Source organism: Thalia democratica, chromosome 3 (assembly GCF_965202585.1).
Source record: "Thalia democratica chromosome 3, ktThaDemo2.hap1.1, whole genome shotgun sequence".
NCBI lineage: Eukaryota > Metazoa > Chordata > Thaliacea > Salpida > Salpidae > Thalia > Thalia democratica.
Window position 1 is genome coordinate 34,777,790 of NC_139167.1, and position 72,089 is coordinate 34,849,878.

Below are 72,089 nucleotides of genomic sequence, written 5' to 3' on the forward strand. Positions count from 1 at the left end.
TGATTTCGGATTCTATATTGGGCACACATGAATAACTTATTTTGATTGTCTTTCTGTTAAAAGTTTTATTTATTCGTTTTTAGGGAATTTAATAATTTTAAAAAATTATTTTTTTGTTTTGGTCTTTAATGTTGCGCTAAAAGGGGGGTAGTAGTATAACATTGCTTTTTTCTTCTTTTTTTACCGGCCGTACCATCATTTTGATTTGAATATTCTAAGACTTTATTAAAGCCACAGTTTTTTAATGCCTTCTCGTATGATACCTTGTAGTTATTAGACATAGTCTTGTTTTTTGATAAAGCAGATGATATATTTTGAATCATGTTAGGTAGTTCTCTTTTGACGCTTTGAGGATGGTTAAAGTTTGTATTTATGTTTTTTTTTCTTTAGCGTTGAGTTTTCTGTGGGGATGATATATAATTCTGTAGATCAAGTATTACATCCAGGAAGTCTATCTTGCGGCTGCCTAATTCGATCTTTTAAATTTTGTTCAGAGAAAACCGCTCTAGTATCTTTTCTTGTCTTTTCTATGATTCTTTTTGATCGCTTTTTAATTATGAAAAATCCATCATCGCGGTACAACTCGAAGTTATCTTTAGATAAAAGTAGGTTTAGGTTATTCAATAGGAACAAAACGATTAATTGGCAAACTTCAGCGCCGTGGTAGCCTCCTATCGGAACGTCAAGTAGGTCTTCCTTTGCATTCTTTTTGATCCAAACTTCATTGTCATGTCTGAGAACTGTCTTGCATGAGTGTAGTATAGTATCTACGTCTGAGTTTGTTATTTTCATATATTTCTTTGCAAATTCGATAGATTTTTTTGCTAACAGAATTTTTGAAAACTTGGGTAGGTTTCTTGTATATTAAATTTTATTAACGTGTAAGTACTCTTGATTTTGATTCTATTAAAACATTTTATAACATTATCAGTTTTTTTCCATTGCGGTAAGTTAGTTTTTTTCTTTAACTTTATTCTAAATTCTTTAAAAAAAATTTATATTCTAAACAACCAAAAAGTATGTTAAACGCTTCTGAAACAGCAAGCAATCAATGTATATATTATAATACACAACATGAAGGTATTTTGCTTTTAGTAACATAATAAAGTAAATAAATTACTAGTAACTGTTCTTAACATTGTTAAAACTATTGAAAAAATCAACGACTTTATGTAAACACAATTTTTTTTTTTAATCAATACATTGCGTTTGGTTTAAAGTTAAATACTTGTACAAAGTGTTTACCTTCTTTTTATTTAAAATTATATTGCTTGCCTAAGCTTACCTAAGATTTGCTGCTATAAGAATCTATTTTAATATTTTTTTTGTTTTGTAGCAACAACAGTGCCAGAATTTTTGAACAATGGACATTAAATAAAATTAAGGAAGTGTATTAAAATTATGTCCATCATACTAACTTTAAACCTCATAAAGGCTTATACTGAAAAAAACTCTATTTAACAAAAATAAGTAAAGTATGTCAACTAAAACATTAAAAGACTTTAAATTAAAACATAAATGATAAAATGCAAGCATCTAAATTTGTGTGATTTTTATCACACATGTTTTAATGAATTCACCTTGTGTATATCATAGTTTTAATTATAACTGTATAAAACTATTTGTTTAACTTACAAAATTAATTGTTATATATTATAACGTTTACTAACAACTTAAAAGGACTTGGTCATTTGAAACCCTAGGTAAATTGAAAACTTCTACGATTCGTTTAACTTACAAAAATGATTATTATATATTATAACTTTTAATAGCAACTTAAAGGACTTGGTCATTTGAAACCCTAGGTAAATCGAAAACTTTTTCAATTCTTTTTGTGCAAAGAAAAAACTATGCTTTACTTTCAGTGGCATCTTTTAGAATTTAAGAAGAACTTTTTATAGAAATAATTAGTCATTAACAAGGAGTAAATTAAAAAATTTCGACTCTTTTGAGGTAGCCACATAAGTAAAATTTGGTAAAAGAAAAGACCTTTTGTCTTTCGACAAAAGGCCTTTAAAAAATATATTGGTAAAAAAAAAGACCTTTCGTCTTTCGACAAAAAGCCTTAAAAAAATAGGTGGAAAATGAGAAAAAAAATTGGCGCAAAAAAAAGACCTTTCGTCTTTCGACAAAAGGCCTTTAAAAAATATATTGGTAAAAAAAAAGACCTTTCGTCTTTCGACGAAAGGCCTTTAAAAAAAAAATAGGTGGAAAATGAGAAAAGAAATTGGCGCAAAAAAGCCCCCGACGAGACGCCGCGGCGTCTCGTCGGGGGCTTTTTTGCGCCAATTTCTTTTCTCATTTTCCACCTATTTTCAACCAACCGTTCCTTCAACCTCACTTTTTTTCTCAATCCACAAAATTTCGAAAAATCACCCCTCCCCTGTTTTAATTTTTTTTTTCTCGAAGCTCCTGCCTCCTTTGCAAAACATTTCGCTTCTACTGAACACTGACTTTTATAGCGACTATGAGACTAAGCCGCTTTTTTACATCTTACATTTTGAGTGCTTCGCCTTCGCATTTTCTAGTCTCTCGCCTACTCTGCTTCAGTCGCCCCGGCCGAAGCTTCACCTTTAGAAATGCGTACCATATTTGCACTCAAACGTTCTTTTAACTCGGCTGATTCATGTCAGAGTTCGTTCATATACTGCTACGCCTTCTCAGAGAGCGGCTTTTATGCTCAACGGCTTGCTTAGGACGGTACGTGCCTTGCTCTCGCTTTACGTTCCCTTCGTGCTTATTCAATGAGGTCTGCTATACGACCTTTGATCGCCTAGCTGCGCTCGTTCGACTCCAGCTCGAGTCGACGGCCAGGTCGACTCAAGCTATAATCTGTATGCCTGCAAACACACTAACACACAACCCGCCTTGACGACGTCTACCCGCTTAGACGTCTAGGGATTTACTCGTTGTAGCTTTACATTGTAAAATCCCTAAGCTGACTAGGTCGTCAGCTCGCTTTCTGGCACACTACAAGTGCCTCTCTTAATAGTGTAACACTAAGCATACGCGTATGATGCTCAAATGCGTGTGTTCAAAATATTCAACAAGGCTACCTCAAGAGAGTCAACTTTTTTCTTTTATTTTTTCAAATATTTTTATCACATTTACTTATTGATCCCTATAATTAACTTCTACATTACAGTCTTATATAACTATTCACCACCTTAACTACATTTATCGATAAGGTACGCAATTTTACAGGTACGCATTCGCTTAAATACTTAAGCAAGAGATCAAAAACTTCATTTTATAATTGATTTAGTTATATTTTTTGCTGTTATTGTTAATGTAACATTACAATTGTAATATATTTACTTTTAAGATGTTAATTAATTCGTTTCATTTTAATTATGTTAAAATAAAAAAAAATTGTGAATAAACTCAACCAAGGAGAATATACTTATTTATTTGTGTTAATTTGAAATAATTTTCTTAAAATTAAATCAACTAGTTTTGTAGCTTATCAAAAAAAATCGTTATATAAAATCTTGATATAAAGCTTATGGGTATTTAGTTTGTTAAGATTTTTTTATGTTATGTAAAAAAAGGTATTCATTAACAAATTGTTTTTTTAAAGAATGTTGAGTTAAAAGCAGTTAGACTCAAGTTCAAGCGTTTAAAAGCAGTTTCAATATTTAATGGTTGAATCTGTTACAAAGTAAAGCATTAAGCTACACTTTAAAAAAGTTCAATTACAATAACTTGTACTCACACAATTTATCTAATGTAAAACGAAACTTATTTGAGTTTTTGTTGATCTCATAAGTAAAAAAAAGACTTTGTTAACTTTGTGCTTCCTTGGAAGAGTATTGGGCAAGTAAGAGATGTAAATAATTATAGTAAGATGATTTATCTGATAAAAATTAGTGTTGGGAATTTTGAAAGAAGAAATTTGATTAGAGCAACTTGGGGCTCTATATTTAGGTCTGTGTCGTCATAATAAACTTTCGTCATTAGGCAATGCCATAAAAAAAAATAACATAAATGTGCATAAAATTAGTAGCTAAGTAAAATATCAATTTGAGATGTAGTAAATTTTGATTACTTAGATTCTAAATACTGAGCTTTCTATTTTTTTGAAACTAAATTTACATACGCAAACTTAAGTGACAAAACCATAAGTTATTAACTTTTTTTTTTTCTTTAGTGAAGGACTTATTTAAAACAGAGTTAATAAGTTAGTTAAAAAGCATATTTTATAACAATAAAAACCTTTAAAAGTATAAAAGATTTCTTCATTATTAGTAATTAGTTTAAGTGTAGAGCAAGACTAAATTTGAAAATACTAATTTCAAAATTGTAAAACAGAGTTAAAAATGCACAATTTTCTCTTATGTTCATGGTAGGAGAAATCAATATGGAAAATGGAAATCACGAAAAATTACAGCACTCTTTAGAAGAAGAAAACAATTTGTATGGTGATATTCTTCAATGTAAGTTCACTGACAGCTACGTTTCTCTGATTACAAAAGTTAGTTTTTAGTATTGAGAAGAATTAAAAAGTCAGTTATCTTAAAAATGAAACGCAAAAAATTGTTTTATAAATCTATGAATAAAACTATGTTATAATTTCTTTATTATTATATTACTTTAGTTTTTTTCTAACGATTTTTTCTTTGGCTTTTATTCAGATTGTATATACCCTTTTCAGCTCTTAGATGAAATAATAAAACAAAACAGAAATTAAAAAATATTCATATAATACAATAAGAAAAAATATGTTTTAACTATTTATAAGTTATGAAATGAAAAGAAAAAAAATCAAACAGTTTAAAACATATATATTTATACTCTAATTTTTAGTTAAAACAATAAAAGTTTTATAATAGTTTTAAATACTAAATAAACGTATAAAATTCTACAAAATGTCTTGCCTTATCACATACTTTATTTAATCTATTAATTTATTTAAAAGTAATAATTTACCTATAACGAGAGCACTAGAACTGTAGGTAAACTATTTTGAGTGTTTAAAATGTTTTTGCCCTTTATAAATACCCTAAAAGCTAAAAGGACTATTCAGAAAGATAATTATAAGAAGATTTTTATCAGTAGCATCAATTCTAAATTATTTTTTCATTTATAATAAATGGGACATAGTTTTAGTTGTGTGCATGTCAAACAAACTTTATGTTGTTATTAGATCAAAATCTCAACCATTTTGTAAAAATGAAACCTGAAATAAAATTTTTATTCACGTATATTTTGTACAAAATGTTGTTATAATAATATTGGTTACACAAAATTTCAAATTCTCAAAAAATGCTTAATAAGCCATATCTCAAAAAGTAATAAGTTTTTGAAAAAATAAAAAAAAGCGATTGTAGATCTACAAAAATAAGATTATGATAGTATAAAAAAATAAAAGACTATTCAAATAATTTAAAAAATAACTATGTTTAAAAGCTAGGTTTAGTCATATCTCAAAAAATGATTAAAACTTTGTTACATAAAAAAAATTGTCTATAGTATTAATTAGATCTACATACGTGTTTTTATTCTTTTCGAATGTATTTGAAATAAAATGACTTTAATTTGAAGAAAAATTTTGTAATTCGAATTTTCAAACAAAAACTGACAAATTAAAACTAGAAAAAAAGTAATATAAATATATTAAAGGAAGGTTTAACGACTCTGCTAAGCTCAGAGTTGGTCGAAAAGTGCAAACATCTTGCTTTATAATATAAAATAACTAAAAAAATGTCTACACTTAATATTTTGATGTTTTTTATTTAGAATAATTAGTATGAATATAATTGTACATATTTTTAATTTAAGTTTGTGTTATTTTTTGATGTGTTTTAGATTGTTTTAATTTTAATATTTTTTTTTAAATGGAGATGAAGAGAAAATTCATTTGTTAAACTTATATAAAGTAATAATTTATTATTATTATTTTTAAAATTTAACCAAAATCATAAGTATATTTATTTTTCTGATTATCGCCTTGCGTTAAGCACAATATAAGATCGTAACTTAAATACAAAAATTGTTGTTGCTTTTTAAACTTTAACTCTTAAGTACAGATAACTTATAACAAATTAACAAGAGAATATTTTTAAACAAAAAATTAAACGTTTGCATTGTTAAAATCATATTTTTGGAGAAAAAAAACTTATTTGATTATTTTATTAGTTTTATATACCTTTTATACCCAACTATATGTGGGGTGCTCAGTTTTGCAAAAATTAATAAAAGCTTAATAAAACTAAAAAAAAAAACATTTTTCTAAATTCTTAAATTCTATATAACATTTAATTGTATTGTTGTACAAAACCAAAAGAAATTAAAATTGAGTAGGAACTTGTGATAGCTTAATATATAACCAAAAAAATTTAAATGTTCTTTTCAGCTTAAGTTCTAGCTTGTTTTGCTCTATAAAAACGATAGAACCAAGCAAGTTAAATAATTTTTTAGATATTAGCAATATAATTTTTTATAGATATTTTAGTCTATTCTTCTGGTTTTTTACATAATTAATAAATTTGTAGGGTCGGAACTCGGATGTGATAAAAATATATGTAACTATATAACTCTCACAAAATTTTTGAAAGTTCTCACGAAAATTTTAAAATTTCTAGCAAATATTCTAAAAGTTTGTTTGCGTTTGGCTTATAATTTTATTTACAGTGTTAAAGATTTTTTTTTTAATTTTTACTACATAGCTTAAAATAACATTAGGCTAAAAATTTGCTTTAGAATAATAGAATTTAATTAAACTTGATAAAAAAAAAAATACCAAGTATTTTTGGGTCGGATGAAATTTTAAGGTCTTTAAATGCTTTTTTTTTTGTTTTTGAACTAAGAAATCTAATAAGCTAAAAAAAAATAAAACAAATCATGTAAAAGCTTGAAGTTATTTTAGCGACGTAAATGGTTGAAACTACAGTACTATAAACAACTCAAAAGTTTTGTTTTTGGGAGTTTTATAAATACTAGCTACAACAATGCTTTGCAATAACACTAAAGTGCATTGCAGAAAACTAACAACAAAAAATTATATTTTAAGTATTTAGAAGGTAATTAATTTTTGATTTTCAGTATTTTAGTTAGTTTTAAAATTCTAAATAATGCACAAAGTAGAAGGGATAGAGCCAGTTATTTTGTAAAAAACTGTTTATGCAACAAAATAGTTTTCCTTACTCTTTTAAAAACAGTACATGAAAAATTTAAAAAGGAGGAAACCTTTTTTTTTTTTTTTTAAGGTAGAAAAACATCAGAATTAACTCACTCTCCCCTCTACAACGATAAACGTTTTCTGAAGGTCATGCAAGTGAGTTTGAGCTCATCACGTGTTATTCCACCTGCCCTATCTTTAAATTTACTAAGAAAAAATTTGACCATTTAATTAAAAAATAAAACTAAATCTATAAACAAAAAATGTAGAACTTTTAACTAACCAAAAAAAAAAAAAAACTAATCCTAACCCTTTATTGAAAAAAACCCTGGTGACACGTCATTTGGCAAACACTCACAAGGTTAAAATCTCAACACTAAAAACCACAAAGTGTGGGAAAATCCTGAAGCTCAAATCCCCAAGCAAGTGCTGCCGACGTTCTGTACAAAACAACAATAGCAACAATCCAATTATGATATCACTGCCACCAAGTGATTCCACAATTAGCTGTTGAAAATTTAAGCAGCGATATACCATTAAGCAGTGTAATTTAAAAACAATAGCTACTAAACTACAAACTCTAAAAGAAAATCTTATGTAATTTATTGCTAGCATTAAGTTAACACAAATCTTGATCAATATTTAAAAACTTGACAAATAGTTTCTCTCTTAACAAACTTGTATTAGAAAAAGTAAAAAACCTTAACAGAAATGTTCCTTTATATATTTCAAAGTAAGTTAAATAACATAAAATATCTAACTTAAATTTATACAGAAATCAACGAGGAAAACAAAATATATAACTAATCTAGTTTATACACAAATGCACAAAAAAAAAAAAAAAGACAATAAAACAATATACTTAGGCATGTGATTATAAGCACTTAAGTTTTACTTCTTGTAGCAAGTTAATAGAAAATTTTTCTATAACCGCATTTAAACTTATCTTTTTTAAATTTTTTTAAATTTTCTGGGACACTAGACCAAAACCTTGGACCCAAATACCTAATGGAGTTTAGGCCAAGTCTTGTTCTAGGTCTTTCAGTTATGAAATTTAATTTTTTTGAAAATCTTGTATTATGTGAGTGAAGAGAACTAACAAGAGTAAAACTTTTATGCTCAACATCAAATCCAGTCATACTATTCTACATCAATTTACAAACTTGCAATTTAAACACATCATTCAATTTCAGCAGACCAGTTTTCACAAACAGTGGGTTTGTTGGAGTCAAATCAGGCACACGGCAAACATACCTCACTATCCTTTTTTGCATAGTAACAATTTGTTTCAAATAACATTCAGCAGCACCACCCCAAGCAGATATACAATATTGAATATGCGGATAAAACAAACTATAATACACCATTTTAAGTGTACTCACATCCAAATAGTACCTCAATTTTGACAACACAAAACAACTTCTAGACAGCTTTGATTTGAGAGATCTTAAGTGAGCTCTCCAATTCAGTTTTTCATCTAAAACTACACCTAAATATTTTATACTTTCAGTCTGTTCAAGAGCAAATCCATTTATATTTATTTTAAAATCATATTTTTTAGAAGTATTGTTAAAAAGCAAGAATTTAGTTTTTGAATAGTTAATAAAAAGTTTATTATCACGCAACCATACATCAACTTTTCTCAGTTCTTCATTAATAACACTGTTCACACAAGCAGGCTCACTATGTTGGTAGCTTAAGCAGGCATCATCAGCAAACAATCTCATATTAATCTCAGTAGAAGAAAAAATATCATTTATATACACAAGAAACAACAAAGGACCCAAACAAGAACCTTGAGGTATACCAACATTCACAATTTCACGCTCAGACACAACATTATTGATAACAGTCGATTGGCTTCTATTATATAAGTAGCTTTGTAGTAAATTTAACATAGATCCTTTAACTTTATAACCTTTTAATTTTGACAAGAGTATTTCATGATTTACCGTATTGAATGCTTTTGCTAAATCTAAAAAAACAGAACAATTAACTAACTTTTTCTCACCAGCCTCAATCAACTCATCCACAATCTGATTCACAGCAAGCTCAGTTGTACTATTTTTCCTAAAACCATACTGATTTTTATGCAAAACCTTGTGGTACCATGGTTTTTAAGGTGACAGTAGGGAAACCACACCGTTCTATTGACCATAATTTTGAGCTTTTACTTTTGTTACTTTTACATAAAATAAACCATCATTTTCTTATTTGTATTTTTAGAGTATTTTTATAATTTCTTTATACAATCTAAGTCTTGGACAAGACATCTAAGTCCTGGACAAAACATAAAACTGTATCCAAGTGGTGTGCGACTACATAACTGAATAGTTTTTGTGTACACCAGGTCCTTGGACAAAACTTTTTGATCGTTTATTTTTTTTTGTCATTCAATAAATTAAATCTAATTATAAAAAAAAATAATTTGTTTATTGGCAACAGAATAATTTTTATGATAATGTAACACCAAATGAAAAAAATAAAATTGAGCCTTACAAATCTGTTTTTGTAATGTAATCAAAATAAATTTTTCAAGTTATAAAATTTACACATTTTTAAGACTACTTTACACCATCTTTTGTAAAGTTTCAGGTTTATTTTTGTATTTGTGTTGACCACTGGGTTTTGATCTTCAAAATTTAAATCAAAAAAATATTCAAAGCTGTTACTAGGACCCCTACCCCACCAGACCTCTGTTGATTTCGATAGAAATTGTGGTGAAAAAGTTTGACCAATTAAGTTTAGCAAAACCAAATTTTATTTAACTCCATTTTAATGGATAAATATGAAAACTTGTTATCTATTCAAAAAAACTAAAGCTATTTGTCTCAAAATCTATAAGTAAATATGTATGATGTTTTTCCTAAAAATCAAATTTCTTTCTCAAAAGACTCTAAAAAATGAATTTATACTTTAACTTTTTTTAAAAGTTTTTTTATTTGTTTGAAAAAAAAAACCTTATTTTTAAATAAATATTCTAGAGGCAAAACATAAAAAAAGCTGAAATGAATAATATAATATAATTAGAAATATTTTGGCTATTAGCTATGTAATAAGATAAACAGGACACAAAAATCGATAAAACTAAAATATTTTAAGAAACTTTTATCACTATAATACAAAGCTATCATGAAATATTTTTTTAATAAAACAATGACAAAGTAATTAAAATAATAATAAAATACAAAAACAGTTAGCAACAATTATAAATTTTTAGTTTAACTACAAATAACTAACCATTAGTTTAACTACACATTAAAATGATCACAATAGCATGACTTATGAAGAAAAGAGTATTACAAAAATAAAGAAACAGTGTAATCTGAATATTTACTTAAATTATACATAAAACAGTTTTCTTAGTAAAATACACGTAGATTCAAGATTAATTAAATTGAAGATATTACTACAATTTTTAATTTTTTTGAATATGTTTAAACTATAAGCAGTTGCACTTGCTGAGTTATTAATGATTTGCAATAGACAAACGTTTTGAAGCATTTAAAACTTTAACCCCTACATTACCCTTATTTTTTTAAATAGCAGAAATTTGGGATCTTTTATCCTTTTCTTAGTTGTATTGTTGTCAATCTGATGCAGTTTGCTTTACAAAAGCAGCTGAATTGGTAAATTACCATACTTTTTTAAAGTTTGTTACCAGATCCTTACCAACTGATTTTGTTAATGATTTTATAACGAAGACAATTCTTGAATATGCTGCATAATAAGTCTTTCTGATCAATTGTTTTTCTGTCTTCTTTAAAATTTCTGAACTTTTATCTATAAACGGTAGCTTTAAATTATTTTATCATTACTCAGGTCCTAATGTAACCTCTAGGCTCTCACCCTTACCCTTTTTTGGTAACCTAATTTTATATTTTATTAATTATTATTTATTATATTTTTTTTACTATCACTGTTACCCCTTACCCTCAATGGGTAACTTTTTTTTCTTATTAATTTATATTTTTTTAACATTTTTTATATTTATTTTCATTAGTTATTTTTTTATTTTAATTTTTACTATCACTGTTACCCTTACCCTCGGTCAGCAACTTTTTTTTGTATTATGTATATATTTTTTAAAATCTCCTGCAAAAATGACACTCTGTGCAAAATTGTCCCCTCGTGCAAATTTGTCTTTAAGCAAAAGTATATTCAAGCAATTTTGTGCCCTTGTGCAATTTTGTCTTTGTGCAATTTAGTAACCTCGTACAATTTTGACCTGTTCCTCTTGTGGATACCCATTTTATTTGAAACTTGTAAACAAATCTTAAAATCTTTTCTTCTTCAATGTTTTAAGTAGTTTTATGTAAAAAAAAAACATGTAATTTGTGAGCATTAATAAATGTTTTTGTATTTTTAAAGTACACTTTATACTAAATTATTTTTTAACCTTAAGCAACAATTAAAAGAAAATAAATTCAACTAAATATACTGAAGTTAAAAATGACTGTATAGTGTAAATATTTTGTACTATGAAATTTACCTATAGTTTTAAGTCAATATTTTTTGTTTTTTAAAGAAAAATATTTAATTTTTAAAGATATGTTATTAATTACAACTGCATAGTTTGTATTTGTTTTTATTTATTTATAATTGTTTTTTACACTTTTTTAAGTACTGACTTTCCTAACTGTAAAAATTTTACCAAATCTCTTAACAAAGTTTCATTTGAGTCTATTTGTTTAAAAACTGAACTTTGTTAGTTTAGAATGTCAATGTTTTTACTGGTTTTAGTTTTAAAGGTCCATTTAAGTTTGGAGGCGGTAACAAAGACACTTTTGCATGAAGCGTAATTTTTTCACAGAGGCTTTTTACAAGTGAATTTTTTTAATGAGAAAAGAAATAAAATAAAATACCACAATAAGAAATAAACAATAAAAAATAAATAAGATTAAAAATTCTTACAGAATAAGTGTAAAGGTTAGGGGTAACAGTAATAGTTAAAAAAAAATGTTTCAACCAGTACAAAAGTAACCTCTTGTGAAAAAATGTTCCTTTGTTTATTTTTAAATGTCCTTTTAAATTTATTTTTCTTAAGTTAAGTTTTTAAACTACTTAAGTTTAATTTAATAATATTTTAAGAGTATATACATTTTGAATTTCAAAATGTAAACACTTAAATAAATATTTCTTGATAATATTTTATTTAATTTTTAGTGTATATATGAGTTATACATATTAATAATACAAAGACAACTAATGTTCGTTTTGTTTACTATAGTTTCTCCGCATTAAGCGTTTCATCAGAACAATAAAGTTATATATTATGTTAAACAGTATGAGTTATATATAAATAATGTGTTATTAGTTCTTTGTTCTTTTTGTTTATAATGCTTTCTAAGTAATATAAATTCTTTGTTTTAAATACAAAAATGAGCCATTTAAAAGTTCAATGAAGACATAAGAACATTTTATATTTTTAAATTCTTTTTTTAAAACACCAAACATTATACAAAGGTATTTAAACTTATAACTGAAATTGTCTTTTAGGTTTATGTTTGAAGAAAATAATACTATAAGTTAATAATAATTTTTTTTTCTTTTAATTTTTGCAGGTGAAATTAAGTTTAATAAATTTAATTGATAATAATTATTCAATTGAATTATTACTAGTTAAAACTATCCTTAGTTTTATAGATCTCAGTAAACATTTTAGACATTAAAAATATCATAATATATTTAATTAGATTTTATTAAGAATATTTTATCAATGCTTTGATAAAGTTGAAAATGTTTTTCTGGAAAACTCAAAACAAGTCCATTGAACCAAAGACATCTATAGCTTTTTCAGTCAACAACTTTCCATTTCAGCGTTAGTTTTCCAAACTGTTCATTTCACACATTTTAAAGATGTCAATACACAAACTTAAGATCATAAAAAAAGCAATTTATTGTTTTCAGTGTCAAGTTTTGATGTAAACTCAACTCTAAACGAATGGCTGAGGGAAAATGGTTTCTCGGGTGCGAAGAAGATGTGCGCGGAAGGGGGTTGCGGGTCGTGCGTTGTTGCAGTTTACCCTCCTCAATCTTCCGTCCCCGTTCCCACAAACTCTGTATGTTTCACTTCAAATTTTAAGATTTAAGGCTTTGGTGCTTTTACTGTTTAGTGTTGACATTAAAACAAACTACATATTTTTTTGATATTGTAAGTTTTATTGGTGCTTTGTTTTTTTTCTGACTTTAAATAAAACTTTTTATTTTTATAAAAACTATTAATAAAGCTTGTTATAAAACTTGTATAAACACAAATAAAGTTATTAAGAAGCGTTTAAATCTTGTTTTCAAAACCAATTGTAAAATCAACAGTGCTTGATGCCCCTGTATGCTGCTGACGGTTGCAACATTGTGACGTCTGATGGTGTTGGCTCAATAAAGGGCGGTTTCAATGAAGTGCAAAAGAGAATAGCTGAGCATGGAGGGACCCAGTAAGGGTATTGCACACCTGGATTTGTCATGAGCATCTACAGGTTCGTGTTTTGATTGTTTTAGTTTTTGGTAAAAAGTCCATAAAAAGTGTTAATAATTAAACTTTCAATATTTTAAAGAAATATACTTTAAACTCATTATAATTTATTATTTGCTACTTTTTCAACTAACAGTTAATCAAAAAAATCATTAGTATGTTTTTCTTAAGATAGTAAGATAGTTAAGCATTAGACTTAAAACCTACAAAACTGTGTTTTTTTTTAATTTTAGATATAAAATGCTTTATTTGTTTGTGCACTACAAAACAAAGCTCAAACATAAAAATAAAAAGTCTACTCATGCTACTTTGAATTTAGTTGCAAACTAATACTAGGTAAAGTTTCTATTTAACAAAATTGTTACTTTAATTTAAGAATAAATACTTAATATTTTGTTTATTTTGTATTAGTTAAGCTAAATTATAAGTTCAGGTCAGGGGTAGACAACCTTTTATAAGCCTCATTGTATAAAAAATAGTCTTTGCAGGTTGTAGTTCTATATAGATATTTGTTTTAATGAGTATAAAAACATTATTTTAAACCATTAGTGGAATAAATAGTCAACAATGGAGTAGTGATGAAAACTAAATTTATTATCTAATTAAAAGTCTTATATAACTGTAAATTTTTAACAGAAAACCTTTCTTTTTTTGTTTAAATATGTATGTTTTTTAAGCTAAAAAGTAAAGCTGCAGATTTGGCTTTGAGGAACTCAATTTATCAACCCCTAGTTAGGGCTATAGAAGGATTCAGTTCATATTAACAAAAAAAAAACTGCTTATATATAAAAGTTAATAGTACAAACTATAAGTCTTTTTTTTTTTGAATTGAAGATTTTTTTTTTACTTTTGAGATTTAATAATTTTTGTTGAAAAATCCGATATAAGCAAATGGGTTGTAATTTTTTTATCTTCAATTTTCTCACAGAAGTTAAAAAAACAATAGAAAGCTCTCTAAATTTTTTTATTTTGTAAGTATATTTCTATTATTTTTAAACTTAGAATTTTAATCATGCCTCTTTGACCATTAAATTTGTCTAAGTCCACTGAGTGGTGAAAACTTTGAGAATGTTTAAGCGTATTTCAGGACTAGTGATGTACCGGACCCGGATCCAGACTTTTTTTTCAAATCAGAATCCGGCCGGAACCGGATCCGGACTTTTTTTTCAAATTAGAATCCGGCCGGAACCAGATCCGGACTTTTTTTTCAAATTAGAGTCCGGCCGGATCCGGATATCAGACAAAAATGGCAATATCCGGCCGGACCCGGACCCGGATAGTGAGTACGGTACATCATTAGTATAAACTAGCCTAAGTCACAATGAGGTTTTTAAAAACTAAAAAAAATAACTTTAATCTAATAATAAGTAGAACAGCTAGCCACAAGGTTTACAAATTTAGGTGTTATTTACAATTAAAAATCTGAAATCATGTTCATGAACAAAATACACTAGAAAACTACAAAATATTGAAAACTGGATCAGCTCAAACTCATTCAAAATTGAAAAGAAAACTAGCCTGAGTTTTTACAAAAAACTAAACTAGCTTGAGGCAGGCAGTCCAAGATTTTCTAAAATTCCCAAAAATTTTCGAACTAGCAGGGTTGCCACTGTTTAAGTCAATAAAACTAGCTAGAGTGAGTATAAACAAGCCTGAGTCAGAATGAGGTTTTTAAAATTACTTTAATCTAATAATCAGATAACAGCTAGCAAAGGTTGACAATTTGGTAGTAAAGTTGTGGACTGATTGTGGTACACTTAACTTTTTAGTACTACCCAACATAATTAAATCCTACCGTATATAATTAATATCTAACAAATACTAAATTCAAACTGAGACTACTTTCTATAATCAGACACGACAGTTTTGATTGATGAATCTTTTACATAAAACACAACAAGAAATACTAGCATATACAAAATTATTAATTACTTTGTTAACACTTTATAAACTGGAAACTATTTAAATCTATTTCGAAAGACTTAAAGCAATATACTAAAAAATAAATAAAACTTTTAGTAAACAAGAAACTGTAAAATTTTACATAAACTATTAAGCTATAAACCTGGCTTAAATATTTAAACAATTAAACACCAGTTGAAATATTCACTTTTAAAACAAAAAACTACTTACAATAAGCATTCACAAAAAGTTCAAGATATTTTGTTGCTTCAAGCTGCTCACCAAACTAACTAACTGCTTACATATAAACTTCCTGTCATGTTCTGATGTTTTGTTGCATCAGTATTTAGTTTGAAAAATTTCGTCATATGATTCTCATTGGCTCGTACATTCAACCGTATTAACTCTAAATATTCTCTGAGCTCAACTTTAAACAACAAATAATGCAAGTATTCATTCCAAAGTTTTCAATTTTACAACATTTGTAAAGAGTTGCATTTCTAAAATGTTAATTTTATAGTTTAAATGTAAACAAGTGTAAATTAGTCATGTGTACAAAATGAGCCAATCGGGGTAGGTGTTTAATTTTAAGTGACGAAAATGACTCTTATTAATTAACACAGGGTTTGTTTTTAAAAAAATATTTTTCAATATGCTCATTTTTACTAACTAGATCCGGGTTCGGCCGGATCTCTGTTAGGATCCGGCCGGAACCGGATCCGGACTTTTTTTTCAAATTAGAATCCGGCCGGAACCGGAACCGGACTTTTTTTTCAAATTAGAGTCCGGCCGGATCCGGATATCAGACAAAAATGGCAATATCCGGCCGGACCCGGACCCGGATAGTGAGTCCGGTACATCACTATTCAGGACACATATCTGTGCTTTACTTCTGACAGACTTTTGCCAATAATTTTTTTGATTGTTTATAAATGTTTTAATACTTTTTTTGTTAGTATATTATTATTATCATAAAACCTTTTGTTATAAAAATTAAGATAGTAAGGTATTGAGAAATAAAAAATATATATAATGTTACAAAATAACTACTATATAAAACTTATTATATATTATATGGTAAATTGCTAGATTTTTCTCAAGATAACTTATCTATGACCAACTTAATAATTTTTAGCCTTTAAAAAATATTTCATGAAAGATGATGTTATGAATATAACAAGTAATACAATTTTCGATTTAAACAGCTCGTTTAAAGTTAGTTAGAGATACACATATATTATAAGGGTTGCCAAAATATCTGGAATCCTGGAAAAACCTCGAATTTGAGAATTTCCAAAAAAAATAACCTGGAAAAACCTGGAATTTTAAACAACTTTTTAGTGCTAAGTAGTAAAAGTTTGATTTGACGCAAAAAATCTATTGTATAAATAATTATTTTTTGTCTTCATCAAAAATTATTTTTTAATAAACACAATTAAAGAAGCTTTAAAGAATCTTTTCAATGGCGTTATACTATTTAACACATTTTTTTTTACTTTGAACTTAATTTAAAACTAAAAGTATACCCGAACATATGTAGTTTTAAAAACCTGGAAGACATTTTGAAAACCTGGAGAAAATTTGCCGACAACATCTGGCAACCCTTATTTTTTTAAATTTAATATTTGTTCTTAGTTTACTGCTACAGTTTCAAGTATTTTAAGTCAAGTTAAAAAAGTTACATGTGAAGTAAACAGAACTTTTAGTAAACTTTACCATTTACTTAAGAATTTTTTTTAAACTATTTTCAAAATATTAAATTTTTTTATGCGATTTTTCAAAAACAAACTTGATATTGTACAGCAAAGTGAACTCGGGGAAGCAGTTCACCCAGCAAGACATGGAAGACAATTTGGACGGACACATATGCAGGTGCACCGGTTACAGGTCTTTGTTGGACGCCGCCAAAACCTTTGCTTCCGGCGACATTGAAGTCTGTTTCTACTTACATGAGTTTTTATTTAATTTTTTACCTTTACCAGAAATGATCTGCAAAATAAGTTGTACTTCTTGTTTCAAACTTTTGGGATAGTCACAACACTTTTATGCCTGATGAGACTTAATTTTTGCTGTAATCAAACTTTTCACTCAATTTAAGAGTAACACAGCTTATATAAAGCTTAAAAATTCAAAAACGTAAAAAGAATGTTGTTTTACAATACTTTTAAACTAGTTGTTTGTTGTTAGTTTGTTTAAAAGATGTGTGGAATTTAAAAATGAAGTTTGCCAAAATGTAAATGTAACGCATGTGCAATATGGCTGAAAATTTAGTTAATTTTTATTATTTGAACTTTATCAAGTAACATGTCAATAACTAATGGATGAAACATTGTTTTATAAACAAATTCGTAAGTCAATAAATTTGTTAGTAGCTTGTAAGACTAAAAGTGCATCTAAATACTCATTAAACAAAACCTATTTTTTTGAAAGGCATAAAAACAAATTTTAAGCAACTTATAATGTCTCGATAGTTTTTTACTTATAATATATAATATGTTTTAAAACTGATGTTTTTTGTAGGATTCATAGTTAGAATTAGTAAAATATCATTTTCTTAGGACCTCTGTGATCTACCCTGTGTAAAACAAAAGAAAACAGGCGAGTTGTCAATAAAAGCAAACAAACAAAAGCGTGGCACTGAAATGACAAAGTTGTACCAGCCGACCAGCTTGGACCAACTGAAAGCTCTGATGTCAGACCCAACAATATTCACCGACTCGTCTTGTTTCAGCTGCTCGAAAACTTCGAAAGGTCGAAATTTTTACTTAAAATGGTTCTTGACAGTTGCTCAGAATTACTCTGTTTGTTACCTTATGTATTAAAACTGTGATGTATTAAAATATTTTAGTTATTAAAATTTATTTGTTTAAATAGATAAGTTTAGGTGATTGATAAAACACATCTATGGTTTAGCAACTTACAAAAAGTATTACTTTTTAATAATTTTCACAGGAATTTTCAAGACGACCGGCCAGCCGGAGCCACCGGTGACAATAGACCTGTCGAAGGTCGTCGAAATGAGAAATGACAAAGTGGAAGGCGGTGTGCTGAGCGTGGGCGCCTCCGTCACCATCAACCGACTCGCCGAGCTGCTGGTCGGTGCGAGCGGCGGCGACATTTTCGCAACCGCCCACCGTCACTTGAAGAAAGTCGCCGGAAACACGATAAGAAACGTTAGATTTGAAATTTAATAGAAACTTTGGTTTTAATTGATTTGAATTATTAATTGTTTATTTTATTTAATTTGAATTAATTGTTTTGATTGACCAAAACATTTCACCATCTGCAGCACCTATACCATTTAGCATGTAGTATATAAAGATCTTCTTCAATCAGCTGAAACACATAAGTTATTTTATCGTTTATTTTTTTTTATCATAACAGTTTTGAAATACAGCAGCACACAGTATTTTTACTTATGCGTGAACAAAACTTCGTGTCGCAGGTGGCGTCGTGGGCGGGAAACGTGATGGTGAAGCACGAGCACAAGTACTTCCCGTCGGACGTGTGCGTGGTGCTGGCCGGGCTGCGGGCCGCCTTCAACGTTTACGACGGCGACAGCGGCAAGTACGAGCGGCACGAGCTGTTTGGGGAGGGAGGGCTCATGGAATGCGACATGAGGAAAAAAGTCGGTTGGCAGTTTTTAACGTGGTTAAGTTGCGAATTAGATGTTTTATTTGTTACCAGGTTTCGGTGGAAATTACTCCAATGTTGTCAATTGTTAATGAAATAGTACTTATTAATTTTTAGTTCACTATTGGTTTACTATTTTGTTAATATTTGACAATATCGAATTTTTTTTTCACCGGAACCTGGTAATAAATAGAGTATCTAATTTGCAATTTTATCATAGTTATTTAAATAAGCTCTTTGCTTTACAGTGATTTGATCAATATATTTTAGTTACTACGAAGGATTATAAAGTTTTTAAAATGAACAACTTGAATGCGAACAGGTGGTGGTGTCGATGGAGATCGCAGTGCCGACGAGCGAAGTCGAAGCGAGGACCGTGTTCAGAACTTTCAAAATAATGCCCAGGTCTCAGGTGTGTTGTTGTGATTATTATCGATATTATGTTGACTTTTCATGACTAAATGTATTACAAAAATCCGAATTCCAAAAGAGAGTCAACTTAAATTGATTTAAGCATAGGTTTTTTTTTGCTGTAATTTTAAACATTTTTGACAAAAATAACAGAGTAATATCTTTTTATTTTTAGTGGCTTACAAGCTCCAATTTTTGTTAAAATAAAAGTTTAACATATTATTTTTAATTAGTTTATTGAAAAATAGTTTATATAGTTTTATAAGTAATACTTCTAGTATTTCTTTCAATTAGATTCCATTAACTCATGTGTTTCATATATTTGAACTTAATTACTAAATACAAATTCAAAGGTTTTAGTGACGTTTCTTAATTTTTCTTATGAACATTAATAAAAACCTTTCAATATTTTTAGTTTTGTTTGTTCAATGTTTAATTTTATTAGATATAAAGTTTAGTTTTTTAACTAATCTAAAATTATCATAAAAAAAGTATTTCTTAAAAGCAGTTCTACTTGTTAAATAGTCTAAATTTATTATATATTCTTTCTTTTAATTAAAGTATATTAGCTTATATAAGAAAATAAGACTTGGTTAAAGTTTTCAAAACTTTTAACATTAACTCTAAAACTTGCCAACAACCATCTGAGATTTCATGTTACCCACCAAAATAACGAGCAAGAGTTTGTTTCTATCAAATCTGATTTATAATTTAGTGCACTTTTTCAAGTCTACAGTGTAGGAATTATATTTTTTTACATTAACAGAACTCGCATGCTTATGTGAACGCATCGTTCCGGGCGGGTGTCAACGCGGAAAAGAGCAAGTTTTCCGATCAAGTCTGCATTGTTTACGGCAACATCAGCGAAAAGTTCAATCGCGCATTCGCCACTGAAAAAGTTCTTGCCGGGAGCCCAATCGACCAGTCTACATTCAAAAGTAAATATTTTACTTATTGTAGTTTTGAACGTCATATGTTAGTATACAAAAACAGTGTACCAATTTAAAAGTGTTTTTTAATCATTCTCTAACATTTAAGGCAACATCATGAGGTTCAGTATCTAAAGTCAATAATTAAAACAGCTTAATAGCTTTTTGTTTTTTAATTACAAATTAAAAACTACTTTTTTTTATGATCCGTGTTTGTGTTAAACTAAATAAAATATTTATGAAAATTAAATACTTTTATTATACCATTAAATTAATGTAAAATGTTATTATAGTTTTATTGTAAATGATAAAAGTTAATAAGATGTTTTGTTTATAAACAATAATTACAGCAATTGTTTTAAGTTTTTTTTTAAGTCTGATTGTTTTTAAAACTAAATTTACTGTATTAAGTGTTAGTATTTTTAATATCTTTTTAACCTTGTTACTAGCTTTTTTGATAATTAATTTTAGTTTTTTTATTCTGGACACAAATTTCTTGCTTAGTAAAATATGTTAATTAACTAAATATGTAAAAGTTTCTAGTAGTATTGAAATATATACATATGTTTTTTAGATATGACATTTTTATATTTACTTCAGCTGCTCTATCCACATTAAGTGATGAACTTTGTCCAGTGCAAAGAAATGAAGTGGACGTTTCTGTTGAAAATAAAAAAGACATTGCTCTTTCCTTGTTTTATAAGGTTTAAATATGTATAGCTTAATACAACAAATATAGAAAATAATTTTAAATCAAGTAATGAGTTTTATAAAACGGTAAATCATTCCACTATATGTGATGAGTACTTGTTTCAAAATAGTTCAGTAAGAATCGAAATTAAATCAATTAAAACAAACCCTTTTTTTTAAAATAAGCACTTTATTTGATTATTCATAAAATGCAATTGTTTTAAACACGTGTTGTGTTTTTGTAACTCCAGTAATTAATTTAGAAAAACCAAATTACTTTTCAGTTCTTCCTGAGCTGCATGCCGGACGGCAGTGTGGACGCGAAACTGAAATCAGCCATGCGTGAAATCGAACGACCGCTTTCGACGGGAACGCAAACTTTCACCACCAACAAGGGTACTTACCCTGTTTCGCAACCGATTCCAAAAATTTCCTCCAATGTTCAAGTTTGTTTGAGGAGTTTTAGTTGGGTTGGTGTCAGAAAAGCACAGCTTTACTTTAGCACGGGGTGACATTTTGGCACGGTGACACTTTAGCACGGAGTGACACTTTTGCACGTAATAATTTTAAGTCTTTTAAAATTTTCATTTAAATAATGTTTTATTATCTAAAATTAACTTAATAAACAAATGATTGTGAAAATAATTTCTAACACTTTTAAAAATATCGTCTTAAAATTTTCTAAAGTTTTTAAAATGAGCTTAAATGAAATAAGAAAGTTTTTAATTTTTATATATCTCACTTTTTATTTAAAACTTACGCTTAAAGTTTAGCATTATTAAAATTAGTTAAAGCATTATTTTTTTTTTAATAACTCTAGAGCTTGTATTTATTGCTAGCTTTATTAAAAAAGTTTTATGTCGAAAACTTTAAATTTAAATCAAAATATTTTCATCTAAAATTAAATAGTAAAACAAGTTAATAAAGTTTTTAAATTTACTTCTGTTTCAGTTTTAACTAAAGCTTAAACTTTTAACTCGTTTAAAGCTTGTTAACTTTTAGTTTGCATGTTGCATAGTTCGTTTTTATGTTTTCAAACAACACAGTACCTAATGTGATTTAAGCAGATAAAAAAAATTGCAAAATAAATTCTGTGCTAAAGTGTCACCCGTGCTTTTCTGACCCCTTCCCGTTTTAGTTACTACAAAATTAAACTTATAAGATATTTATTTGACAGGTTGAACTGTATATGAAAAATAGACTAAAGTTAATAAGTTTTTCAGCTGTATATTGAAAAAAAATTGTCAAAATATTTAACTTTCACCTTTTAAAAGATGTCAAAAACTTATTTTTGAGACAATAAAACATTTTTTCTCAATAATCTTGATCTTTTAACCTTTTTAAAAGCTTTACACATAAAATTTCTATAAAATAAATTGTATGAACACTAAATTGTAGAATAAATAAAATTGTTGAGATTTAAAAAAAATAATTTTTAAGTGTATAAATTTTAAAAAACGTGCTAAGACCCGTTAAATTATATTATAATTATCTTTATCATTAGAAAAATAAATAACAAAAGTCATTAAATATGTTTTTTTTTACCTTGCTAAGTTTTTTGTGCAAAGTAAATGATTTATTTGATCATTAGTGTACACAGGCGCATACTGTGAAGACCACTTGTATTGATTCCTACTTATCAAAAATTACAAACGTTTTTGTTTTATTATTAAAACTAAAGCTGTAATTATTTAGTAAAAACTGAATATTCATGCTTTGAAAGGAATTTATCAGATGAATAACTTATATAGTTTTATGACATTTTAATCCTTTTTGTAAGACTAAAAAATGTATTTATGTTAATATAAAAGCGTTTTAACACTGTTTTTGTTTATTTTTAAAGTTTTTATAATACATTTGTTTACAATCCGAATCGTCTATATTGTTTTCGCTCAAAAGAAAAAAATTTCAGTTATAGTTTATCATTTAAACAGGAAATAAAATTGTACATACCATTGGCGTCTCGTTGCAATTATATTAGGTGCCGCAAAAAAAAACTTATACACTAGCTCACAGCTCATGTAAAAAGTAACAACAGGCGTCGGGGCAGGCGTACTATATATCGGATCAACCGGCCACCACCGACGAGCTCTTCTGCGCGTTCGTGCTCTCCGAGGTGGGAAACTGCGACATCGACGTCATCGACTCCACCTTCGCCTCCCTCCAACCCGGCTTCAACGCAATAATCACCGGTTCGTTTCGATGCTTTTCTAATCAAGCGTAACATGTTAGTTAACTTAAGTCTTTATGGCGCTGTGTACATTTTGATGTTGTTTATTAAAGTTTAAACAAACCCAAGTTTTCTTGGTTTATAAAGGTTTCAAGAGATAAATTTTTATTTTCCAAAAAACTCATTGTTAAGAAAGTTGTATACGAGTATAGAAAAATTAAGATATAAAAAGAATGTTACCAACTTGTTGAAATAAATAAATTTTAGGTATTTTGAAATTTTTATAACGAGTTCGTGTTTTTAAATCAAATATTTGCTCGTATTATCAATGTTAATATGAACATATTTTACGAGATAGGCGTTAATGAATTACTTGTAGTTTAAATAAAACCATTTTCAGTCAAAATAAACTCTTTAAATTCTTGTAAAGTTTTTATCGTTTAATGTTTGTTTATTTCATTAAATAAGTGTTAATGTTTAACAAGCAAAATGATGTAAAAAAAAGTGTTTGTGTTTCAAAACCAATCTAGCTTTAATTTTAAAACTTAAAATAAATTTGTTCACTATTTTTAAACTTTGTACTATAACTCCAATGAAATGCATTTAATTGACTTTTGTTTCCATCAAAATAATTGAAAATGTATAATCAAAATGAAATCAACTCATGCAAAATGAAAAGGTGCAAGTTTTCCACCAAGCGTGAAGAATTCGAGGTTTGGCGAGTTCGATGCAAGTCAACTTCTGCTGGCAACCGATCACATCGATTACGCCGGACAACCTCTTGCACTGGTGTTGGCCGGTTTGTTGTCTAGTTATGTTAGAAGTGTTTGGTTTTTTATCAAAACTCTTTAATGTGTTAGTGGTTCGTTGCACTTTTTCAATCAAAGTTAGATAAAAAAGCATACATTTTATGTAAAAGTATAAATTTTAATGTATAAATAGTTCTTTGTAAAAGAAAAATAAAAAATAATTGTTAAATATTTTACTATTAACTTAATTGTATACAATCAAGAAAAACGATTCTAAATATCCCCTATTTTAACAAAAAAAATCTATACTTGGCTTAAAATTACTACAAAAAATATATATGAAACTACGTAAAAAGTATGTTTTTCATCATCTAAAATCTTCTTTGTCACTTGTTGTATAGGAATTGAAAATACATTAATCATTTATTGTACAACTTAAAGTGTGTGAACACATTAATCTCTATTCAAAAAACCATAATGTTTAACTTTATAAAGTTTTACAAGCTTAAAGAACAATATGTTTTTAAGCTTGAAGAACAATATTTTTTTGATATCAAGTTTATAAGTATGGGGAGTAGAAAAGCAATCATTTTTGATGCATAGATATTTTGATTTGTTTTTACAAATATTATTTATGATAAATACCTGTTGCATATAATACTTGTTACCTTTTAAACAATTTTTTTTTTAATAAAACGGAAAATCAATGTTTTCATGTGGGATTGGTCATTAATTGATGTTTAATACTAGCAGAGAAAAAGCGCATTGCAGTTAATTTATACGTGATATCTATTCACACAAGTTTTGTTTACTATATTTTTTGTAAGTACAATTGCTAAAAATCAGTGTTTGTGTGTTTAATATCGCAGTGAAGGTAAACATCATGCGATACCACCCACGAGTTACTTTGTTTGAACAAGCATGCATTTTGTTGCACAAAATACCAACACATGTTTTTTTTTCCTGCAATTATTTAAGATTAAATATTTATTTGTCTCAGCACAAGTTCTTTGTATTTTTTATATAAAGATTATTACAAGACGATTTTGTTGCTGTATAATTATTTGCAACTTGAAAAAGTTACGTTTTTTTTAGTTCACATCACTTAGTTTGATCCACTCAAAATAATCTCAATTAAACAACTTTACAGAGAGTCAGAAGCAAGCGAGCTCGATAGCGGCGCAAGTGGTGGTCACCTACAAAAACTTGAAGACCAACATACTGACGACGAGGCAGGCCATCCAAGCGGGGAGTTACTTCGACCTGAACTTGGATGACATCGTTGTCGGAACCCCTGATGAATCCCTGAAAAACTGCCAAAATCAAGTTGGTTGAAACAAATACTCGCCTTTGTTTGTAAGGTTAATAATTATTCATCTAACTAGTAATTTTTAGGCCACGTAAATTTTTAGTGTGATTTTTTTGGTAATTTAGCATTTAATAACTTTGTTATAAGTTTACATGTTTACTTTTTTTGACGTAGTCTCAAATATGTTGTCAAGCAATTTTTAAAAGGAAGAGTATTCCTTCCTAAAATTTATCTCTTACTTTGATTGTAATAAAAACTTTTGAAACATAATAAAGTAATTATGAAATAGCTTTTTGTTTAGTTTTAAAAAGAAATAACAGTTCGAAATTTATTTTCTCAATGAGAACTAATTTCTATCAGTTTAACGAACATTTTATTTTCTAAGAATAAACCTATACTTTGTCTATGCAGTACAACTATTTAAAAATATGACAAAAAGGTTCTTAAAAAAACAGTTTGCATGTAAAATACACAGGTATCAGGCAGTATAGACCCGGGAAGATTTTTAAAATTCTATTTTAATAAATATTTTTTCAAAAAAAAAGTGTTTATAGGTACTAGTTAGACCTACATACGTATTTTTCATTTTTTGAAATGCATATATAGTTTTTTAAGTTTCAGCCCTTAAATTTATTTTTAAGAATTTGAACTGCCACGTAACCGACTGAAACAATCAAAATATGCACACAGGTAAGCAACTGAACGTATTTTACTGGGCACTGTAGGAGTGAAACATCGTGTTGTTTTAATAACCTGTGAAATAAAATTTGAAACAGTTGTTCAAGAATAACAACTTGTACTCAAACATTTCAATAATTTATCAAACACTTCAACCAATTCACACAGGTGTCGGGCAGCATAGACCTGGGCGGCCAGTACCACTTCTACATGGAGACGCAGGTGACGAGGGTGGAGGGGACGGAGGAGGGCGGGTTCGTTGTGGAGAGCGCGTCCCAGGTGCACATGTGGCTCCAGCAGTGCCTCTCCTACGTCTACGGAGTTCCCGCCAACAAGTTTGTGCTGTTGTGTGCTCTCCAATGGTGAAAGTTGTCAATAAGATAGAAAACATGAATTTCTTTAAGTTTTGTGTACGGAACTCTTGTTAATATATTTGCGGTTTTAAAAAAAAGTTGCATTTTGATGCTTATTAGTGAAATTTCGAATACAGTTTTAGAATTTTTTTTTTAATGGTGTGCAAAGTTTATTATATATAATGCTTTGTGACTGAATAAAGATATCGTATTAGGGTTGCCACACACTCAGGATAGCTCGGAATGTTTTAAAATTTTTGAAAATCTCAGTACAACTCAGAATTTTTTAATTTAATTTATTAAACTAAGGGTGACTAAGATAGTTAATTTTTTGTTTAGTAAAAAGTTAGAATAGTTTTAAAATTTCTAAATCTTAGGCAAGTTTTTTCTAGATTTCGAATTATATTTAGTTTTAATATTCTTTTATTTTATAAACAGTTATTTTGAAAAATTAGTTTTTTAGTGATTTAGAAAAATTAGATAGTTTTTTAAAGAATTTGTAAAATTTCAGGATGACGCAGGGCTGTTTTTTGTCTCTCAGGAAAGTTTATTGGACTCAAAGAGTAACAACCCTGTTTTTTGTTTCAATCTGGAAGTATGAAATACAAAACTGCCAATACTTTAATTTAATAATATCAATTAAATACATCAAAGTTATAAAAGTTTTCAATTAATCCTACAGAATTGAGGTTAAAACGAAGAGGATAGGCGGGGCGTACGGGGGCAAGGCAACAAACTCCCTGGTGATAGCCCTAGCAACCGCGTTGGGTACTTACGTCACTGGCAGACCCTGCAGGTTCCACGCAGATCTGAAAACTTGCATGGCAACGCTCGGAAGCAGATTGCCCTATTCACTTGATTATAAACTAGGTGAAAAGTTTATTATTGTGTATCTGATTTAAGTTGATTGATCTTCAGTACTTTTTAGTTTGAACACCAACACATAAGCAGGAATATATTTGTATTGCCATTTAAAAGTGTTTCCAACATTTCACACTTTTTTATATTAGTTGGTGTCTTTTTTTCTCAAGTTTAAAAATCGGTGGCAGTTACCTATTTTTACCAAAGTATGTTGCTTGGTTTTTTGTATAAAACGCATTTAAAAAAAAATTCATTAATAAAAATACTTTTTACAGGATTCGACAACTTTTGTGAAAATTTGTTTTTGAAGTACATTCAAGCGAACTTGCTTGGCTAGTTCTTAATTAACAAATTAATATTAGTTATAATTATTAATAATTAGCGTAAATTCTGTTACTCGAAAATGTTCTGCAGGGTTCGACGACTCGGGCGTGTTGGAGGTGTTTGATTGGTCGCTTTACACGAACAGCGGGTGCTCGCAATTCGACAATGAATTGGACGACGCCTCCGCCATCTCGATATTCGCCGACAGCGGTCAGTTGCACAAAAATTACTCAAATTATCAAATTATCAAAAGGAGAGTAACATCTATATAAAGTTTTATATGAGTAAAGTTTTGTTACCATATTTCGCTTAAAAAACAATATTTTCGGAAAAAGTTCAATTTTTTTAAACATATGTTATGTTAGTACATTATGTTGTTAAATTGTTCAATTACTAGAAGAAAACATAAAACTATTTAACTAAAGTTACCAGGTAGAATATTTAGTCTAACTCAAAAATAATTGATTTTAAAACAATCTGTTTTCAGCGTACCACTGTCCGAACTGGAGAATAAGGAGAAAAGTTTGCAAGACCAACTTGCCCAGCGGAACCTGGTGCAGGGCCCCTGGTCAGTATACTGATTGTTGAAACTGGATTTTGTTGAAAATGTTTTGCACGCAATTTTGTTCAGTTTAATGTAGAAAGCTTTGAATGACACAATTTACTTAACTAACTGTGTTAATATTTATAGGTTTTAATATCTATTTATTTTACAAAGCTAAAACGAATATATTTAAGAATAAAAACTAGTATTACTACTTAAAAAAATCATAAGTTTAAAAATGTTGCTTTTAGTGATTTTTTTTACAACACGATAAAACTTTGGGAATAACAACAGAAAATTATATATATATATATTATAAACAGGATCGATGCAATTAACTGCGTTCACCGATACAATGCTGGAGATAGTTGCCGACCACTTGAGCATGAATGTGACAGATGTCAAGTTCAACAACTTGTACCTGAAAAACCAAACTGCAATGGACGGTCAGGTGCTGAAAGACTGCCACATAAGAGACATGTTCACTTGTTAGTATCAGTATATACTTTGTGTGATTTGATTGAATATTGAAAACTAATGTTTAAAATGTTTCACTTATTTTAAGGTTTGAGTTTATTTGTTTGTTTCAGCTGGTTTCAGCATTTTTCATTACACACCTCACGAAACGTAATTGCATGAAAAATATTCGGGTACGAAATATAAGCACTCGCGACTAACTAAACTTAAAGCATCTTGACCAACACTCGTGATTTTTCATTGCAGCTCTGATGAACAAGTCGAATTACGAGCAGCGGCAGAAGGAAGCGGAGGAGTTCAACTCGAGCAACACTTACAAGAAGAGGGCGTTGGCCGTCACCCCCATCAAGTTCACGTGGGTTGTTTGAATTTTAACATTTTAAATTATTTATTTGAAAAAGGTGAACAGTTTATGTTTGTTCTTTTTGTTTCTGTGAGCAAACTGTGAACTTTACTTTACTAATCAGTTTCTTACATTGTGTTTGACCTGAGTTAAATATTTAAAATATGACTTATTTAAATTAAAATAAAGTGTACGCTTCTTCGTTCTTTCCAGCACTAAGTTGATTGTTTTTTACTTGTGCCAGGTTGGGGTACGCGAAAATGCTCAAGTACAACGTCCTGCTGACCATAAGTTGCTTGGACGGGTCGATATGCGTGTCTCAGGGCGGCATTGAAGTTGGTCAGGGCTTGGACACTAAAGTTGCACAGGTTTGAAAAAAACACTAAACCTTTATATAAAAATGTAGTTTTGTCTTTAAATATTTTTTAAAAGTCATTAGTTTAAAAAATAAAATTATTACTAATTTTGTGTTTTTTTGAATTTTTCTTACTCACTTCATCTGAAACTAACTAATATGTTAAAAATAATCAAATTACATTTTGTATCCATCAACATTAATTTACTGAAGTATATTAATTTACGTATATACTGAAGGTGGTGGCGTACGGACTGGGATGCAACTTGAGCGACGTTTCGGTGAAGAGGACGAGCACTCTGAGCTCGAGCAACTCGCAGGTGACCGGCGGAAGCTCCACGAGCGAACTCGTTTGCAGGGTGAGTTGCTGTGTTTCGGTAGGCAGCCCGTAGTACGGGGTTTTCGGTGCTTGTTGTGAGAAAATTGTTTTTGAAGAAAAATGTTTACCATCGAATTTCATGTATTAATGTGTAAATTTGTTTAAATCGTTGTGTAAATGCCTAACTTTTTATTGCAGTTCACTAGTTTTAAAATACACCTTTTGTTTAATGTTTTAATGCAAACAAGCGTTGAACAGTCGGCGGCCAAATGTTGCGAGATGATGGTGGAAAGGATGAAAGGGACGAAGTCCAAGCTTCCGGTCGGCACGAATTGGAAGGACCTGGTCGCTGCTTGTTACAACGACGGCGTTGATCTCATCGTTTCTTGCAAGTAATTTGTTTGTAAGACTTTAATTTTTATCAGCAATGTGAAGTTGGTTAATTATCAATTGTAATATTTAAAATATTTTTTTATCTCCACGATTATTCTACTTTCCTTCAACTTAGTTTACTTCGTCTTTTTATTTTTCAATCTTCTAAAGCTCAAAAAGTTCAATTTTACTACAAAGATTAAATGTTAAGTGTTTTAACATACTTTTGAAAATCACGGTTGCACGTTCATCGAAATGTTACTTTCAAACAAAAACAAAAACTCGTAAAACCGAGTGGCAAAAGTTTTCACGGTTGAGCTATTCTGAATTACAAACAGCCACCCGCCGGATTTCGACGGCGACGCGTACAACGTGTGGGGCGTGACGTCATCGGAAGTGGAGCTGGACGTGCTGACGGGGGAGCACCTGATCAGGAGGGTGGATCTGATTGAGGACGCCGGCATCAGGTTTGCATTCCTGCTCGTAGATAAAAAATATAAGTAAAGGTTAGCATAAGTACTCGATCTCGTTGAAGATCAGACTGACTTGTTTATAAAGTATCCCAACTCGTAGGCATGTTAAGTAAAAGTATTAGATTTAGAATAAAACGTTGAACAAACTAAAAGAAAGCCTGAAACTCTTTATTACTTTTTTTTTACAGCCTGAACCCGACAATCGACTTGGGCCAGATCGAAGGAGCGTTCGTCATGGCGTTGGGTTTCTGGTTGAGCGAGCACATGGTTTATGACGTCACAACCGGAAAGCTTCTTACCGACGGAACGTGGGAGTACAAGCCGCCGACTACCAAGGTATATCAGTGGTTATGATTTTGTTAGAGTAAGAAAAAGTTTGGTTATATATTACTATCAGTTTTTTAACTTTAGAACTAAAATAAATATGTTTTTGACGAGCTTGATTAAAAATACCAAAAGTTTAATAAAAGATCAGCAATAAAATTGTAAGATAATATAAATTTTCTATTATGAAATTTATCACAAAATATTATCCTTAAACCATTGAACCTTTAAATTAATATTACATTTTTACAAAAAAAAATATGTTTTTTGTTTTTGTTTTAATAAAAGAACGAAAGAACAACTGTGATTAATTTTTTTTTTCCATTCACTCTTATCATTTTCAGCGGAACAACGCTCAATTTTTTTTTCATTTTAAACAAAAACAGGACATCCCGGTGGAGTGGAACATCGAGTTGTACAGGAACGAGTCGAACCCGGTCGGGGTGTACAACAGCAAGGCCACGGGGGAGCCCCCTCTGTGCATGGGGGTGAGCTGCTACCACGCGTTGAGGAGGGCGGTGGACGCCTCGTTGGAGGAGAGGAAGAAGAAGGGAGGGGGGTGGACCAACCTGCGTGAGTTTTTGTTTTTAATAATTATTTTATATGGAAACAAAACAGGTGTTTTAAAGTTTAAGATAACTCTGTAATTGTAATTGTTGGATATTTGCGTGCTATATGTTTTATGGGATAATGTTTAATATCAAAATTCTTTTATTGTTGTTCAGTTGTAAGATTTTTTTGCTATTAAGGTTATTTATCATTTAAAAATTTAGATTTAAATACAAAAAGAAATTTAATCACTAAAATTTAAAATATAACTTTAGGTTTACTTTTTATAAATCCTTTATTCATACTATAAGTTGTTTATAATCTGGCATGACACTGTAATAAGTAAGTAAAGTTTTAAACTTAATACAAGTTTCACTTAAATGGTTACATGAAAATCAAAATTCTGACATCTCAAATTCCAACGATTCAAATTCTTAAAGATAATATAAGAGGCAATATCTCAAAAATATATACGTACTTGAAAAATGCTCGTGTAGGTGTAAATAATAAGATTATGATGATAAAATAACATCTGAATTTTTTAATAAAAACAGAAAATTAGTAGTTACTAAAAACTACTACACTTTATAAAATTTTAAAACTTATTTTAGCCATATTCAAAAAATTGTTTGACTATTTTCATAAGAAATTCTCATGAAGTTCTAGTTATAAGATTTTGGTTTTTTAAATACTTTTGTTTTAAAATACCCATTAAAAGATATGGTTGGAAATAACCAAGAATTGTTGAAGTTTTGATTGTCAGAATTTGAATAAGCGTGTACCCCTCTTTAACTTTTAGAAAAAGTTTTGTCTGAAAACTACAAAAAGAATTAGCTAACAATTAACAAGACCCCTATTTTCATCATACTTACCTTTTTTGATTATTTTAATTTAATTCAGCTTTTTGTTTTCAACATATCGCAACATTTTTTTTTTCAGAACAACCTCTGACGCCAGATAGTTTGAAGAACTCATTGAAAATTGATCCGATTCAAGATTTTGTCGTTTGAACTTTTGTATCCATTATAAGCTTTTAATGTTAATCGTTAAAATTTTTCAACTTGAGACAAAGCTCTTAAACTTATACAATCATTTTTAACACTAGCAATCTGTTTTTTTTATTGCAATTAGAGCTTACAAGTTTTATTCATTATAACTATAATCTTTTTTTATCATTGTAACCTTTATGTTCTTATATGTTTATTCAATATCTTATCAACTACTTGTTTTTTTAAACCATTAAATTAAGCGAACTTTAAAAGTTGATATCGTTCATTTTTATAACTTATGTATAATATTTTTCAATATTAAAAAATGTACTTGATACAAAAAACTCTTTTTTTTCATAAACCTTACTATTACAGAAGTCTGTGAAAAAAGTTTGTTTAGTCTTTGTATTCTAGTTTACTTTTAAACAAAATGTTGACAAGTGGAATTTATTGGTATAATTATAATTCATAACATTTTTAGAATATAAAAAAAAACTTCACTTAACAAGGTAATCAAAAAAGTAGTCATAGAAAGTATAAAAAAGACATTTCGGTCATCGAGCCCCACACCACTTATTTACTTAACCACTTTAGGTATATAGCAAAATTATTTCCTAATATTAAAAACTTGATTAGTCGTGCATCCCCTAAAACTTTGTTGCGCCGCCAGCTAAGCACAAAGTGACATAATACGATCATCAGACAACAGATTTCGGTTATATGGAAGTCGGGTTTCATTAACTGAAATGATAATCAAATTAAAGAATCTAAAATTAAATTTGCACTCCCAAAAATCACATACATTTATAACTTAAATAGTAATAAAATTACTTTTTCATGACCTAGATTTAGAACTTATATTTTAAATAAAAGCTTATACTTATATGCATACACTTATATGTTACACATAGGTACATTTTGACTGATTTTGATATGTTATAACGTCATAATCACCCAAAATATCTAATTTTTATTGGGTCGGCTGCAGTTGTAAGGTTTTGAAAATGTTTTCATTCATAACACTAAGCAAATGAGGTATACAGCATAATACTAAGAAGATTTACATCTTTATGCCTAACCCACATTACCCGAATGTACAAAAATAAACCAAAAAAATAATATATATTACTTAAAACTTTAAAAAAGTAAAATATTAGTTAATCAGTAGCGACCTTACAACTGCAACCGACGCATTTAATCCTTAAAATGCAATTAATGTTGTTTATGCTGCTTAATAGTTACATCCTAACTATGGTTAGTTATTGAAATTATTCAGTTTAAACATTGTCTTGTAGCATTTAAGCAACGTACAGCTACTGCTTAAATCTGAATTTATAGTCACTGAAATTAAAGAAAACTAAAATTCGATTTATTTTATTGCCTGAATGTTTAAGTTCCAAAACGTTTCGGGTTCCAAGTAAAATGGTCACCCTAGTTTCAAAATATTAAACTCTTAAATAAATGCTTTTTTTAAGAATTCAGAGTTTTTGTTTAAGATGATTTTCTTAATTTTGTATTAGTCATTTTATGCAACTTATTAATGTATGAGTAAGGTTAACTGTTTTAAATTTAAAAAATACTTATGTAATAATAACACAAGGATATTCGCTTAAATTGATATCGTTTAGTAACTAAGTCAAAAGCAAAGCAGTATTTCTCTTGAGTACGTATTTTGAACGGTAAACGCTCAGTTCCAACCCGCGCACAATTCCAACCCGAATCAAACCTCACCTGAATCAAATCCTATCTGATCAATTCCCATCCGATCAATTCCCATCCGATCAATTCCAACCCGATCAATTCCAACCCGATCAATTTAGCACGTCACTTTTATTGGTCATCTTTTTTACAAGGTGAGTTATTTTTGTATAGTGCCACTTCTTTACAAATTGTCACTTTTTGATGACTGCACTTTGCATTATAACTCTGAAGACAAGTTAACTGCTAACAAAAAAAGCATTACAACTTTTTTATTTCACATGGAATTTTACTTACAAAATATTTTTCACTTAGCATGAATATCAATTTTTAAGATTAATACTTGCTAAACTAGTTAAAAAAAAGAAAAAAGTAAGTTAAAATAGTTTTAGCCTATTATTTGATTAAAAAAACGTTTAATAATCTAAAAGTTATACCAATATTCATGTAGAAAAAAAAGAAAACTAAAAGGCACACTAGGTCAAGAATCAGTACATACATTATACAACAAATAACTTCTAAATTGTACGGTAGACTTAGCTTGTAAAACATAAGGTTATTATAGTAAAATAATTTAACAGTATTTACACACGAATCGTGGCCAGTTGTGTAACAAAATAGTAATTTATTACCTAAAACTGTACTTACTTAAGATACTGGGCAAACAGATATAAACTAAAAGACTTCAAACCATTTTTTATATTAAACCTTATGTTAAGATACTAAATAACAGTTAAAGATTAAGTTTAATAAAGTTTAACGTGCATTAACAGTCTAGTTTAAGCAAATTTTTAAGCCGTAATGATAACCTAAACACCAAAAAAATAGAATTTTTTTAATTACTATACTATTAAACTAGTTAGAAAAAAGTAAAACTATCAAACTTCTGTCTTACTTTAAAAAAAAGAAAATTAATTAATTTTTTTTAAAGACTCTTGATTAGGGTTATTTTTACAGCTACTTTTATTTTCCAGCTGGAAAAAAAAATATGTTTCGAAAACATCATAAAAACACACTGTACAAATTTTCAGTTGATTTTAAGAAACTTTCATCTTGGCACCAACCGATATTTCTAAAAACCACCCCTATGCAAAATGTATGGGATCCGAAAATTGCGATCTTAGATTTTTAAGTTCAAATATCTTTTACAAGTGGCTAATAGACACACAAACACACTGTGAACAAATTAAAACGAATTAAAGAAAATTTTATTGTGGAATTTCTTGTTTTCAGAAAAAATACTGGAGACTCAAAAAAAGTTATAACTAGTGATAAAAATAACATAAAATTAATTCTAATAAAAAAAAAACTAAGTTTAGTTTTAGGTTAAGTTTATTTTGATTTTCATATGTTTGATATTTAGTAAATTAAAGGTTTTGTAAAAACGAAATCAAAATATAGTTTTAGATTTATTTGATTTTTTAAGGTTAATGAAATTTGAATTCAACTTAGTTTAATTTATTCTAAATATAGTTTTATATTGATAAAGGTTTAAACTGTTAAAAAATGTCATCCGTGCAAAAGTGACGTCATGCAAAAGTGGATACTCGTTCAAAATAGACGCTTTGTGCAAAAAAAAAAAGATCTGCGCAAAAGTGACGAACAACTTGGGTCGGAATTAATCGAGTGGGAATTGGTCAAGTTAGAAACGTGCGGGTGGAATTCAATTTGAGTGGGAATTGATTCGGGAGGAATTGATAGGATGGGAAATGATTCGGTTGGGAGTTAATCAGGTTGCAAACGTGCAGGTGGAAAATGTTTTCCCAAAAGTGCTGACTCAGCAGGAAATGTTTATCTGAAAAGTTCCAGTCTAAATAGAAAATTTCAATTTGAACAGAAACATTTTGGTTCAAAAAGTGCCCACTTAACAGGGAGTGCGTACCTAAGAAATGCTAAATTGGGAAAAAGACTACTCTAGTCATATAAATTAAATTTAATCAGTGTTCCTAAAAAAATAAAACTTTCAAAATTTTAAAGCTAAAAGCATTTTTTTATGAAGTTTTCTGTTAATGTACTGTACTGTTAATAGCTTAGTTTAGTAAACAACTTAATCTTTAGAAATGTCGTCTGTAAGCATTAAAAAAACTATAATTCTGTTTTCATTATACTAGCTGTTTTAAATTATTCAATAATTCTTTAACTGTAATAAAACTTTGTTTTAATCTAAGTTTGTTAAGAAACTAAACTTTAACAGTATTGCTTTTTAATCTTTTGTTTTAATTTTGATTAGCTTCTAAAAGCAGTTAATTAGATTACTTTTCTTAGATAAACATAGTACTGTTTGTAATCCTAATACATATTATATAAGATGAGTATTGTTAAGTTTTATTTATAAGGTTTTTGAAAGATAGCTTTCAGTAATACTAAAAAAAAGTTCCTTGGGCATCCAGCTGATTTAGTTTTTGTTCCAATATTTTTTTTATAAAAGCAATTTAATTATATTTGAAATTTTACAAATCAGGTTTAAGTTTCAATTCATTTAATGTTTTAAAATTATTAAAGCAATATTTTCGAAAAACTATTAAAAAACTTTTAAAAAGTGGGCGCTGGACAGCCAGCCGACTAAGTTTCGGCTACCGGTCCTGCGTACTAAGCTCACGTCCCGATGGAATTACCATCTCCGTCTGAAAAGGCGACCACTCCATACTAGGTTTACAATTTAATGCTAACAAGGACGCTGATCGCATTCTTATATGCTTTCGTGTTCGTCCCGATGAGGAGCGGCCACTGGGATTCGAGCTCGGGGTGCAGGATCGGCAGTCGGGAATCCAAACCGCTAGACCATGCGGGCGCCCGCCTTTATACTCTATTTACGGTGTATAAAGCATGGAATTTCAATAAATTATGTAAAAATAAATCAATAACTTTTATAAAACCATTTTAGTTGTGTATGAAATTTTAGAATGAAAATTAAAGTTTCAGTACATTTGTTGTTTTAAAAACTATTGTAGACATAATTGGGAAAATTAATAAATAAAGAAAAATTAAGTTGGCGCTTAAAGGTTAGTTTTAAAGGTGAACTGCCTACTCTTACAAGTTGGTAGTAAAATACTATGACTAGTTTTAATCTAAAATATTATATATGTCGTAGGGATAGGAGTATTTTGGTGGTGTTTGCAGTACACATTTTTATGGGTACTACGTTATGGGCAGATTGAATTGCAGCAGCTTTGCATAAATATATATTTTTAATTTTGATGACATCATAGTCTTTTATTTTAGGGTAGATTTTAGTAATTAATATTGTGTAAAGAGTCAAAATTGTGACTAAGCCTGTTATAAATATTACAGAGAGTTTTTGCATTTGAGATTTTATAAAAAAAAATATGTCTTGCTTATTATACCATCAGACAAGGTTATACAAGCTTGGCTAGTTTTATGAAATCAGTTGGAGTTTTTCTACTCATAACTGTTACTTAATGATAAAAAACACAGGTAAAAATAACAATGTAAGCTTACACACTTGTGTTTAATTTGCAAACTAAAACATACATGTTAAAAAACTTGAATTTCTCTAATTGGTGAACAAAATTTACAACTTGTTCCCTGTTGAATTTTTTCTTATTTAGTTTTGTTTTCAAAATGTTTAAAAAAAACTTTTATTAGTCTTTTAATTTCTATAACGGTCAGTTTGAAAAAAAAAATAGAGCACTTTCATTTAAACTTTTGAAAAATCAGTTATTATCTTATTTTAGTTTTTTAACCTATCAAATTTACTAGTACCACGTTTTTTTCACCAAACACAGTTGTTCTGTTTAGTTGTTATTCAGAGAAGTTGAGCAAAAATAATTTAAAATTGGATAGTTTCTTTTTTTCAAATTTAGTTTATAAGAGTTTAAGACCTTAAGCTTCTAACCTCACGAACAGTTTTAATTTACAGAGTTGTAACCACTAGTTTTTTAAAATGAAACTTCAGTACAAATTTATTTGTCTTTGCTTCGGTGCAATTCTTTTGTACCAAACCTGTTTTTATTCGCATTTTTTCAAAGAAAAACTAAATGAACAACAAGATGTTTACTCAATTATCAAATCAACCGAAATAAGAAATTATCATTCTATAATTTCTAGAACTATTTCAAACAAAAGCGGAGAGATAAACGACACACAAATTGAACCCTTAGAAAAATATGAAGACTGTTCAAGATTCGTTTCAGCTAGCTGCGATTATGAGTCAATGAAAACAAGGTTTAAGAAGTTGCCTGAAAAGTTTGCTAAAGTCAGTAGTTTAATTTTAATATTATTTTAAATTATTCTATGTTGTAACAAACCTTTATTTAAAATAGCTAAGTATTTTATATTAATACTTGACTGTTATTAGTTTATACTAGTTAAATTTGATAGTTAAAATTAATACTGTAAATAATTTGTTATCTTATGCATAATATAATTTAGTTACTTTTACTAAAGTTTATACCGAAAAAACATTTGAGAGTCATAATTTATGAAAATAAAGGTATTTATAGATTATTGTAGTTAATAAATAGATACTTACGTTATAAAAGAAGATTCTGTTTAATATAACTTTATTTTAGCTTTTAGTTTATAACTTGAGCTTATGATTATTTTAATTAAACAAAATTTTAAATACTTTCCTTAGCGTTTTATAAATAATAATTAAAATTTTAACCTCATTTTGATTTTTTACAAACATTGTAGCCTTTACTAAGATAATTTTTACAGAGTTTTTAAAAATAGTAAAAACTATATAGTATAGTTAGTTTCAAAGCTTTTATGGCTGATTAAAATAAAAAAATCACTTAAACTATTTAAAACATTATTTTTCATTTAAACTATTTGTTTTACTTACTAACCATATCAGTCTGTTTACTGCTTTTATAACTTTGGATACAGTATGTCAGAATAATGTTTTAGAACTTGATTTTATTTGATTAACTGTTAGACTTTCACAAAAAAATAGTTAGAGTTTAGCAGTGGCGTAGCGTGGTATTTTGGTCAGGGGGTGCGCAAATTTTTTTCTGAAAAAATCCTCTAAATTAAAACTTTCGTAGTTAGCTATAAAAAAAACTTTTTATAAGTTATATAATTGAAATAAATTTATTAAGTAAAATAAGTTCGTTAACTGTTTTGAAAAATATTTATATATTACAAAATTAAACAATTTATAACTTATAGTAAACTTTATATCTTTAAAAATTAATATATTCAATAAAACGAAAGTATCTGTTTTATTTACGAAAAAAATATCAATCTCTTTAATATACAATACAACAGTGATAACAACACCTCATTGCACATAATTTTTATAAAGTTACACAGAAGTTAAAATAGACCAACTTTATAACTGTTATTACAGTTTATTACAACTTTGTAAAAAAGTTAAAAGTATACTTTTTAAATTTAATTCATTTGATTGTATTTGTTTAAAATAAAAATCACAAACAAAGTTTATTTCTCATAGGCCGACACGCTTATCTTGTATGTTTACAAAAATAAAGTTCAGAAAACTAGCAGTAGTCTTAACAATGTAGCATAAAAAAAAATTCTAAAATTGTTTAATTTTTCTTTAAGCGTGACGTATTTTTGTAAACTTTTTGTAGAAAAATAATCTGCCATAAGGTTATACTACAGCGGTGCGCTATATCAATTGCGTACTTTTTGAGTCTAAATTCTTATGAAGTTAATGAACTTATAGATTTTTTCCTTATGGAGTTTTTCATCAACATCGGTGCGCATTTGCATTTACGCACCGAATCAGTATATTGAGTAATAACATGTACTTTCCTAACTTGTCACTTATTGGTATTCAAAATTTCGTTTAACTTTTTGAATACTAGATAAATATAGTTTAAAAAAGGCAAATTAAGCAGAAAAAATAAACTATAAAGGATAAAGATATTACATTCTTTTTTTTACATTTTTCTTTTTTTGGGTGGCACGCATGCGCCAGGTCCCTCCCCACGCTACGCCCCTGGAGTTTAGTAATCTTAGTTCTAAGCTTTATTTGGTATAACTTCGCCCAACTGTAATTGCTCTTTGGTAGTACTAAATGATATAGTAATCAACACTAACACGAGAGCTTAGTTAAAAGCTAAACAATATTATTGAAATTAATCATGTTAATAAAAAATATTTAAGAAACATATTTAGTATTTCGTAAAAATTTTCTGGAAAAAACCTTAAAAATAATTGTAAAGTTATCTACGAAGTGTTAATTCTTAAAATTTTTATTTGTTTGTAAAACTTAAATTCCTCTTAAAAAGCTTCATTTGAGTATTAAGCTACTTGTTAAAATAAAACTTTAACCATAGTATAGACATATGTCAAGTTTTAAACGAGTTTTTCAATCAGAACGCAGAAAAACCTATTACAATGCCAGAATGTTCTAATGTGCTTCCTTGGAAGAGTATTGGGGAAGTAAGAGATGTAAATAACTATAGTAAGATGATTTATCTGATAAAGTCTAGTGTGGGGAATTTTGAAAGAAGAAATTTGATTAGAGCAACTTGGGGCTCTATATTTAGGTATTTGACATCGTAATCAAATTTTATCAACATTCAATATTAAAAAGCATATACACTTTACAAAATTACATAAGATTAGTAGAGAAGCTATAGTAGTATTTTATGATTTCAAAGTTAATAACAAACTTATTAAATAGCCAGTTTATTTACTTTTTAAATCTTAAAAGTAAAGGTTTACAATGTCAACAAAAAAAGTTTCAACAATTTTTAAAACTTAGAATGATGTGATTTAATTTTGTTCTAGTTTTTAAAGTTTATTAGATACTTTTATTTTGATCATTTGATTTACAAAAAATGGAACAAAGAAAGTTTTTCAAAATTTTCTACATATTTTCTGATAAACTTACAAAGAAATTAAATAATATTTCTTTTGAGTGCTAACTGGAAAATTAGAGATAGTCATTTATTTTAAACAGTAAGTATTTTAGTTCAACGTTTTTAAAAATTTTAAAAAACAGTTGTTCGTGTTAGTTTAAAATACTTTTTTTAAATTAAATCAAGTGGTTTTGTAGCTTATTTGAAAAATATTATAGTATGCAACTTATATATATTTTAGTTTGATAAGTATTTTTTTTAATATGTAAAAAAGTTGATCATAAACAAATTGTTATTTTAAAGAATGTTGGGAAAAGAGAAGTTAAAATCAAGTTTAAGCGTTTAAACGCAGTTTTATTATTTAGTGGTTGAATCATGCTACAAAGTAAAACATTAAGCTACACTTTAAAAAAGTTCAATTACAACAACTTGTACTCAAACAATTTATCTAGTGTAAAACGAAATTCATTTGAGCTTTTGTTGATCTCTAAAGTAAAAAAAAAACTTTGTTAACTGATTATTTAAAAAATATAACAGAATACATTTCATTTTCTTTAAATTTATTTTAGTACTTTCGTAGTAAGGCTCATCAGAAAGAGTTTCTTATTGAATTGGAATGAACACAAATTGAAATAAAATTATACTGAAGTTTAAAGTTTTAAGATATAAAATGACGTAATAATCAAATGTTAAAAATTAAATAAGTGCTTATGCTAAATAAATTTGGTATACTAATAAAACTCGTTAGAATTAAAACAATCTAAATAAACAAGCGATAAAGATTAAAATTAAAACTATTCTTAAAAATAAATTTTAACAAGAAACTAATTACTTTAAAATTACTAATATAACGATTTAATGTTATAATATTCGCTAACATTAATTAACTTAATTTTTTGTATTATTGATGCTAAAGTATTTTTTAATTTTTGGTTAGAATAAATTCAATATTTTCAGTTTATGTTTTGACATAATTATAGACTATACAATGTCCAATATTCCATTATATTCGTTGTGGGAGAGAAAAATAAACAATATGATAATAACGAGCAAGTACAATTACATAAAGAAAGTAGATTGTATGGTGATATTCTTCAATGTAGTTTCATTGACAGTTATCAAGCTCTACCAATAAAAGTTAGTTTGTACTCATGGGAAGAACTTAAAGTAGAAATTGACTATAAAATAAAAACAAATTCCGCAAATAGCTATTTTTTCAATGTGTTTAGAATGAATTGTTATAGTGTAAAGTATTTTTTTCATTTTGTTTTCGTTTTGATATTGTAGATACTCTTCTAACTTTTTAGATAAAGTAAAAAAAGATATGATATTAAACTTTATTACATTCTTTAGTAACATAATTAAACAAGTTATAGGAAAAACAAAAACTATAAAGTCAAGTTGTCATTTTATTACAAATTTACTATAAGTAAACATCGAAAATTACTTAAGTAGTTTAAATTTAAAAATTTTTTCTAAAAGCATGTCATAAAAAACAGCAAATTACACTTAAAATATAGAAATACGTTTATGTGAACAAAGAAATGTTGATTTTCAACAGGTATAAACCCAATCTACATTTAAATTTCAATTTTTTATTTTTTAAACATGTTTATATTTTGTTATCAAAATTGCTTTTAATGGAAGATTTAGCTAAAATTTTAAGATGCTGACTAATAAAATAATCTAGGTTTTATCAAGTTTTCATTGGCTGAAATTTCAAAAGCTTGCAGTTGATTGGGTAACAGTTACTGACGATGATTGCTTAATCAATGTCCAAAACGTGTATAATTCATTCAATGCGATAAAAGTCAATGAAAATGAAAACAAAATATTTTGTGGATTTGCGAGAACAGCGAACGGAAGACCTTTAAGAGAAAAATCATCGAAATGGTATAAATAAGCGCTGATTAATCTTGCTTTAATTTCGTATATGATTTCATATGTTGAAACAAAACAAGAGTAAAAGCTATTCTTTAAAATATTCAATAATTTATTTTATTGAAAACAAATTGAAAAAAAAAGTATTCCAGTATCAATAGAAAAGTTAGTATTAACTTGTTTTAAACTTTTTTTAAACTTTAAATATATATTATACTTTTATAAGTTCAATGAGATCAATAAACAACTAAATATACTGAATGCTGGAAAAACATTAACATCATTTTATAATTTATTTTTAAAGTAAAATAATATAAAAGCAATTTTACTTCACTCGAATTAAACAAAAGTTCAAAAACATTTATGACAGACACTTTTTTTAAGTTCTGTAAAAAACATAAAATTTTTAATTAGTAAAAAACTATATTTAAACTTTATTAATAAAGCTTAAGAAAAGCATAAATATATTAAAATTATTACTGATTATTAAATTGTATTATTATATTCTCTCTTACAAACATCGCTAAACTTTGGAGTTTTTTAAACTATTTAGCAAATAAAAACTATTTAAAACTATAGAATAATATTAACTATTCTTTCTTATAACCTAAAAGTTATAAATAACGTATTATCAGGGTAAACAAAAAAGAAATATAATTCTTTTAAGTTTATAATTTATTAGGTATATATCCGAAAGAATGTACAGCGAAAAACATTACCCAGCTTTTTGCCATGGCGGTATGTGGACTTTGAGCATTAAAATGATGAACAAGCTAGTTTGTGCATCGAAAGTTACTGAAAAGGACGATTTTTATTTGGAAGACGTTTTTATTAGTGGTTAGTATATATTTAAAAAAGACTTTCAGTTTCATATTAAAAACTATTTATACTTATGTGTAAATTTACTTGTAACTCAACTTAAAAGGTATGCGCTCGTTAAAAAACATTTCAAGTTTAGTCAAGTTATTACTAAACTACTTTTTTTTCAATTTTTTTAATAAAACAAATTACTAAATATCTTAAAGAATAGCTTTCAAATTATAAAAATTCCAAATCTTTTAAACTCATATATTATTAATATTTATTTTGCATTTATCACTAAAAGCTTGTGTACCTGTGTTTTTAAGTCATATATGACGCAAGTAAATTTACATATAACCTTTGTTATTTGTTTTTGATAACAATCATCACCTTAAAACACTGGTAGAAAGGTCAGACTGACCAAATAGTTAAAAAACAACAAATTAGTACTTTATGTTTCTGAATTTAGGTTTATTACTGACTCAGACAAATGTAAGATTTTCCAATTAATATTGATTTATATTTATTTTTTTGCAAAGAAAAAGTTCTAAGTATTTAAAAAGATTCTTAATACTTCTTTATTTTGACAAATATCGACTAAAATATTTGAAGTTTTTTGATATCAAAACTGTAGGCTTGTTTTTATTTATAGCATTGCTTGTTATTTTACTCTTTTTAAAATTACTAAGAATTTAATAAGTTAAAAAAATTTAATTTTTGTTATAATAGTAAGCAAAATGCTTCTGATGTGTTTAGATAAGGATCTACAATAATTATTTACAGGTACTTATTATAAATAAGGTAGTAACTATAAATGAAGTTTATGTTATAAAAATATAAAATTATAAAATTGTCTACAAAAAATACAAATTTAATAAAAGTAGGCACTAACCTCAAAAAGCTCTAAGAATAAGCAAGTTTTTAAAATAAAAATTAAATTGAGTTGTGCAGAAATTTTACGTCATAATAAATTTAACAAATTGGTCAATAATTTATACAGCTTAAAAACATGTAGTATTAAACTTGCAAGTGTATGTGATTGTAATGTGAGTGTTGTGAAATAGATTAGCACATAAGTAGACAGAGTTATTTAAAGTAGAATCTTCGGTTGTGGGGACAAATATTCGATAAATCTTGCCGCTTATTCAGCAGTAGGTCTTTATCTTCTGCTGCAATTACTGCTCTTTCTGTAGTTATTCCTAGAAGCTCCTATAGTTATGTTTTGAAGTTATATATGATGCATAAAAATTTTCTTGTCGTAAAAAAAGTATTTACAAATAGTATCAACATGAAACACTGATAGAAAAATATCAAAAGCTTAAACAAGCTAAGTTTAATGTTTTAGACTTTGTAATGACTGCTTACTCAGACGATTGTACAACTTTTTATAACTATATATAATTTTCAGCACAGAAACAAGTTTTAATAAATAAAAATAAACAGAGTCTTGATAGTTTTTATTTTGAAAAACAGCAAGTTTAATATTTTGAAATTGATAGGTATCAAAACTATACATTTATACTTTAAAAAACTTTTGCTTGTATTTTTGTTGTGTTCAAAATACTAGATATTAAAAACTTTTATACTTTCAACTATGTTTTTCTTACTGGCAAAATAAGCAGATGTGTTCAGACAAGATTGCTGACAGCAAAAAAAATAATATTTTTATGTCAAAGCTAAATATATTACTTGCAGATGTTTTTATTCACAAGCAAACTTTTGAAAATAAAATTCATGAAATCAGCTCCGTTAATTTTACGTTATGACGTTTAAGGCCATAGGGGGAGGTCCGACTTTTTTTTTACAAAAAATAACTTTTGCTTTTATATGAAAGCTTTAAATACAAACTACAAGCCTGTTTTTACAGAATTCAAAAATATAATTTAACTTTTGAGATATTTTATTTTTTGTAAAAAGTTTCCGATACAAACGTATAGACCGCAAATTTTTCGGGGTCAATTTTCTTGGAAATTTAAAAATTCACTAAAAACCTATCTCCTCCTTCATTTTTTGACCTAGAGACTTCAAATTTTCAGGAAATGTTCCTTTGAATATTTTGAAGAATCTGAATGTTGGAATTTTTGAAATTTTAAAAATTAAAAAATTTTTCTACAAAAAACTAAAACAAAGGGTAGTTTTTTGACAATATTTTTTCTTACTCAAAATTAAAAAAATTCCTACAATAGATCTCTTTAAAGTTTAATGATACACATTCTGTAAAAATTTGAGAAAGATTACTCAAAAAATGAAGGAGGAGATAGATTTTTAGTGAAATAGTCTTTTTTCACATTTTTAGTTTTCGCCTTCCATAAGGAACCTATTGAACGCCCTTTCTTTGATCGCTTATATCTCAAAAGTTACTTTGAGTTTTTTAAGCAGTTAAAAGTGTCTGATAGCTCAGATTAAATTCTACAAAATAAGATCAAGTTGTAAAAAACAAAGTGGACCCCCCCCCCCCCATATGGCCTTATGCCTTGTTCTGAAATTTTATATTTTTCTACGCAAAAAAACTCGTTTAATTTTCAGCAATTAAAACATTATAGAACAACTTAATACTTATTTTTAGGAATACTACGTCACAAAGTTACGTGTACAAGTGATGACGTCGTGGACTTTGCTTATAAACAAATGGTTCAGCATTTAATGAACAACTTAATAGTTAGATTCAAAGAACCTTGGAAAAGAATGAACTCTTCGCTGCCATGGCAACAAGACGGCTTGGTTGAACTAAGAAATGGAAGTCCTTTCTTTCCAAAATAATTCACCATCTCTTACACTCCAAAATTTTCTAAAGTTAAATCTTTTTAAAACAAGTCATTTTTAATTTTCTACTTTTGAAATTAAAGTTTCAATTGTACTTTACAATAGTTTTAAATAAAAAAAGCAGCTTATGAAAAATAATCTAAATAACTACTAATTTTAATGTACAACGAGCTAGTTTAAATAAGTTTTTTGGCACTGAGTTACTTTTACTTGTAAATTAAAAACAAAATAAATGTTGTTGTTACTCAAGGTCGGTCTTTTTATGGGTATCCTTAAATAAATTGTACAACTTTATATTGATGTGACATATTTTTCTAACTTTTATATACAACTTAGAAACAAGTCTTTTAACGTATATATTTTCATGAAATGGTTCAATTTCTTAAAACTTAAAATTCATTAAAATTACTTAAAAAACTTGTTTAAAATATTTTAGATGCTAAATTTTAAAGGAGAACCATGAAAAGACTAAATACAGCTTTAAAAATTTTTATGGGTATCCTTTAGAATTTGATCTAATTATCTTACTTTAAAGTTTTATTTTACTTGTATAACTATAAAAACTTGTTTAAACTGTTTTAGATGTCAAATTTTAAAACGATACCCATAAAAAGACAAACATAGCTTTAAAACTTTTTATTGGTACCCTTTAGAATTTGGTCTAAATATCGAATTTTTAAGTTTTATTTTACTTGTATAACTATAAAAACTTGTTATACTGTTTTAGATGTATAAATTCAAATGGATACCCATACATAAACTAAAACTATCAGAAAACCTAAAAGAAACAACCAAAATAAACGTATAACTTAACGTTCACTAGAAAGACACAAGTACTAGCATTGCACAATTCACAGTATCAGTACTTTTCTTCAATATAATAAAAAATAAAGATATAGACAAAGGCAAGTTTTGTAAAAAAAAATATCATACGGTGCAGATGTTGTCGTGGCCTCCGTCGAGAAAATATTTCAAAAAATGTCAAACTACTGCCTTCCTGAGCAAATATATTTTTAAGTTTTCCGAATTTGAGTTGTCCGTTGGAATTTGAATTGTCGCAGTTTGAATTATCGCAGTTTGAATTGTCGCAATTTGAATTGTCGGAATTTGGATTTTCGGAATTCGGGTCGTCGGAATTTGAATTGTCGCAATTTGAATTGAACAAACTTGAATAACCATGTAACCTTTTCTTTAGAGATCCATACTAACCTTTTCTTCTGTATAAGTGTTTTTGCGCAAGAACTACTTGAAAATATCACATTTTAAATGTGTTGTTAAACATAATTTTAACTTTATTACAAATTTGAAACGGCTGCAGCTAATCCCAGAATTTTAGTTTACAAAAAAAAATAAACCAGTTGTTTGTAACATTAAATGTCTGTTATTTTAAGCTTATACTTTTGTGGTAAATACTTACAATTAGACTTTCAATGTAATATAAAAAAATTATACAGTAATCTTCCTTTACTGTACAAACATATGTTTCTGTGTGTTAATGGATTAACATACATTGACTGGGTTCTGTAAAAAAATAAATACTGTAATGAAAGAATAAAAGCTGAAGTAGGTATATACAGAACCCAATTGAAGTGTGTTGATCCGTTAACACACAGAAACATATGTTGGTACAATAAAGGAAGACTACTGTATAATTTATTTTTATTATATTCAAGTTAACTTGTTTCACTAGGATCTTTTGTTAAAAAACACTTAAATTTATATTTTGAATAGTTTGTATTATTTGTAAGTAATGTTTGTAAATGTATTAATTAGTAGTTGCTAGTGCTTTACTATTTCCTACTTATTCACATTTTTGGTAACTCAGTTTTGAATTTTTTTAATTATAAATGGTCCTCAAAAAATTTTTTCTATAGAGTCTGGCCTGCGAGCAAGTTTTTCTAAAAAATTGGCCCTTTGCATATAAAAGACTGTCTAGCCATGCAGTATGCCAAATCCTAAAAACTTATAAATTTAAACAACTTGTTGATCATATGCAAAAATTTACATTTAATACAAAACTCGAGCGCATAAAAATTACGTCATAATGCTAAAAGCTAGAAGCTATTTTAGTAATTTTTACTGAACTGTTCATAAAACATAAGCAGTTATTTATTTGCAATTTGAAAATTATTCCTGGAGCATCTTGTATGTGAGTTATTTAATTTTATTACCTTAACACTTTAACAACTTAAATAACCGCTTTTATTACAAAAGTTCAACATGCTCTTGTGCTACTTTTACTTTATTTAGATTCATAATTAATTTCTACCCTGCAAGTAGTTTTCTTATAAGCATTTTTAAAAGGTTTGGTTTGTACTAATTAGTTAAATTGTATGTTATTTATTGTTTTATAGTAGCTATTAACACGACAGCAATAGTATTACTTTAATCTACTTTTAGTTTGTACTAGATGCATCAACTTATAAAATCGTAAATATTAGATACTAATTATCTAAGTAAACTTTGATTTGCTTCTAAATTTAACCATAAAACTAATGACTTTTAAGCGTTTTAGTTTGTGTTTTTTGTTTTTTTAAATTCTTCCACTTGTTTGTTTAATTTAGATTTTCAAAGATTAAAACTTAGATTGAAGAGTCCTGAAAGGCGAAATTTATTTAGAGTGGGTTTTAATGAAATGTCGACAATTTGTCTACTTGCAATAATATAAGTAGAGAACTTTTATTTTTGTTTAGAACTTAAAGTACGACATCAAATTTTATAAACAAGTAATAAATAATGATTTCATTTACAACTAGCTATACAAATTTCTTATGTGTTTTTTCAAAACGATTTATTTAATATGCTGATTAGTTCTTTAAGCAAAACTTTCTTTGCTTACTAAATTTAGAGGAAAATAAAAGTATATTTGTTCTCTTTATATAAGAAATTTTAATGCTCTCCAAAAAGCAATACTATAGTAAAAAATTATAAAATTACAAATAACTTATTTAAACTACAAAAAAAATTCAACAACAAAAATTAAGTTTCAAACAGCAAAATGTTATGAAAGATCTTAAAGCTTAAACCTAACTCTCTATCACATTTAAACTTGATAATAACACATATTTAATTTTTTATTTAATTATTTGTTAGGTTTTTCTTCTTTTTAAAGACCAGTTTGTTACAAACAAAAATAGAATACCCCTGTAAATACTTTTTAACTTATAATTTTTTATGTTTTTTCTGAACTTTCAATAAAAACAATCTAAATACAATAATAATATGGTTTCAAATGTTATTGATTATAGAATTTAAATTTTACAGAATTTAGTCAAATCCAACACTAGTATATTAAAATGAAAATTAAGCATCAGTTTATTTGCTTATTCTGCTGTGGAACTCTTGTGTACCTATTCTGTTTTTGTTCACTTGATTTCAAGGAAAAACACAAATTTCCAATGCAATCTGTTTTAAAAATTATTTTAAATAAAAAAGGAGAGATAAACGACACACAAATTCAACCCCTAGAAAAACATGAAGACTGTTTAAGATTCGTTTCAGCTAGCTGCGATTATGGGTCAATGAAAACAAAGTTTAAGAAGTTGCCCGAAACATTTGCTAAAGTCAGTAGTTTAAATTTATTACTTTTTTTTGATAACAAACTTTTATTGCAAATATCTAACTGTTTCGTGTTGATTTTTACCTTTAAATAAAAGTTTTCGATTTAAAATTTAGTTAACAAAAAGCTAACAGTGATATTAAAATACTGTACGTGATATGTATTTAAGCGGCTGTTTTCTGAAAACTTTTACAATAAAGCTTTTTATTTTGTAAAAGCTAAAAAAAGTCGCTTTCAGCACTCAATTGATATAAACAGACGCTTTTAAAAGCGAATAATGTTTAAAATCATACATTTTGGTTGTGAGTTTATAACTTGAGCGTATAGTCTTTGTCTAACAAAATTGTAAAACTTTTTTTTGACGGTTTTAAAATATACGTTTATGTTTTAAAAACTTTTAAAATCTTTGATTAAACATTAAAAAAAATACTAAGTTCATGTCTTAAAGTTTTAATAGCTAGTCCATGCCTTAAAATTGAATTTAGTTTTCAAAGGATGCGTGATTAATTGAGTTTAAAAAAAGAGTGAAACTATTTAACAAAATATTTCGAATACAAATTAGTTCATCTTACTTTTACCAAGTTATTAGAACTTGATGAAAACTCGAATTTAATAAAACAATTATTGTAGTTTATTATGCTTCGAAGTTCTCTCAATGGATGTAAGCTTACCTTAAAACGTTTGTAATCAGTATTAAAACCTTAACTTGGTATAACTTAGTCAAATTTATAACTTTTTGTTAGTTTTAGTTCATAAAGAAGTTTGTACTTTAAAATTAATGTAATTGAAGTAGGTAAAAAATATTTTATTCAATTTAATAGTTTTGCACATTTAACTCTTTAAAATAGTGTAAATATTCGAAAAAGTTCTATTTGACTTTATGTTGAATAAATTATTAAAAGTTTAATTACGCAGCTGATTGTTGCACTAAAGAAATACAAATATTTTCCTTGATACTTAAAGAAAGCTAGTTTTGCTTTTAATCCAAGTCTTAAGATCTTTTATAAACACTAGGCCACGTCGTTTTAACAAAAATTATAATTGGTATCAGTGGCGTAGCGTGGTATTTTGGTCAGGAGTGCGCAAAATTTTTTCTCAAAAAATCCCCTAAATTAAAACTTTTGTAATTAGCTATAAAAAGATCTTTTTATAAGTAATATAATTAAAATAAATTCATAAAGTAAAATAAAATTACTAAATAAAAATTGTTTTTACTACTTACAGTAAACTTTATATGTTTAAAATTTAATATCCAATAAAACGAAAGTATCTTTTTTATTTAGGAAAAAAATATCAATGTCTTTAATATACAATACAACAGTGATAATAACACCTCTTTGCACATAATCTAAATAGATTAAACAGAAGTTAAAATAGACCAGCTTTATAACTGTTATTACAATTTGTTACAACTTTGTAAAATAGATAAAAGTATACTTTTTAATTTAACTAATCTAATTGTACTTGTTTAAAATAAAACTTACAAACAAAGTTTATTTCTCATAGGCCGACACGCTTTTTCCTGTGTGTTTACAAAAATAAAGATCAGAAAACTAGCAGTAGTGTTAACATTTATTGTAGCATGAAATAAAAACTGGTAGAATTGTTTAATTTTCCTTTAAGCGTGACGTATTTTTGTAAACTTTTTGTAGAAAAATCTGTCGTAAGGTTGTACTACTGCGGTGCACTAATTAGTTGCGTTCTTTTTGAGTCTAAATTCTTATGAAGTTATAAAAATTTTTCTTTATAGAATTTTTCATCAACATCGGTGCACACTTTCTTTTGCCGAATCAGTATGTAGGGTAATTTCCCTAACTTGTCACTAATTATTATTCAAAATTTCGTTTAACTTTTCGAATACTAGATAAACATAGTTGAAAAAAGGAAAATTAGGCAGAAAAAATAAACAGTAAAGGATAAAGATATTACATTCTTTTTTTTTACTTCTTTAATTTTTTTGGGTGGCACGCATGCGCCAGTGTCCCTCCCCACGCTACGCCCCTGATTGGTATTAACAAGTTTATAATTTTGAACATTTTTTTTTTCAATCAGAACGCAGAAAAACCTGTTACAATGCCAGAATGTTCTAATGTGCTTCCTTGGAAGAGTATTGGGGAAGTAAGAGATATAAATAACTATAATAAGATGATTTATCTGATAAAGTCTAGTGTGGGGAATTTTGATAGAAGAAATTTGATTAGAGCAACTTGGGGCTCTATATTTAGGTATTTAACGTCATAATTAACTTTTATCAACATTCAATATTAAAAAAACATATATACTTTACAAAATTACATAAGATTAGTAGCAAGCTATAGTAGTATTTTATGATTTCAAAGTTTTTTATAACAAACTTATTAAATAGCCAGTTTATTTTTTTTTTAATTTTAAAAGTAAGGGTTTACAATGTCAACAAAAAAGTTTCAATAATTTTTAAAATTTAGAATGATGTGATTTAATTTTGTTCTAGTTTTTAAAGTTTATTAGATACTTTTATTTTGATCATTTGATTTACAAAAAATGGAACACAGAAAGATTTTCAAAATTTTCTACATATTTTCTGGTAAACTTACAAAGAAACTAAATGATATTTCCTTTAAAAAAGTTTAAAAAACAGTTGTTTGTGTTAGTTTGAAATACTTTTATTAAATTAAATCAAGTGGTTTTGTAGCTTATTTGAAAAATATTATAGTATGCAACTTATATATATTTTAGTTTGATAAGTATTTTTTTTAATATGTAAAAAAGGTGATCATAAACAAATTGTTATTTTAAAGAATGTTGGGAAAAGAGAAGTTAAAATCAAGTTTAAGCGTTTAAACGCAGTTTTATTATTTAGTGGTTGAATCATGCTACAAAGTAAAACATTAAGCTACACTTTAAAAAAGTTCAATTACAACAACTTGTACTCAAACAATTTATCTAGTGTAAAACGAAATTCATTTGAGCTTTTGTTGATCTCTAAAGTAAAAAAAAAACTTTGTTAACTGATTATTTAAAAAATATAACAGAATACATTTCATTTTCTTTAAATTTATTTTAGTACTTTCGTAGTAAGGCTCATCAGAAAGAGTTTCTTATTGAATTGGAATGAACACAAATTGAAATAAAATTATACTGAAGTTTAAAGTTTTAAGATATAAAATGACGTAATAATCAAATGTTAAAAATTAAATAAGTGCTTATGCTAAATAAATTTGGTATACTAATAAAACTCGTTAGAATTAAAACAATCTAAATAAACAAGCGATAATAATTAAAATTAAAACTATTCTTAAAAATAAATTTTAACAAGAAACTAATTACTTTAAAATTACTAATATAACGATTTAAAAAGTCTAGTTTGGTATACGATCTTTTTCTGCTTACATAAACTGGGCCTTAAAAATTGAATACATAAGGTTTCCAGAATATGCAATTGAAAAGAGTTCTCCGCTCTCACTTAGACTAAAAAATTATCCTTTTTATAATTTTTAACACACTCAGGATTGTCCAACAAATGTTGCAAAATTGCCGAGAAGTATTTTTTTGTTGGTTTCTCAGAACGGCCATCAAACCAGCTTTTCAAGACTTTCGGAACATGCTGATCGATTCTTACATGAAACCTTTGAGATGTTTTTCCCACGTAGTCACTACTACAGTGAAAACTAAATTTATAGATGATGTTATTTTTTTCATTGGTGGGAGAAAAATCTTTGTAAATTCCACTTAGAGGTCGATCAGTATAAAAAACTGTTCTTAAATGAAAAGAGCTGAAAACTTGGTTTATTTCCTCTGAAATTTTCTTAGAAAATCTCTCAGAAATATTTCCAAGGAAAAGCAGTTTTAAGTTCAAAAGTTAAAACTTCAAACTTAAAACTTAAAAAGTTTATGTTAAAACTTAAAACTTCCTTATCTTGAAAATATTTATGAGAGGTTTTCTAAGAAAAATTCAGAGGAAATAAACCAAGTTTTCAGCTCTGTTCATATAAGAACAGTTTTTTTATACTAATCGACCTCTAAGTGGAATTTACAATGATGTTTCTCCCACCAATGAAAAAATAACATCATCTATAAACTTAGTTTATATTTTGACAACAGTTTATGTAAGCAGAAAAAGTTTGTATACCAAACTAGACTTTTTAAATCGTTCTATTAGTAATTTTAAAGTAATCAGTTTCCTGTTAAAATTTATTTTCAATTATAGTTTTAATTTTATTTTTATCGCTTGTTTACTTAGATTGTTTTAATTCTAACGAATTTTATTAGTATACCAAATTTATTTAGCATAAGTACTTGTTTAATTTTTAACATTGATTATTACGTCATTTTATATTTTAAGTTTTTAAACTACAGTATGATATTATTTCAATTTGTATTCATTCCAATTCAGTAAGCAACTATTTCTGATGAGCCTTACTACGAAAGTACTAAAATAAATTTAAAGAAAATGAAATGTATTCTGTTATATTTTTTAAATAAGTTATGCACTGGTAAAAAGCTGTCCAAATAACTTTTTATTAAAAACACCATTTTACCTTTATTACAAATACAATTTAGTGAAAAAATGGCGAAGCACTACAAAAAATAAAGATTTAAAACATTTCATGAAATTTTTCTCACTAGCACTATAAAAAAAAATTAATAAATAAATTAAATTTAAGTATAAAAAAATTGAAAAATAATTAAAATGTTTTGTGTACAAAAAATTCAACAGTTTGTTAAAATGTGTTATTGTGCAGAAATTACTACATTACCAAAACTTAAAAAGTTGTACACTTATAAAGAAAAGATATCGTTTAAAAGTTTGTTTATTCTAATATATATATATATACTCTCTAGTAAAGTAAGTTGAATAACACTAACTTTAATTAACTTAACTTTTTGTGTTATTGATGTTGAAGTATTTTTTAATTTTTGGTTAAAATAAGTTCAATATTTTCAGTTTATGTTTTGACAAAATTATAGACTATACAATGTCCAATATTCCATTATATTCGTTGTGGGAGAGAAAGGTGAACAAAATGATAATAAGGAGCAAATACAACTACATGAAGAAAATAGATTGTATGGTGATACTCTTCAATGTAGCTTTATTGACAGTTATCAAGCTCTACCAATAAAAGTTAGTTTGTACTCATAGGAAGAACTTAAAGTAAAAATTGACTTTAAAATAAAAACATATTCTGCAAATAGGTGATTTTTTTTTATGTGTTTTGAATAAAATATTTTAGTTAATAACATTTTTTACATAGTTTTCTTAGTTCTTTTTTGTTTGAGATTGTAGATACTCTACCAATTTTTTGGAAAAAGTAAAAAAAGATATGAAAATAAACTTAAGTACATTGTTGACTAATACATTCAAACAAGTTATAGGAAAAAAAAATTATAAAATCAAGATGTCATTTTACCATAAATTTACTATAAGTAAATAGCAAGAACTATTTAAGTATTTTAAATTAAATAAGTTTATTAAAAGTCATAGAAAAATGTAAAATACGCTTAAAATGTAGAAATATGTTTATGTGAACAAAGAAATATTGATTTTGATTACAGATATAAATACAAGTTCTACATTTATTTATCTATTTACATACAAAATATTTCAGGTCTTATCGAGTTTTCATTGGCTGAAATTTCAAAAGCTTGAAGTTGATTGGGTAACAGTTACTGACGATGATTGCTTAATGAACGTCCAAAACGTGTATAATTCATTCAAAGCGATAAAAGTCAATGAAAATGAAAATAAAATATTTTGTGGATTTAAGAGAACAGAGAACGAAGAACCTATTAGAGACAAGTCATCGAAATTTAAAAAATGGTATAATTAAACACTGATAATTTACTTAAACTAAATATAAGTATTTATACATTGAAAAATAACACTACTTAAAGCTGTTCCACTAGCTATATAATAATTTTCTTCAACAAATTTAAAAAAAGAAGTCCAGTAGTGAGTAAGAAACAAGTTTTAAACTAATATCAGAATTAAAAAATATTACAACTCAAATAGCGACAATAAAAAAAATACATTCTGAGTTCTGAAAAACATTATTGTTGTTTTTTTTTAAACTTTTACTGGGAATCATAGATACCATACTATCAAGATAAATATAGCAAAATGTTTAACTTCCATTTTAAGTTCTGAACTTTACAGGTATATACCTGAAAGAATGTACAGCGAAAGATACTACCCAGCTATTTGCCATGGCGGTATGTGGACTTTGAGCATTAAAATGATGAACAAGCTAGTTTGTGCATCGAAAGTTACTGAAAAGGACGATTTTTACTTGGAAGACGTTTTCATTACTGGTTAGTATATGTATAAATAAGATTTTCAGTTTATACTTTGCTATAATTCTACTCTGTACCATAACTTAAAAGGTGAGCTCATTAAAAAACATGTCTAAAGTCATGTTTTTATGCAGAACACTAAATAAGTATACATCTTATTTCCGAGTTTTTATTGATAACCTCTTTTTTCTGTAGTTATTACTAGAAGCTCCTATAGTTATGTTTTGAAGTTATATTTGATGCATAAAAATTTTCTTGTCGTAAAAAAAAGTATTTACAAATAGTATCAATATGAAACACTGATAGAAAAATATTAAAAGCTTAAAAAAGCTAAGTTTAATGTTTTAGACTTTGTAATGACTGCTTACTCAGACGATTGTACAACTTTTTATCACTATATATAATTTTCAGCACAGAAACAAGTTTTAGTAAATGAAAATAAACAGGGTCTTGATAGTTTTTTTTTTGAAAATCAGCAAGTTTAATACTTTGAAATTGATAGGTATCAAAACTATACATTTATACTTGAAAAAACTTTTGCTTGTATTTTTGTTGTGTTCAAAATACTAAACATTAAGAACCTTTATACTTTCAACTATGTTTTTCTTACTGGCAAAACAAGCAGATGTGTTAAGAAAAGATTGCTGACAGCATAAAAACTAATATTTTTATGTCAAAGCTAAATATATCACTTCCAGATGTTTTTATTCACAAGCAAACTTTTGAAAATAAAATTCACGAAATCAGCTCCGTTAGTTTAATGTTGTGACGTTTAATTACGTTATTAAAGCTAAATATTTTTACACTCTAAGTTTTGTAAAGTTTAATTCAAATAAAAAGGTTTTTAAAACAACTAATGCATGACGGAAATATTGAAATTTTAACTTTTTTAGTACTTAACTTCAATAATTTTAAATTATATAAAGAAAATTGGAAAATAAAAGTATTTTAAGAATATTTTATTGTATAACAATCTACTATATATTAACTTTTAAGCATCGATTTACTTTCACCTATGGTATAAAGTAAACTTCAATGTTTTAAACTAAACAGTACATGTGTTCAATCTTATTTTTCATATGTTTTTAGTACTTAATATGAAGAAATAAGGCAGAAAATACTTAAAAGCGTTTTGTTTAAAATCACTGCAAAACTACTTTTCTTTAACACTTGTTAAGTACAACTTCAACAACTTAGAATAAAGATAGTGAACAACGAACATGTACTTTTAAACGTCAACATTTTATTAATAAATGTTAGTTAAACAACATTTTCTTAATTCATTTATTTACTTCTAACACAGTTCCCATAAGTAACTATAAAGCCATAAATCTGTGTAAAAATAGCTTTTTTTGAAGCTAGCAATGAGTACGCTTTTAGCCATTAAATTATAGCGATAAGTGATACATATAAGCTTATGGAAGAAGAAATTGTTGTTGAAAAAAAAAGCCCTTTTTAAAAAGCTTAAAATATTTTATTGGTGATCACTCTAACATTTACCTCAACAAAAAATAGCATTATGCTTTAAAACAACTTATCACATAAATTAAAACAACATCAATAAATAATAAACAGAAAGTAAAAAAGTATAATAATATAAAATTAGTTTAACATGAATTTTATATTAAAATAACTTGTAGCATCTTTTTTTTAAAGTTCTTGTTTAATATTAAAAGTAAAATTATTATAATCAATTTTGAAAATTTAGAAAACTAATTAAAAGCTGTTATAAGAAGGTTAACTAAGTGATAATCTTATTTTTTTGTACAAAATAATAAAAATAATTCCATAATTAGAATAAAGTAGGGGTAGAGCTTTAGACTGATTTATTTCACCATAAAGAAAAACATCAAACAGTTCAATTGATATGTATATTAGTTAAAAATTCAATAACTTTTATAACAAATTAATTTCCTTAATTTATTTTCTAACTATTTCTAATTACTACATCTTCGAAGTCTGTTTATTTTGATAGAAAGTATTTTATCATTTCATTTTATACAAATTACTTCTTAAAAAGTAACTTTTTAACAGTAAGCTCAACATTCATTGATACTCAAAGAAAGTCATGTTTTCTCTTGGGCGATACCAAACGCTTAAAATATTTTGTATGTCAAACTTTCCGTAAAAATGATATAAGGGCAAAAATAGCTATAAAATTCTGGCAACTGTGGTTCTAGTATTTATTAGTTTATTTCTAAAACGTTTTTTAAGTGTTACAATTGATGAAATTAACCAAACGTCTAATTTCATAGTCTTGAATATAACCTTTTACAATGCCATGTTCTAAAATTTTATATTTTTCTGCGCAAAAAAAACTCGTTTAATTTTCAGCAATTAAAACATTATAGAACAACTTAATACTTATTTTTAGGAATACTACGTCACAAAGTTACGTGTTCAAGTGATGACGTTGTGGACTTCACTTATAAACAAATGGTTGAGCATTTGATGAACAACTTAATAGTTAGATTTAAAGAACCTTGGAAAAGAATGAACTCTTCGCTGCCATGGCAACAAGACGGCTTGGTTGAACTCAGAAATGGAAGCCCTTTCTTTCCAAAATAATTCACCATCTCTTACACTCCAAAATTTTCTAAAGTTAAATCTTTTTAAAACAAGTCATTTTTAATTTTCTACTTTTGAAATTAAAGTTTCAATTGGACTTTACAATAGTTTTAAATAAAAAAAGCAGCTTATGAAAAATAATCTAAATAACTACTACTTTTAATGTACAACGAGCTAGTTTAAATAAGTTTTTTGGCACCGAGTTATTTTTACTTGTATATTAAAAACAAAACAAATGTTGTTGTTATACAGGGTCGGTCTTTTTATGGGTATCCTTGAATAAATTGTACAACTTTATATTGATGTGACGTATTTTTCTAACTTTTATATACAACTTAGAAAAAAGTCTTTTAACGTATATATTTTCATGAAATGGTTCTATTTCTTAAAACTTAAAATTAATTAAAATTACTTAAAAAACTTGTTTAAAATATTTTAGATGCTAAATTTTAATGGAGAACCATGAAAAGACTAAACACAGCTTTAAAAATTTTTATGGGTATCCTTTAGAATTTGGTCTAATTATCTTACTTTAAAGTTTTATTTTACTTGTATAACTATAAAAACTTGTTTAAACTGTTTTAGATGTTAAATTTTAAAACGATACCCATAAAAAGACTAAACATAGCTTTAAAACTTTTTATTGGTATCCTTTAGAATTTGGTCTAATTATCTTACTTTAAAGTTTTATTTTACTTTTATAACTATAAAAACTTGTTATACTGTTTTAGATGTATAAATTCAAATGGATACCCATACATAAACTAAAACTATTAGAAAACCTATTGCATCTAATCTAATTAATTTTACAAATGTTTTCTATTGAAGAAACCTTGAAAATGTAATAAAACCGCTCCGTACTGGGTCACAGACCGAAACTCTGAACATTACAGAAGAATGCCCCGAAGTCACTGCGAATCTAGCTCCTGTCGAGGCTGCCGAACCTGTTACAGGGTCGGCTTCAAAGGAATCTAGAGACGCCGGTAAACCGGAGAGCATTGACTTTATTTACTTTACAAGCACAATTTTGTTGATGAAGCTAGGGTGTACCAGACTTTTGAAAAATATTTCAGAATTATATAAATTGGTCTTCTGATTTTAATTTGGCATACAATTGTCTTAACTCAAGGACATTTGATGAATTTTGAGTTTCAATAAGTTATTCACTGAACTAATCCATGTTTTGTAACTAATAAAAATTGCTGCTCAAAATCCAAATCTTTAAGTGTATTATGATTTAGGACTTTTGTTAAAGTGTATTTTAAGTAACTAACTTGCTTGGTTACAGTTTTTCAAAATATGATTTTATGCTGAGTTTAAAAAAATTCTACAACTTGAGTTTAATAAAAATAACTTAGTGTATGCAAATAATTGTCTTTTACTTAAAAACTGTTCCTAATAATGTTTCTCAAAAGCTTGAAATGTAAAAAAAGATAACAACTTTTAATAATAAAAAAAATTCTGTGCTTTCCTTAAAAGGTAATTTTTTTTTCGCAATAGTTTTAACAAACAATAAATTTTTACATAAATTAGTTGTAAAAAAGTAATTAAATACTTTTGATCAAAAATAAGTTATTTAATTCTGGCAAGTTATGTAGATTAAACTTATAAAAATGTCGAATAGTAAAATAAGTAAACAAATCAACAAAAATAGCTTTACTTTACTAACTTAGTAAATAGTTTTTAAATAAAAATATTTGGTTCATAAAGGTTACAACTAAAATTACATAAAATTGCATTGAAATACAGTTAAAATTCTGAAATTTTTAGTTAATTCTGATTTTACTCAGAAAAATTGTTTACTAAAAAGTTGTATCAGTTGAATAAATCTATAACAAAATATAATACATTTGAAGAGGCCTAAACAAAACTTTTTGAACATTGTAAAAACATTTAATACTTAAGCAACAAATTTTAAAACTTGAATACTACATAAGTGTTTAAACATTTTTTATCATGTAAATCTAAAAAAGTATTTCAAATTCATTTCTGTAAAAATTTCAAAGGCCTGGCCAAAACTTGGCTAATATAAATACATTTAAAAACATTTTATCATGTAAATCTAAAAAAATGATTCCAAATTTTATTTCTCTGTAAAAATTTCAAAGGCCTGGCCAAAACTTATTAAAGTTATAGTAGTATGTATTAAGTAAAAACAAAATCAGAAAGTAATATATGTGTGTTAATAGCCAATGCCTGTCAAACTTTTGGCCACTTTAACCACTCTTCTACAGCGTGCGAGAAACTAAAAAAACAGGTCGCTTTAGGTTCAACAGTATCAATGCAAAAAGCCTTGTTACTTGTGCAAGATGCGGAAACAAGGTTGGACGCAACCTACCTAATGCTGAAAAGATAAGAAAAATTAAAAACAAGTGTCCAGAGCTACGTGGCTAACAACAAATATAAGCTCGAAAATATTCTTACAGCTGATGAATGGTAACTTGTTAGCCTCCTTAATGAACTGCTCGAACCGTTTTATACAGTAACGCAGAATTGTAGTAAAAACAACGTATTGCTTTCAAATGCAATCCCGCATGCAACCGTACTAAAAAAAATTTTTAATCATAAAGCTGACAGTCCTCCAGATATCGATCAAAGTAGTTCTACAACCTTGACAGAAAATATAGAATAGGCTCTCAAAAGAAGGTTTTATACTGTTAATAACAACCTCCATGATAACGACTTATTTTTACTCACAACAGCTTTTGACCCACGGTATCAATTTGACTTTTTCCTTGCTAATCTCAAACAGAGGTTGTAAGGCTACTAAAATTCTATGTAAAAGTCATAGTTGTCGTGAGACTGGTCAAAGTGGTCAAGCTCCTTTAGTACCGCCTAATAAACCTAAATCTCGACTACCTACATATGACGTTCCCAATAAATTTTGTTATTCTATTTTACAATTAAATCGAAAAGAAGTCAAGCACTTACTAAAGTGAGCAACAAGTTTTGATCAGGAAATTGAGACAGAAAGGAATGTTTTTTGGCTAAAGAAAATTGACCTGCTGAAGTAGTTTAATCAGCTGAAGTCTTGTCTTGGTGAAACTCAAACAAAAAAAAAAAACCAACATCTTGCCAGATTTGTAAGAGGGTATCTTTCGGCACCATCATCTTCTGCTTATTCTGAAAGGTTATTTTCAGAAGCTGGTAACTTGTACGAACAAAAGCGAAGTCGATTGATTCTAAAATCTGCTAAAAACTTTTATTTCTTCATTATAACTTAAAAAACAAGAACAAGTTTTTTTTCTAGCTTAATTGCGTTGATATGAGTAAATATTTTTCACTAAATTACTTACTTTTGTATGTGTAAACAATTCCTAAAGAAGTTATTGTAAGTAAAGTACTAATGTAAAGCACGACCATAGATTTTCAGTAAATTTCAAATTTCATTTTTTTCCTAATTTAGCCTCACTTCTTCATGGCATATCTTTCTTATTATTAACTTTAAAACCATTTTTTTTAAATCTTTAACAAAACGTTGCTTTGATTTAGTTTATAAACAAAGTAAAAGTCAAAACTTGTTAGGGCTTATTTTTGACACAAAGGACCTTTGAAAAAAATAGTCCTTTTAGCATTATTTTTGTCTTTGTCAAAAAAATACCAAAACAATATAATAAAAATTAAAATTTGATTTTCTTATTTAAAATTAATTATTTTGTTTCCATGTTAATAGGTTCTTTGTTTTCAACTTCAAATTAAGGATCAAGACAAAAATATGTTTTTATTTTTGACTACATTTATGCGAACACTATTTATTTGTCAAATTATGATTTAGATATCAGAGACTTTCTTTTTTCTTAATTCTTACTAATTTAGGTTTAATTAGAAAGTTAATGTTTTATTTTTTTCTTAACTTGATGAAGTTTGTTAAATTCGACCCCTAAAAGTTTACCTTTTTAATGAGTTATATCACTGTTTTTCATTTGCTGAATATTCCACCAATGCGTCGTTGATTAGTTAAAAATTTGTGGCGTTAAATAAAATAAAAATACTTCAGTTATTCTTTAATTATTACAATAGCAGGGATAAAAACTGAAATAATATCAAAAAGCAAACATATTGTTAATAAAAAATCCTAAACAACTTGATTTAAAAAAAACTTGCGTATTTTAAATAATATGAGCATAAATAAAAATAGTACTACTTTAAAAATAACTTAAATTACATTAAACAACTGTTTTTTTATGATTTATTTTAGAATTTTTTTTTTAAATATAAACCGCTAAGTGTTAATAATTTTGTAATAAAAATAACTTAATAGATTCATGCAAATTGTATATTTTGTTCGCGACCGGTTTCAGTGACAAGAGATTGCGACCTTTTCAAGCAAAAAATAAAATATGAAACTGCATATAATAATGTTAGTTATTTATACTGTTATTTAAAAACTTATTCATGCGTGAAGAGTATAAACAAAAACGAAAATGCTGCATATTCGAAAATTCAAGCATAGCAGAATATATTTAGGTAAAATTGGTACTAGTTTAAAAAAAAAACGAATTAAATTAATATTAATATAATGAGTCAAAGAAAAAAATGAGTTCAAAGCTTTTTTTTTTTAATAGTAATAATAATAAAATAATTATACCTTGAAATTTATCTAAATGAAATTAGAAATTGTCTAAAATTGTGATTTTAAGCCAAGAGTCAACAAAACATAAATAAAACTCAAAGTCGCTGAAGATTTCAAAATCTAATTTGTGTTAAGTTAACATAACAGTCAAAATTTAAACGGATTTAAGAACTGTCTAAAAAAAATTCTAAAAATTTATCTAAGTTGAATTAAGAACTATCTAAAAAAACTTTTTTTTTAGCCAAATGTCAACAAAACCTCAATGAAAAAATCAAGAAAAATAACCTATTTTGTACTTTAATTATGATTTGGTTTAAGTTTTGTCTGCTTTCCAGTTTATTAATAAAAAATTGTTTCTGTGTCTGCATGAGTTTATTAATTCGATTCTTTTGTTGATGCAATTTGTACCAGATTCAAGTATTAATAAAGCTTCTTTTAAGCACAATCTGCATGTCATAATTCCTGGTTTTGACTTTTTCTTTCTTTGTAATATTTTCCAACTTATTTTGTATTTCTTATTTTCATTTTTTAATTTATGGGTTAATTTTGAGAGTTCAGTTGCTTATTTATACTGGAGGTAGTTTTTGTCATTTGGATTGCTTCTTATAGTTGTGTTGTGTGTAGATATACGTTTTTTTAGTTGATTAGCACTTAGTCCCGTGTATATTTTTGTTAAATTATCTGTTTCTATTGTTGCCTGGTAAATTACATTTTCTTCCCTATATCCTTCAAAGGGGGCAAGTTTCTTTCTTTCTGCAGTTGCATGATTCATCTTTGTTTACTTTATTGTTGTTTATTATTTTTTGTTGTGTTTTTTATAATTGTTTCAATATTTGACATGCAGCTGTAGCTTAATTTTATCTTGTTTTTGTTTGAATATCTTTTTAACTTACTATTTTCTCCAAAGTGCTTGTTTATTATTTTTAGAAACTTTTTACCTATATTGGTTTTACTGATTTGCAATATGGGGGATTGAACCATATAATTTTTCTTTTTCTGATTCTTTTTTTATCTATTAATTCTTCTGTATAGTTAATTTCATAATTGTATCCGTTTACCTTTAAAACATCATTATAGTCTTTTGTTTTATGTTGTTTAATAGGTTTTTGTTACTTGAATTATTAGAAAGTCTGGTCTCTATCATTTTTTGGGATTTGTTTGAGTATGGTTGGTGGATGGTTTGATTTTGATTTTATGTAACTTATTTTGTTGTTGTCTTTTCTATATGGGTAGAATGTATGGTTCAGTAGGTTGAAATTTAGATCTAAGTAGTCAATCTTCCAAGAGGGGTTTTCTATAATTATATTTATGCCTACGCTTTTAGTGAATTTGTGCAATTTTTTCTTAATTTTTTCTATTTCTACATTGCTTTTTTTTCTACAGGTATAAGTCCATCATCTCTATATAATCCAATTATTAAGTTTGGTAAGTTATCTTTTAATCCCTGCAAAATAGATAGCCCAGTTAGTTCACAAATTTCTGCCCCGTGCTTTCCACCCATTGTGATGTCAAAAAGTTTGTTTTCATCTTTGTTATTTTTTCTTTTTATCCATGTTTCTTCTTGGTTATATAAGACAGATTTCTTTGCATTAAGCATTATCTGCAATTCATTGTTTGAATATTGAACATGTAGCTCAGCCAAAAAATAACTATATATGGAAGTTAAGTCTATCTGAAATTAAGCATAACACTCCATAATAGAATTCTTTTATTTACAGTATTTTATGATAGATATTGTGTTGAGATCTTGCTAAAAGCTATCAATAGACTAATTTGTACATATGTGTTGTATTCAAATTTTATTATTATTATTATATAAGTATTAGCAGTTTTACTTAATCCTTTTATAGTTCTTTCACATTATTTAAAGTTTTAGAGGATTTTTCACTAAAACTTAATTAGTTTTTAAGTTTTATTTATTCCAAGCTTTTTATAAAAGTAATTTGTACTTTTGAGTTAGTGTTGAATTATTGTGTATTGTAGCTCTTGTATATGATAAATACATTACCCAAACTGTTTGTCTGATTTAGACAAATTAGTCGTAAGTAGCACCTAGTATTTAAAATATAGTAACTGGATACAGTAAGTATATAATTATGAGTATACCAACACAACATCCATATCTTACAATATAAGCTGTTATTTTATTTAGCTTCTATAGTTGATACTTAAACTTTAGAACATTACCTTTTAGAAAAATAAATCACTCTTCAAACGGAAATCTTTTAAGTTATTCTACTTAAAATTGTCTTTTGAGGAGTTTTGATTACCAACAACAATGTTTCTCAATTTTGAAATTAAATTATGAATTAAAACTATCATCATATGTTATAATAAGTTTTGTTTTAATCAACTAAGTTTATCGATACCATTGATTATGAAAAAATGAATACTGACATTTTATTTCTTGAAAGACTATTTTATCAAATTTAAAAAAGCATAATAGAACCAGACTAATAAAAAGTGCTTAATCTTAAATTAAACAGAATTGTTTTGTTACAGTTACCATATTATTATATAGTTGCTTAAAAACTTTTAGCGTCGTGACCTATCTATAGTTATTAAATTTAAAGTGTTTTTCACATGGATGATATTAAAAACAATATTTAACAACAAGTTTTGGTAAATAGCAAAAAACAAAGAAGATATTAAAAAAAAAAAGTATTTTACCGTTTCTATTTAAAAATTGTTTATGTTCTTCATAAATAAGTGATTATGTAAAGCTTTAATTAGCATTGTTAAAAGATTTATAAAAAAATCTTTACACAACTACCAGAACTATAGCAATACTTTAAAGTTAAAATTAACATACCTTTAAATCAGGGTTTCCCAAAGTGGGCCAGGTGTACCAGTACTTTTGGCTCCCTTGGGGGGCATGAGCATTAAAGAAGCCACAGGGGAGCCATGAAGTCATGATTTGAAACTTACACTAGATATTCCTAGATATTATGGAGTTAATGATGAAAAGCAAAAAAAAAAAGGTCTGTGGTGTTTTTAATGGTAGTTTGAGTAATATTGTTGAAGGGGGCCATAGCTTTTAAAAATTCTTCTAAGGGGGCCATTTGAAAAAAAGTTTGGAAATCCCTGCTTTAAATAGTATCCAGAACTAGTGATATATCGAAACCACTATCCGGATCCGGCTTGATTCTAACTTTTTTCACTAATCTGGATGCGGCGGTACCATAACTTTGTGGATCTGGTAGGGTTGACCACTAGCTTTGGTATAAGGTACGAAAGTTAGATAAGGATCCAATTGTTTAAGACAAACAGTAGATATAGGTTCGTTTATTTAATGTCTCGATTTAAAGAAACAACCAAACTAAACGTATAACATAACGTTCGCTAAAAAGACACAAGTAAACTATCTAGCATTGCACAATTCACAGTATCAGTACTTTTCTTGAATACACTAACCGAAAAAAAAAGAGATAGACAAAGGCAAGTTTTGTAGAAAAATATCATACGGTGCAGATGTTGTCGTGGCCTCCGTCGAGAAAATATTTCAAAATATGTCAAACTATTGCCTTCCAGAGCATATATATTTTTGAGTTGTCCGAATTTGAGTTGTCCGTTGGAATTTGAATTGTCGCAGTTTGAATTATCGCAGTTTGAATTGTCGCAATTTGTATTGTCAGAATTTGAGTTGTCCGAATTTGAATTGTCGGAATTTGGATTTTCGGAATTCGGGTCGTCGGAATTTGAATTGTCGCAATTTGAATTGAACAAACTTGAATAACCATGTAACCTTTTCTTTAGAGATCCATACTAACCTTTTCTTCTGTATAAGTGTTTTTGCGCAAGAACTACTTGATAATATCACATTTTAAATGTGTTGTTAAACATAATTTTAACTTTATTACAAATTTGAAAAGGCTGCAGCTAATCCCAGAATTTTAGTTTACAAAAAAAATAAACCAGTTGTTTGTAAGATTAAATGTCTGTTATTTTAATCTTATATTTTTGTGGTAAAAACTTAGAATTAGACTTTTAATGTAATAAAAACAAATTATACAGTAATCTTCCTTTACTGTACCAACATATGTTTCTGTTATATGTTTCTTGTATACAGAACCCAATTGAAGTGTGTTGATCCGTTAACACACAGAAACATATGTTGGTACAATAAAGGAAGACTACTGTATAATTTGTTTTTATTATATTCCAGTTAACTTGTTTCACTAGGATCTTTTGTTAAAAAATTTATATTTTGAATAGTTTGTATTATTTGTAAGTAATGTTTGTAAATGTATTAATTAGTAGTTGCTAGTGCTTTACTATTGCCTATTTAATCACATTTTTGGTAACTCAGTTTTGAATTTTTTTAATTATAAATGGTCCTCAAAAATTTTTTCTATAGAGTCCGGCCTGCGAGCAAGTTTTTCTAAAAAGTTGGCCCTTTGCTTATAAAAGACTGTCTAGCCATGCAGTATGCCAAATCCTAAAAACTTAAAAATTTAAACAACTTGTTGATCATATGCAAAGATTTACACTTAATACAAAACTAGAGCGCATAAAAGTTACGTCATAATGTTAAATGCTCGAAGCTATTTTAGTAATTTTTACTGAACTGTTCATAAAACATAAGCAGTTATTTATTTGCAATTTCAAAATTATTCCTGGACTATTTTGTATGTGAGTTACTTAATTTTATTACCTTAACACTTTAACAGATTAAATAACCGCTTTTGTTACAAAAGTTCAACATGCTCTTGTGCTACTTTTACATTATTTAGATTTATAATTAATTTCTACCCTGCAAGTAGTTTCCTTATAAGCATTTTTAAAAGGTTTGGTTTGTACTAATTAGTTTAACTTTATGTTATTTATTGTTTTATAGTAGCTATTAACACGACAGCAATAGTATTACTTTAATCTACTTTTAATTTGTACTAGATGCATCAACTTATAAAATCGTAAATATTAGATACTAATCATCTAAGTAAACTTTGATTTGCTTCTAAATTTAACCATAAAACTAATGACTTTTAAGCGTTTTATTTTGTGTTTTTGTTGTTTTAAATTCTTCCAATTGTTTGTTTAATTTAGATTTTTTAAGATTAAAATTTAGATTGAAGAGTCCTGAAAGGCGAAATTTATTTAGAGTGGGTTTTAATGAAATGTCGACAATTTGTCTAATTGCAATAATATAAGTAGAGAACTTTTATTTTTTTTTAGAACTTAAAGTACGACGTCAAGTTTTTTAAACAAGTAATAAATAATGATTTCATTTACAACTAGCTATACAAATTTCTTATGTGTTTTTTCAAAACGATTTATTTAACATGCTAATTAGTTCTTTAAGCAAAACTTTCTTTGCTAACTAAATTTAGAGGAAAATAAAAGTATATTTGTTCTATTTGTATAAGAAATTTTATTGCTCTCCATAAAGCAATACTATAGTAAAAAATTATAAAGTTACAAATAACTTAATTTAACTACAAAAAATTCAACAACAAAAATTAAGTTTCAAACAGCAAAATGTTATGAAAGATCTTAAAGCTTAAACCTAGCTCTCTATCACATTTAAACTTGATACTAACACATATTTATTTTTTTATTTAATTATTTGGTAGGTGTTTCTTCTTTTTAAAGACCAGTTTGATACAAAAAAATAGAATACCCCTGTAAATACTTTTTAACTTATAATTTTTTATGTTTTTTCTGAACTTTTAATAAAATCAATCTGTCTACAATGATAATATGATTTCAAATGTTATTGACTATAAAATTTAAATTTTACAGAAATTAGTTAGATCCAACACTAGCAGATTAAAATGGAAGTTGGCATCAGTTTATTTGCTTATTCTGCTGTGGAACTCTTTTGTACCTATTCTATTTTTATTCGCTTGATGTCAAGGAAAAACACAAATTTCCAATGCAATCTGTTTTAAAAATTATTTTAAATAAAAAAGGAGAGATAAATGACACACAAATTCAACCCCTAGAAAAACATGAAGACTGTTTAAGATTCGTTTCAGCTAGCTGCGATTATGGGTCAATGAAAACAAAGTTTAAGAAGTTGCCCGAAACGTTTGCTAAAGTCAGTAGTTTAAATTTATTGCTTTTTTTTTTGATAACAAACTTTTATTGAAAATATCTAACTGATTCATGTTGATTTTTACCTTTAAATAAAAGTTTTCGGTAAAAAATTTAGTTAATAAAAAGCTAACAGTGATATTAAAATACTGTACGTGATATGTATTTAAGCGGCTGTTTTCTGAAAACTTTTACAATAAAGCTTTTTATTTTGTAAAAGTTAAAAAAAAGTATCTTTAGTCGCTTTCAGCACTCAATTGATATAAACAGACGCTTTTAAAAGCGAATAATGTTTAAAATCATGCATTTTGGTTGTGAGTTTATAACTTGAGCGTATAGTCTTTGTCTAACAAAATTGTAAAACTTTTTTTTGACCGTTTTAAAATATACGTTTATGTTTTAAAAACTTTTTAAACTCTTTGATTAAACATTAAAAAAATACTAAGTTCATGTTTTTAAAGTTTTAATAGCTAGTCATGCCTTAAAATTGAATTTAGTTTTCAAAGGATGCGTGATTAATTGAGTTTAAAAAAAGAGTGAAACTATTTAACAAAATATTTCGAATACAAATTAGTTCATCTTACTTTTACCAAGTTATTAGAACTTGATGAAAACTCGAATTTAATAAAAACAATTATTCTAGTTTATTATGCTTCGAAGTTCTCTCAATGGATGTAAGCTTACCTTAAAACGTTTGTAATCAGTATTAAAACCTTAACTTGGTATAACTTAGTCAAATTTATAACTTTTTATTAGTTTTGTTTCATAAAGAAGTTTTTACTTCAAAAGTAATGTAATTGAAGTAGGTAAAAAATATTTTATTAAATTTAATAGTTTTGCACATTTAACTCTTTAAAATAGTTTAAATATTCGAAAAAGTTCTATTTGACTTTATGTTGAATAAATTATTAAAAGTTTAATTACGCAGCTGATTGTTGCACTAAAGAAATACAAATATTTTTCTTGATACTTAAAGAAAGCTAGTTTTGCTTTTAATCCAAGTCTTAAGATCTTTCATAAACACTAGGCCACGTCGTTTTAACAAAAATAATGATTGGTATCAGTGGCGTGGCGTAGCGTGGTATTTTGGTCAGGAGTGCGCAAAATTTTTTCTCAAAAAATCCCCTAAATTAAAACTTTTGTAATTAGCTATAAAAAGATCTTTTTATAAGTAATATAATTAAAATAAATTCATTAAGTAAAATAAGTTCGAAGTAACTAATTTTAAAAAATACTTATATCTTACAAAATTAAATAATTAAAAAAATATATAAATTTCATTAGAATTACTTATACTTGCACAAATGTAAACTTACAGTAAACAGTAAAATATATAAATGTATACAGTAAACTTACAGTTTTTACTACTTACAGTAAACTTTATATCTTTAAAAATTAATATCCAATAAAACGAAAGTATCTTTTTTTTTTGCGAAAAAAATATCAATGTCTTTAATATACAATACAACAGTGATAACAACACCTCATTGCACATAATCTAAATAGATTAAACAGAAGTTAAAATAGACCAGCTTTATAACTGTTATTACAATTTGTTACAACTTTGTAAAATAGATAAAAGTATACTTTTTAATTTAACTAATCTAATTGTATTTGTTTAAAATTAAAACTTACAAACAAAGTTTATTTCTCATAGGCCGACACGCTTTTTCTTGTGTGTTTACAAAAATAAAGATCAGAAAACTAGCAGTAGTGTTAACATTTATTGTAGCATGAAGTAAAAACTGGTAGAATTGTTTAATTTTCCTTTAAGCGTGACGTATTTTTGTAAACTTTTTGTAGAAAAATCTTTCGTAAGGTTGTACTACTGCGGTGCACTAATTAGTTGCGTTCTTTTTGAGTCTAAATTCTTATGAAGTTAATGAAGTTATAAAAATTTTTCTTTATAGAGTTTTTCATCAACATCGGTGCACACTTTCTTTTGCCGAATCAGTATATAGGGTAATTTCCCTAACTTGTCACTAATTATTATTCAAAATTTCGTTTAACTTTTCGAATACTAGATAAACATAGTTGAAAAAAGGCAAATTAGGCAGAAAAAATAAACAATAAAGGATAAAGATATTACATTCTTTTTTTTTACTTCTTTTATTTTTTGGGTGGCACGCATGCGCCAGTGTCCCTCCCTACGCTACGCCTCTGATTGGTATTATTAAGTTTATAGTTTTAAACAATTTTTTTTTTTCAATCAGAACGCAGAAAAACCTGTTACAATGCCAGAATGTTCTAATGTGCTTCCTTGGAAGAGTATGGGGGAAGTAAGAGATGTAAATAACTATAGTAAGATGATTTATCTGATAAAATCTAGTGTGGGGAATTTTAAAAGAAGAAATTTGATTAGAGCAACTTGGGGCTCTATATTTAGGTCTGTGTCGTCGTAATAAACTTTCGTCAGTAGGCAATGCCATAAAAAAAAATTTAACACAAATGTGCATAATATTAGTATCTAAGTAAAATAACAAATTGAGATGCAGTAATTTTTGATAACTAAGTTTCTAAATACTGAGCCATCTATTTTTAAACTAAATTTACATACGAAAACTTAAGTGACAAAACCATAAGTTATTAATGAAAAAAGTTTTTACTTTAGTGAAGGACTTATTTAAAACAGAGTTAATAAGTTATATAAAACGCATATTTTATAACAATAAAAACCTTTAAAAGTATGAAAGATTTCTTCATTATTAGTAATTAGTTTAAGTGTAGAGCAAGACTAAATTTGAAATTACTAATTTCAAAATTGTAAAACAGACTTAAAAATGCACAATTTTCT

The 72,089-nt window shown here is 27.1% G+C and overlaps 1 protein-coding gene across 1 annotated transcript; it reads left to right on the top strand.

Moving 5' to 3' along the window:
- The first annotated feature begins 13,504 nt into the window (after positions 1 to 13,504).
- Positions 13,505 to 32,677, top strand: LOC145831320 (uncharacterized). Its single transcript, XM_082938529.1, has 25 exons — positions 13,505 to 13,596; positions 17,298 to 17,427; positions 18,053 to 18,245; positions 18,447 to 18,667; positions 18,940 to 19,122; positions 19,450 to 19,539; positions 20,305 to 20,476; positions 21,068 to 21,171; positions 21,442 to 21,603; positions 23,196 to 23,349; positions 24,007 to 24,126; positions 25,227 to 25,402; positions 26,232 to 26,398; positions 27,099 to 27,286; positions 27,692 to 27,811; positions 28,089 to 28,169; positions 28,469 to 28,633; positions 28,869 to 28,977; positions 29,210 to 29,333; positions 29,560 to 29,679; positions 29,898 to 30,031; positions 30,350 to 30,478; positions 30,673 to 30,820; positions 31,195 to 31,381; positions 32,297 to 32,677. Exons 1-25 carry the CDS (start codon positions 13,583 to 13,585, stop codon positions 32,365 to 32,367), a joined length of 3,462 nt encoding a protein of 1,153 aa, XP_082794655.1. The 5' UTR covers positions 13,505 to 13,582; the 3' UTR covers positions 32,368 to 32,677.
- Positions 32,678 to 72,089: the final 39,412 nt, after the last annotated feature.

Bases quoted from the DNA above. Each gene is read 5' to 3' on its own strand.
- LOC145831320 (XM_082938529.1), top strand. The intron at 27,812-28,088 runs GTCAGTTGCACA...ATCTGTTTTCAG, and splicing joins CTCGATATTCGCCGACAGCG to CGTACCACTGTCCGAACTGG. The intron at 30,821-31,194 runs GTATATCAGTGG...AAACAAAAACAG, and splicing joins ACAAGCCGCCGACTACCAAG to GACATCCCGGTGGAGTGGAA.